The sequence below is a fragment of the Pecten maximus genome, chromosome 16 (assembly GCF_902652985.1).
Source record: "Pecten maximus chromosome 16, xPecMax1.1, whole genome shotgun sequence".
Taxonomy (NCBI): Eukaryota; Metazoa; Mollusca; class Bivalvia; order Pectinida; family Pectinidae; genus Pecten; species Pecten maximus.
The window spans coordinates 4,837,687-4,904,880 of record NC_047030.1 but is presented as its reverse complement, the minus strand read 5'-3'; the positions used below and the strand labels follow the sequence as shown (position 1 = coordinate 4,904,880).

The following is a 67,194-nucleotide window of genomic DNA, read 5'->3' as shown; positions in this document are numbered from 1 at the left end:
CTCGATCAATTTAAAGCCACAATCGTGAATGGCAGCCATGGCAATGACAGACTCTTTCACCCTAACCCTAACCGATTTTATCCATTTTGCAAAAGCTGCTTGTCTTATTTACTTTAGAGTGCTACCTCGTCGATATAAATTAACCAAATGAGACCAGTCCTTGGGTACACAGCCCTATATATAGTCAGAAAATAGTTCTACTTAAAAAAGAACATCCTTGAGTACCTCCTTCAATACGAGGCTCACAACATATCAATCATCCCTCGTACATTATACAATTAAAGTATATTACACATAAAGATGGCTTGGCTCAGATGGTTAAAAAATTGCTCAGATTTTTATGTGATACCATTCCTAATTTTTCTTCCAGAATGTATTAATTGCACAATCATCTACATTATTATGTATGGGAGACAGTTGTATGCTTTATAGATGCAATGTTTTAGACTTATTTTGGAATATATTTTTTGTAACCAACATAAAAAAAGAGGATTTGTTTTACAAAATTGCTTGTTTTCCTCTCTCGTTATATGTATAGGTATTTGTCTCTGGCCAGATTTAAATAAAGTGACATGCATTCATGTATCTAACTGCATAAAATAAGGAATATATTAACAGGAAAATAATCAAATTTAGATACCAATTATGTAAAGAAAAGTTCCATCAAGAGGCCCATAGGGCCTACATTGTTCATCTGGATATTTCAAATATTTTCCTGCCTTTCCCAACAATGGTTCAGGTTATAAGTGGACCAAATATTGTGTCATTCTTGAAAAAAAGAGGATCTTGAAGTGGATTTTTTTTTTGCTATATTTCCATTATTGGGCATGCCTCCCGCCTCAAGTCTGCAACATCCTTTGTTTATACAACATGAAATTTTCTTTACCCAATCATGCTCCAGACCAAATTTCATAAAAATGCATTCAGTTATTCAGGACTAGTAGGGTTTTAATTTATTTTCCCCTATTTCCCTCTTTTGGGCCCTGCCCTTCAAGCCCAAAAGTGAACATCGCATCAGTTAATACATCCTTAGATCTCTCTAAACATTTCCTTCGGGTTGGAAAGTATGGCTTGTGTAAGGATTTTGTTACACAGCCAATAAAACGTTCATATGCGACATTTCAATGACTAGTTTGGTTTGGTTTATTTTGTTTAATGTCCTATTAGGTACATGTATGTACACGTCACCTTCATCAGACAAATTACCAGGGCAGCATGTGCACAAAGGTGTAAAACGTTGTTTTTGAGATTCGAAGATCAATGTTGATTTTGGCCATGCTGTTGTATTGTAATTGGACAGAAATGTCTCGATACTGCTATCCTAATACCAGGTCATATATGTATGAGAGTCTATGTGCTCCCTCAGCTAGTATTGGACAGGCATAGCAATCCGTTGAAGCGGCAGATAAAAGTAGCCATCTGGATACACTGTGGGCCATTTCTAAATCGAGATGAGAGGGCACTTAGATTCTTGCAAATAAATGTTGATCAAAAATTTGAAAAAGATATCTTTGGACAAAATTAAATTTCTGAAAAAAAAAAAAATTGAAGCAAATGTGATGAAAATACTATTCAATGTCAAAATAAAGACATAATTAGCTTCATCGAAATGAATATAAAATTGGGAGAGAGTTGACATTCAGCTAGGCAAAATTAATTCAAATAAGAATTCCAAGGAAGTGGATGTGTCGCCTGTGCAGCGATCAAACTGATCTGCTCCGCAAATCAATACAAGTTTCATGCAAAATTTAGGTGGTTTTCATACAGAAACCAGTAAGCACTATATGAAGTTTTAGGTTGATTGACCCAAAGGGAACTGGACAGATTTTCTATTTATTTACAATGACCATGACCTTCGAACCTGAAAAGAAAGCAAGTAATTGTGATAAGGGAGCACTCTACAAAGTTTGAGTTGGATTGGCCCAAGGAAACATAAGTTATCGCAAGCAAACATATTTTCTATATATAGTAACAATGACCTTGACCTTTGGTAAGGAAGCACTATATGAAGTTTGAGCCTGATTGGCGAAGGAAAACTCGAGTTATCATAAGGAAACAAATTTTCTATTTATAGTAACAGTGACCTTGACCTTTGACCTTCAAACCTGAAAAGCAATCCGAAGCAAACAGTTTTGATAAGGAAGCACATAAAAGTTTGAGTTTTCCAGAGGGAACTGAAGTTATTGCATGGAAATCTTTTTTTTTTCTATTAATTGCAAGTGACTTTGACCTTTGACCTTTGAACATGATAAGCAATCCTAAGCGAGCACTTTTGATAATGAAGCACTATACAAAGATTGAGTTTGATTGACCCATGGGAACTCAAGTTATCGCATGTAAACCAGTTTTCTATAAATAGTAAGAATGACCTTGACCTTCGATCTTTAAACCTGAAAAGCAACCCCAAGAAAGCCCTTTTGGTAAGGAAGCACTGTATGAAATTTGAGTTTGATTGGCCTATGGGAACTCGAGCTATCCAGGAAAACCAATTTGCTATTAATAGTAACAATGAACTTGACCTTTGACCTTCAAACCTGAAAAAGTAATTCCAAGCAAGCATTTTTGGTAAGGAAGCACTGTATGAAGTTTGAGTTTGATTGGCCGAAGGGAACTCAAGTTATCGCACGGAAACCATTGTGCGGACACCGCCGCCGCCGCCGACATAGTGATACCTATATGAAAAGGCGACACCCCTGGAACCTAAAGGGTCATCCTAGCTCTGATATATACATGTAGATATCTGCATATCAAGGATGAGATTTTTGAAATTTTAGTCACTTTGACCCATTTTGACTGCCTATATTGACCCACAGGGTTCAGTAAAGGTCATTATGTGCATACTATGAAACTGCCATCTCATATTTTCCCCCCATAAAGTTGATCCCCTCCCCAGAGTGAAACTTGATTCCCTAGGGAAATAAATTCATAATAGTCCCATCTATCAAGACTATTGGATTCTACCATATATTGGTATTAAGTAGAAGACTTTTGAAACTGCAGTCAGTTTGATCCTTTTTGGCCCAACCTTCAACCCTTGGGGTCAATCCGTGCTATTGATACACATGTGCATGTCATCAAACTGCCATCCCATATACTTATAATTCCATCCAAGTTTGAACCATTTTCAATAGAAATTAACATGTGATGCTCAAAAATGTGATTTCCCGATATAGACAATAGTAAAGTTTACCCCCTCCCCAAGGGCAAACGTGAAACCAGTGTCATGAAAGTCACAATTTTGGTAAAGCACCCGAAGGCTCGTCAGTCTGTGAAAAGTACCGATTCGACATATCTGGAACTCGAGAAGATACTTTTTGAAATTTCAGTCAATGTAACACCTTTTTGCCGACCCCGCTGGCTCAATCCAGAAGATACTTTTTGAAATTTAAGTCAATGTAACACCTTTTTGCCGACGCCGCTGGCTCAATGGGGGATGGGGACTAAACAATTCACACTAGTCATGGAAGGTTTCTTCAAAATTTTGTCAATTATAACAAGGAAGAGTCAAGAAGAGAGAGTCCACTTCGACTGACCCCTTGCAACGCCATACCATGATATCCATCAATTTGACGAATGTATGAAATTAAGAAAATTATATAGACTTAATTGCTTTTACGAGGAAAGTTGTTCACGACTACTGACGGGCGACTTTAGTGTAAGCACCTGGGAATCACATACTGACAACGATCTTACCAGTCGAAGCCCCAAGCTGAAAGTAATGCAGGAAAAGCAAATCTTGGTGACTAAAATTTCACCAGCACTGTTCACCATCGAGCAATGATCTCGAAAGATCAATAAACTTAAACAAGGATGGATAGTATTGCAACAACAATACAAATTCCCCTGCCTGACCTAGGAGTGCACCTATTTATTTCCCATTTTTTTAACTACAGGTTACATGTTATACTGATAATGTTTACCAAGTTTCGTTAAATCGGAGTAGCACTTTAGATGGAGTTGTCCGAACAACTGTTGCGCGACAGACAGACAGACGGACAGACAAATAGACGGACGGACGGATGGTAAACCTATAGTTCCCCGTTTTTCAAACGGCAGGGGACTAAAATGCATTTTGTTGTCTAGCAAGGCTATAACATACTCCCTCAGGAAAATATTGTCAGATAGACTGACAGATTCTTTTTTCCTCAATATAGAGATTTTATGTCTTACATCAATTAACTAATAAACTGTTACAATGATGAACTCGTGTCCAAACTACAGAAAACATAGTGTATTGAAGTCATATTGTTTGTTATAAACACTGCAGATTATTTACATACTGCATCGACCTCTCTGGCATTGAGATTTACTTCTCAAGAAGCATGTTGACTTCCAACAACTTGTGCTCTACACAGCGTGCAACGCCGATGATGCAGTTCTCCCATTCATCGTCATCTAAATCTATTACCATTCTACTACCTAACAGAAACAAATACTAACCGTCTTCCTCCAACAAATCAAATTTAACATAATCATTGACATTTAACATATTTACAACATTCTAAAATCTTATCCCTACTGCTGAATAATGATGGACATTGCATAAGAAAATGCTTTGCTATGTTGTCTGTATTTTTACATCATTTACAGTTTACATTCTCAGCTTCTGTCCTATATGAGAGTTTCTCTAGTTCGGCAATTGTCAATGTTAGTTTTGGATGTTTCAAGCTCAATTCCCATAGAGGATTTGGGTCTATATATGGATGTATGCACATGTAGTGATTAAGTAGCTTATTGTTCTAACATTGAACGCACCATTCATTGAAGTAGTATTGCTCTGTAGCGTTCCTGACAAAGAGCTTCTACTGTCGTGATCTGCATATCATAGACGGAAGAACGAATTCAAGAAAGAACGAGTGCATTCCAAATTTTAACACGGTATCTGATATATCCTTAATAAAACTTGTCCTACAGAAAATATACTTCTATAATATAAAGATACATACTCGATTAAGAAACGGGGTTTTCCAGACGAATTCAAAAGAATAATTTGAGTTTTTCGATTTCGTACCAAACATCAGGTAGTCCAAGAGCTCTTGATGTTCTCGTGGATGACATGAATACTGACGGACGCCTTTAGTGCCAGTACACGGGAATCTCATACTGACAACGGCCTAACCAGTCGAACTCATTTTGGCCCCAAGCTGAAAGTAATGCAGGAAGAATAAATCTTGGTGATTAAAATTTCACCAGTAGTGTCCAGCAAAGAGCAATGATCTCGAAAGATCTATGAACTTACAAAATACGTGTAATCTAGTTGTAAAGCAAAGCTTTAATTTAAAGTGAATACCCTCAGGAAAATGTCAAATTCTGCTGTTAAGTTAATACAACATTCAAAATATATAGATGTATTGTTTAACGTCCTATCAAAAGCTTTCGTCACTTAAGGACGGCTTCCCCGTGTACGAGATGTATACATGTGATGAGTTTGTGTGTGTTGGGAGGCAGCGATATGTTCATGTTTGTCTCCTTGTGATATCGCCAAACTACGGAAGCCTGCTAGTGCCACCAATGGAAATATCTTATCTGGCTGACACTGCTTAATTATGTGGCGGTTAAATATCTAGCAGTTCAAATATAGCGTTTGCTACTGTAAAGTGCTGATTGCGAATATTTAAAACATTATAATTGTTCATAGACGAGTAAACTGACGGAAAGACAGACGAAAGAACTAAAGGACGGGAATGCAATACATAATAGACCTGTCGAGACTTTCGTATAAACGTTTTAATGTAAATAGTTCCTGCATGTCTAGTTACAATGTACAATATTATATTTTGTCTATGAAGCACAATAAATTCAACTCTTGTATGCGCAATATATATTATAGTTATTCAATTTTCAATCACCAACCCAGTCAATGGGAACATACAAAATCGTGTCGTTATACAACTAGCGACGGGTAGATAAAAACAGACAGATGAGTGGCGGCCGCCAGATAAAATAGATAACACTAGCAGGCTTCCGTTCAAAAATGATACCTACTTTATATGGCTATCTCACTGAAGCATACTACCGGAGACAGGCAGTAGGACATCCTACCCAATCACATTATGCTGATCAAAATGCTGAGCGCTAAGCAACATTATTTATTAATCACTTTTCCTTTTACAGCCCGTTTCGCGATTGTAGTAATCCTTTCTATAGTTTAAAATGACTGCAAATATCAGCTGATTATTTTGAAAATTATCACATTTTGCATTAAAAAGATAGTGGATCACAAATTAATGAGTCTGCTTTCCAAAACAGGTAAATTAATACGATGGAAATAATTTTCTATCGAAAAGAGATTTTAGAACTGAATTATGATTAAATGTATCAGGTGGTAAAGACTTAGTAAATTAAGACTAACTTTTGTATTAAGTTCTGACTACTAGTATGTGAGTATGATTTTCAATTGATCCATGTAAAATTATAACATTTCAAGGGAACTGCAACTGTATACAGTCGGATGTTTTTGAAAACAGATAGGACTTCGACTAGTTGGGACCTGGGTAAACAAATCTTGCCGTCAGTTTGTCACTCTAGATATCAGTATACTGACCTATACGAATTGTTAGCTTTAAAATTGTATAGACCAGTACAAAAACACCAACTTTACGAATCTGTAACATTATGGCATCATTTATAGTCAAACACGTAATTGCATCAAGATTATAATAATTCCAGATACGCAATTATTAATTTTATCTGAATACTTGCAATGTTGATTAACCTACACGCCAACCTAACATTACTTACGGTAAAGTTAATGTACCAATATTGTATAAACATTTCTTTATCACCGTAATCTTCACCCTGGATTCGTCGTCATACAATTGGACGACTCTAGGTGAAACGCTTCGGTGACAACCTCAGGTTTGTTTTTATTTGTTTTCTAATGTTTTCTTCCTTGGAACAGCCTTATCAAGACTATTGGTTAACTAATATTTCATGTGAGTTATTATAAATGGCAATTACTTAAACTAGTTTGTATATCATAATCACATTACCTTTGTTATTGTCTGTGCCAAGGTACTTAATACACTCATTAGTTAAGGATCATTCGGTGAGGAAAACTTCCCAGGAGAGCACGGTATGTGACTTATGCGATGGGTGAAACAAGTTGATCAGCTTATTTTGGTCTCATGTTTGACCAAATTGCTTATTAATGTATTTGGACTAATTTTCAGTGTACCGAAGATATATTTTGTTTGATCTCAAGATGGCTGCGCCCTAACCAAACCGGTTACGGTGAGCTCCATAGTTGTTTGACATTTAAGTGCGTTTTACAGCCCATTCCGTATCATGACTCTGCATGTAGAAAGGGTCGAGCTGCAATGATACCAATATATAGCAGTTTAACTCGACAGTGGTGTAAGTTTAGGGTCTGTGAGTCACCTGAATTGATCTCGTTCATACAGTGCAAAGGAAGGGAACGTCATTGTGATATCTTTATATATAAGAGGATGGACAAGGAAGGATGGGACCATTTAATACATAAAATTTAATTATACATAGTATGATAGGAGTTGGAAAGTGACTATTAACTGCTTAATTTGATAGAAATCAGCAACACTGCATTGGAGAAGAGATATGATAATTTATAAGTCTGCGATTTCCCCCCATTTTCCCCAGTATTTACCAAACTTGTCCCTAGAGGCTTCTCCTTTGTTATTTGCAATAAGTTTTTGTAAACCATAAAATTATTTTAGAGCATTGCTGATGTTTAGAGACTGGTGAAAACATCGCATTTTGTAAATATATTGTTTGATAACAAGGCGAATTTCATTGTCAACTTTACAGTTATCAAAATTTTGAGAGAGTAGTCCAAAAATAAAAGATTGTTTATTGAAATTAAATGGAATAACAAGAGCATCGAATAAAATTCTAAAACTTTCTAATATGTTCTGAAGTTCACAGCATTCCCATAAGTAATGTTTGATAGTTTGATTTCAGCATTGCATAGAGTACACAGAGGATAAATGACTAGATTTGATTTGAAAAGAAAAGAGTTTGTGGTTAGTTTAAACTGTGTTTTATTTGTCAATTCCCATGTGAAAATATATTTACGACATATACATTATATAAAAAGGGAATAAGAAACAAGTGTCAAGATACTTATATAAATCTGACACACATATATATATATATAGGTTGACGTTACATAATAACAGACACGATAAAATACAACATCGTATCATAAACGAGTTTGTGGCCAATATGTGATGATTGACTCTGTGCTGAAATCACTGGAGTTTAGTATTTCTTGTATCACTGAAGAGAATCTTGAATATCCCATTTCGATTGTATAAGCAAACTGTAGCGGCATTGGAGAAAAAACTAAGCGTACTTATATTTCCTTCTTAATTTCGAGCAACGCAATGCAATGCAATATTAAATGTTAACAAGAAAAAATTATACTTTTAGGGAACATCACGAGAATTTAGAAAGATATTCCTGGGGAGAAGTAATCGCTTAGACCTTTTTCTTCTGACTAACAACTTAATTTCAAGTACTGTTAAATAAAAAATAGAAACAGGAGACAGATCAGACTAAACTTTCCCATCAATATCTCAAACTAATTCAAAACAGGTAAATGTATTAAGAAATTCAACAACCGTTTATTGCATGGTCTAATTTATCCTAAACTTCTTGTATTTTGGATTGTAAAAGAATTAATTGTCTCCCTTTGAATAATATAGTAACAATTCGTATTGAGTGACACGGTAGGTTAAAGATGAACGTTTCTAGATGACGGTAGTATATAGTATTTTAGTTTGAATAAATATGTTTTTAGTCGATTGAAGTGTGGTGTGCCGTTTCGCTCGTGGCGGAGTTGCCAACCTTGTACACATGTACCACTGTCATATAAAAAAAAAATAAAAAATGAAAATCACATGTTCTATGCAAGCGCCTGTGGATTCGAATAGCAGCATTGGAGAATAATCAACCAATTCTACGTTCACGGGATAAATCGATAGATATCATCAAAAGCTGGAATGCGAAGCTACATATTATGTACCTCGAGGAAGCAAATGTGCGCGTTACCTTTAATAGGTATTTTAAGAAGCTATGGAAAAACAAGGCATCGGCACAGTTGAATGTGTTAGCAGAGGACGCAGACATAATAAGCGACAATTCGTTCTGGCCTGAGGGAATTCGAATAAGAGAATGGCAGCCGCGTGAGGTTTTCCTGAGTGAACACATATATGGCTGAAAATATGTTAAATTCGTTATGTTGGAACATCGAAGGCATTATGTCGGGGACATAACTTATAGACTGCCTTCAAAAATATAACATTAATGCTTATGGTATATCTGCATTGGTTATGTGATTTTTATATGTCCTCTGTGGACACATTTGAGTAAGGAGTTATTGCTAAGCCTGTTTTTGAATTAGATCCTTTTAAGTACAGATGAAGCATCAGAGGAGAAGTTGCTATGTTATATAAAGAATCCTCCTTCAGAGCCCAAGAGATCGAAGTCGATAGCCCAAGGATAGTACGGGCCGAGTTTTGTTGCACATAGAACGCGTTGAGCTTCTTGAATGTCCATATACGGTTTACACGAATACTTTTCAAGGGTTTTGAAACAGGTGCAATCTAATATCAGTAAATGTACAGGCTAACAGTATCGGACCAAAAAGTACTTTTCTACCCCAGACTGGCAAATCAACACCTATCGACCATATGTAGTAGATACTGTGGCTATTTTAGAAGAAAGCGATTTGAATCTTTCTGAGCATGTCCCAGTAATAACATACATAGATATGCCGGATAATATTACATGTAATTAGCAATGTACGGATAATTATACGAAGTTTAATTGGACGAAAGCAGATCATAGGGCTTACAGAGCAGCTTTGAATAAAAAACCCTGCCTTGTATTAATGTTAAAGATGCTGATAGCAATGGATACACAGAGAAATATCATTGTAAAATTGTATCCGCAATATTGAAATCGTCCAATGGTGAAGTACAAACGTTACTTAAAACCATACCGAAATGACCAGTTAACTGTTTTGCATGGTAATATGAGACTAAGTAGACAATAATGGATCAGTGGAGGTGGTAAATAAATGGGCACTGCATTTTGAAAATATTTTCAAAAACGATTGCAATAGTTTATTTGATAAAGAATTCAAACAAACTGTTTAGAGTAAAATAAGAGTGATTGGTGGCATAATTTGTAAAAACAGTCTATCACTTTATCGGAAATCGAAAGTATTTGTAAACAATTTAAAGGTAAAAAGATACTCGTAACCGGTGAGCTGATTATGGGTTCACAAGAGATGTAATAATAGTTCTAAAGAAATACAATTCATACAAATTATTACATGAATACTCATCAGATGGAATATTTCCAGTAAAAAGTACATTGAAAGCGGAAGTAAAATATAACGTACATTTATAGGAAGAAAATGTATGGAGAGTAGACAGAGAATGATTATATTGTTCTTGATTTTTAACGATTTATGATAGCTCATGATAATTTAAATCCTCATAGCAGAGAAACCATACCCAAAATAATGTCTATAATCAGAAGCCTACGAAAACCAGACAAGGGATTATGTCACAAGTGTGGTAAAATGTATAATTATATATATATTCATATCTTTACAAAATATGCATTCACAGAAGTAAGAGATCAGTTATGGTGTGAATTAATTAGTACAAAACAAAGAATGTTTAATACAAATTTACATTCCCTTTCAGATTGTCGGTTATTTCTCATACTAATTGGTGGCAAAATTAATTATAAACTGTATATGTCAGAGTAAGTGGACTTTCAACTGGTGATTATGTTTAGAAAAATCTGAACAATTATTATGAATAATTACCTAAATATGTAGTTTTTTCTTGAATAACTCTAATGATTGTTGTATTCATTTTTTGTCATATTTTAGACTATTCATGTACGTTACTTATGCCAATTATCCTGTTTACGAGTGTAACCAAAGACCTACTCTTCACGACAACTATCGTCGTTAAAATTGCTATTATCTAATTTTGCACACTTGTGAAGTTCCTTACCGTTCCATATATATTCTGTGGAAATAGTAACGTAGTACTGGAGTTATAAAAATGAATAAATACCAAAATAATCAATCTTTTACAAAATAATTTAACACTCCTTCCATTATGAATACAAATCGTTCAAACCATATTACAAAAATCCATTCCATTAGTATGGACGTAGATAATCCGTGTTCTTTCTCACGTGGCCATTATACAAATCTGTTCAATACATTTTATTACATTTTAATATTCAGCGTAGACAACATTCTTTGAGCATCGATTATTGAGAAAATCACTAAGATGATTTTGAAAATAGCCTCTCAAAATACGAGGACTTTGGTTTTGTAATTTTTTTCGTCCTATCAACAGCTTTGGTCATTTAAGGACAGCCTCCCCTGTATGCGAGACGTGTGTGCGTGTTTTGTAAGGCTGCGGAATATACTAACACGGAGTTTAAATTTGTAGTGTTACCTCACTGAAATATACCCTCAAAGACACCCAGCAGGGCACTACACCTAGCTTATACAGACAACGGCCGAACTAGTCGTCAGACTGTCAAAATGCTGAGTACTAAGCATAAGTAGTATGTCGCGGTTAGGGGACAAAACTTAGAGCATTCCTCACAAGGGCGAATGCTGAACTTAAGGCCAAAGGGGAAGCGGTCTCAAGGTAGCTATTAGGAAAAAGAAAGTAGTTAGAAAGAAGAGAGACTTACGATCATGAAAAGGGCGATTTCATCTCTGATGTTATCCTTTCTACAGCATATAAAACAATAAGTTGATCCAATTACGTGAAGCGTCCTTTGAGTGTTCCTATGGAAGGTTTAGTGGTAATGTAAATTAAGTTTGTTATTTACCGAATGTGTGACCGAGACGATGATAAGATCTCAGTAATGTTACTTTATATATATAGCATTGGCTGAATTATAAATCTCCATATATTCGTGATAGTCCCAAAGTATTAAAAGCATTAGTGATATTAGCAAAGCCTTCTATCGTTTTTGGCATCGAGGCCTTCTTTTTAAACTTCAAAAACTTGGTATAGGTGGGAAATTGCTATCCTGGTTTGTAGATAACCTTCTTGACAAAAAACAAAGAATCAATTTCAATATTTGTTATTCTAATTGTGCATCTATTAATGCCGGACTACCCACATGCTCTATACTTGGTCCTTAATATTCAGTATATATGAATGACATTGTTTCTGATATAAATTCCATGATAAAATTGTTTGCCGATGATACGTTTTTTGTATAAGGCTGTAGAAAATCTTACAACGACACATGAAATATTAAAATCGGAATTTTGAGAAACTTTTCAAAGAATCAGGTTGGGTCCGCTTATATGACCGTAGGCTAAGACAAAATTATTCAGTTTTATAATTTATTTTACCAATATACATTGGAATATCTATACAACCTTATCCCAAGTGCTGAATCTGAAGGTCACCGGTATGACACCAGGACCATACTTTCATTACACCGATATTGTGCAAAATCCTCTTTTATAAAAACCAACTTCCCTACTATCCTACGATCCTTTTGTTCTAGATCATTGGAATAGTCTTCCCCAAAATATTCGCTCAGATATTTTTACTGTCATCTAAAAATATTTTCTCGACAAGCAGCGCATTCATGAAACACTTATTCATTATAGTATTGATACTCACAAGGGACAAATAAATCATGCACCATTACGATTGGTTTGGTTTTATTTGTTTAACATCCGTTCAACAGCTAAGGTCATTTAAGGACGGTCTCCCGTGCGTGCGATATGCATACGTGTGATGAGTCCGTATGTGTGTTTTGGGAGGCCGTAGCTCCGTAAATGACCATTGATATGAAAAAAATATTGTTCCTTCTCCGTTATGTTTATGTGGCGACTTTGAGAACTACAAACATGTTTTGTTAGAATATAGAAAATACGATCAAATAAAGAGACACCATCTACATAGTAAGGCTTTTATATTAATTTTGAGCTGCTACTTTCTGGAGACGAATCTCTTGTTTTTAGTTGATAATAAAATAATATTCTTAGCCGGTCAGAACAGATAGATGTTCTAATGCAGACTAACATGACTTGAACAATACATAATATGTATTTCTTCCAACTCACAACTTTAATACATTTATATTAATTTTGTTGCCATTAATTATCAAATTTGGTAAACGTGTGTGTTAGCGAGTACTGGTGTGTGTATCACGTATTGGTGTTACAATTTACCGAAGTTTGTAAGTTGCTGTTTAGCAATGGTGATAGGTTGACATACGTATCTGTGACACTTGTTCCTATTTCCATTATCGTCTTGTTTATTGTATATATTAAATACGCTTGAAATGAAATGAAAGAAATGTAAGCTAAATCTCAATCCAGATTTCGACATTCCTCTCGACTAATATTGGCATAAGTCTTCTGTTGCTTCCAAGATATAAGTTGAGCACTTTAGACCTTTAGGATCAATGCGTGATAATTTTATTTGAAGATAATAAGAAAAACTAATTAATAGGAATTTCGAAATCAGTACTATTGCACAAAGCATTGGAGAAAAGATCATGATGAGACACAAGATGTTAGCACCTTAAATACAAATAAAGAGTTATAGATACGGTAGAGTCAAATCGTACTGCGTCATATAGCTGCTTCGTTCTTCTATGACTTGTCAATAATGATGATTAGGAAACTGACGTTTGGAACCTAAGTTCTATAAAACAGACTTAGCACAGAGAGTAACAAACTGTTTACCAACGTTTGTCAGATGCTTGTTTTTCTTTCAGAGAAGGAGAAAACAACAATTGATGACTAAACGGTCACGCGATACACATACATCTGACGACGTGCATCAGTAAGTGACGTGATAACCCGGGCAGTGATATACCACGTATCGATAATGACGTCAGCGAAAGTCGGGCTAGCGTTATTAGGACTCGGACGAATTGGACAAGTACACCTGGACATCATTCTGTCAAGTCAACGCGCCAATTTATTGTGGGTTGTGGAGGAAAATACTGCACTAGCCGAGTCTGTAATGAAAGGACGTGATTTGTTGGGAAAGCTCAGGATAGTTTCAAATGACAAGTTTGATAATATCTTACTCGATCCTTTGTGAGTGTACCATTAAATTTATGTATTCCTGCCCATTGTCATCGTAATAAGCTATCGTGATCTGTCGTCCAGAATCTGCCTTTGACATAATACAAGACAATCTCATTAGTATTAATGCATGTTCAGTTATAGCCAGGAGACCATCATGACCTTTTAGGAACTTTGTCGCTATTTCAATGGTGGAGACCTTAATGTGGCATCCTCAAATTCCTGATTACCCCTTTAATATTTAACTGCTCTATAGTCAAACATGCATACAATTTTGATAATTCTAGTAAATACATTCGTATACATATATATTATATGTGATACATACGAGGGACATTTTAACGTGATATTTGATATATAGATTTGTAATGTTGCATCCAATCCATCCGAATCATGTACCAACATAGCTACAGAAATTGTTATCAATAGTTTTCCCTTTTTTGGCAGAGTACAAGGGGTGTACATTTGCACACCGACGGATACACATACGGCTCTCGTTAGGAAGGCTCTTGCCGCAGGTGAGTTCTAAGTATAATTATATCTCTCATACATATGCACCCGGGCTTGTACAGGCTTTTGAACAATACATGCATGCAATAGTTTGATCAACGGGTAACATGAATCCAACACGAAGTGAAGCAAATTATAAATTCTTTTATGATGACTTTTTTCATTGTTTCCTGTCAAAAACTGATTTCCCTTTGCCGTCACATCATTACCAGTTGTTTGTAATATTGCAACCAAATCATTCATTCCCTCGATAATCAATTAAACTGACAAGAGGAGAAATAGTTCGACACAATTGACTCTTGAAATTGATTGATTTGATTAAATACAAACCTTAGAACAAAGGTTCCTGTGCTGGGTGGTGTTAACATGTCTGTAATTGTTTACACTTTGCAAATTCCGATGCCCTTTTATCTGCATTATTTGATTTGGAGGGATGTTTTGGTCATTTAACTTTTTGCTGTTTTTACCTTTCATTGTTCCCTATTTTTTACGGGGCCACGGTGGCCAAGTGGTTAAGGTGTACCGACACTTTATCACTAGCCCTCCACCACTGGGTTGCGAGTTCGAAACCTACGTGGGGCAGTTGCCAGGTACTGACCGTAGGCCGGTGGTTTTTCTCCGGCTTACCTCCACCTCCAAAACCCGGCACGTCCTTAAATGACCCTGGCTGTTAATAGGACGTTAAACAAAACAAACAAACCCTATTTTGTATGTGTGACTTTGTATAATGGATCATATGATTCACAGTAACTTGCAGGCTGTTTACTCTTGTAACATTTGTATGTGTCTACTAAAGTTCCGGCCTATCACAAGGTGACTTAACACGAGCATACCGCAGCTTCCCAAAGCACATATACGCACTCACCACACGCATACATGTCGCACGCACGGGAGGCCGTCCTTAAATGACCTTAGCTGGTAATAGGACGTTAAACCAAATAAACCAAACCAAACCAAACCTATCTACAGTCTTCTGAATTACTCCACATTTTGGGTTTTACTGTGCGGACGTCAATCGGGTTTATTCCTCCACTGAAACGTCACGGCAGGGGCTATGTTTTAGGTCGTCTGTATTGAAATCAACAACAATTTCCATGCAAATATATTTATATTCACAATTTAACAGCTCAATAAGAAAAGGAAAGATACATCCGACAACTAAGAGCAAGGAAAACAGAGCTTGGAATTCAAATTTGAAGTAGTAGTAATGGCAATCATACAATTAGGAAAAATAATCTTTCATTGAAATACAGTAATCTTGTACTCGTGCTATTGGTTGGACAGAAAGCAACTACGTTATACCATATACGAAAGAAATATTTAACAATGGTGGCAACGGCGGGATCCGCATCATTCAGTGATGCATACATTTGTATATACATGTATTGATACTATAAACAAAATTAGACTTCAATTCTAAATTATTGCTGGATCATATTTCTTTGAATAATGAACTATTAAAATGTTTTTCTCTCTCCCAAAAAGGAAAAGCCGTTTTCTGCGAAAAACCGCTTTCAGAGGAGCTGGCAGATATTAAAGCATGTTACGACGATGCCGAAAAATATGGTGCTAAATTGTTTTGTGCATTCAACAGGTAAGGTTAACTGATAAACCGTTTGAGTGGACCATTAGGTGCTATATTGTATGAGTGACTTTTTAGAATTCAATAATTTCTTACGACTTACGACGTCTTAAGATGTATATCGTTTATGGTAATAGAAAAAGTTCAATATATTCAATACGAAATTGAGATTAATCAACTTTTTACAGATCATTGCTCATCTTCATGCGAAAATAAGAAAACTCTAATTTATGTACTTAGGGAATTATAATTAAACGGCAACCTGTTTTTCCAGGTTCAGATGTAATATGTTGAGTACAATGCATAATTTCTCAATGCCCCGAGGCCATTTTGAGACATTGTACAACATCTGCACTGGGAAAATAGGGCGTGGTGTAATGAGTTGCTTAGACCACAACTTTTTATTGCATGGGAATGACTCTTCACATCATTTCCCAAGAAAGAGATGAAATATGTCACATCTATGATACTAATGTCAGTTTCATGGCCAATACTAACTTTGTCTTGGTTTGGTTTATTATTGTTTAACGTCCTATCAACTACTAAGGGCATTTAAGTACGGCATGAGAAATTGACATCGCATAAAAGGAACCGCAATGTATCTACTTTTAAACCTTATTATATTACGTTATTAAATGCCCAATCAACAATTTAAAGGTCGTTAGGGCCAAGTGAACTATGGGTAAAAGTTTAGTCCTAAAACCGCTAAGGTCATTTAAAGACGGCGTAATATGTGCGAGATGCATGCGTGTGGTGAGTGTTCGCGTGTTTTGGAAGACTGAGGTATGTTTGTGTTTGTCTCTTTGTGATAGTGCTGAACTGATACCAATTTTATAGTACTACTTCACTGAATTGCTAATGACAGGATGTTAACAATACCAAACTAACACTGTAACTCATTTTCATTCATTATAGACATTTTGACCATGGCATCCGGAGCATGTATGAGAAAGTTCGGTCGGGAGGCCTAGGGAAGCTTTACATGGTGAAAACAACATTCCATGACACTCCATTGTGGATGGGGGCACCTACCTTTTCACAGACTTTCCTTATTCACGATGTTGACCTCCTGTGCTGGTTCGCTGATGCTCTCCCCGACACAGTTGTAGTACAGGCAACTACAAACATTAAGGTGATTGTGAAATTTACTCTCGCGTTTTAAAACAGTGTGTTAATGTAATTCGACTGATGTTAGTTAACACTGCCTCACGGAGAACGCCGGCGAGGTGCCAACGTAGTCACGAGCCCCGCGCCGTTACCTTCCCCAAACATAAACGGATTATGAGGTAGGTGTTAAATAAGACAAGCATGGAATATGAAACTCGCTGTTTCTCATTGCAATGTACTTCTAATTTGAAAAAGAAAAGACTTTTGTTTAATCATTACGAGGACGTAAATGTAAAGATCAATGGGGTATGAGTTTCGTTCTCCTGAACGAGACATGATAAACTGCATATATACCGATAACATTTTCGGGGTTTCAAGAAGGGTAATACTCTGCTTACGCGCGCGCAGCATTCTGCTTCCGAACGGTAATGCATTCTTGTTGGGCCTTCCATATTGTAATGTTATTATTTTGCATCGATTAAGGTATCTTAAAAAAAAACCCATAGTTTGTTGATAACTTTTTTGATAGTGATTTGTACAGTTATATTCCCTTAAAAATATAACAATAGCAATGCCTTGAGGAGAAAGATGGACCTATTATAACGAAAGAAAATACTCTTTTCCACACAGGAAGTTGCAGATAAATCAGACGTGGACACAGTCGGCGTGTTGATGAGGTTTCCATGTGGCATGCTTGGTATACTCGACTTTTGTAAATATTCTCCATATGGCTATGACGTCAGACTAGAGGTGCGACTCCTTGTAACAATGTATCTAAGTTGGAATCTCTTTAGCTACAGATGGCTGTTTAACTAGTTTTAATCTCGACTACATTTCGACGTCGCGTATACAAATTTTATGTTTCAAGAAGAAAAAATACGTTTTTTTCACATCAAGCAAATTGCGAGATTGTATCGAATCGTTTGAAAAAAAGATTGTGAGGTTTTTATTGTATTCTGCTTAACAACTATTTTATATTATTATATTTTGATTTCCAATTCATACAAAATTTTCATTAAGAAACGTTTGGCAAAACGGTTTAAAACGGAAACAATGTCAAACAACCCAAAATTGTGCATTTAACTGTTAAACTATTTTCTTTTGAAGTTTAATAAAGGGAAGATACTTCCAAAACCAAATTTGATCATAGTAAAGGTATAAATATAGTTTCAGTTGCATTAATTTCTTTTTTTAGGTGTCAGGTTCGAAAGGAATGGAAGTAACTGATGCCAAACCGATTTCGTATGTAAAGAGTTATGCGCCAAATGGTCGGTTTGCGGAGGATATACATGCATCATTTCCGGAAAGATTTAACCAATCTTACACATCAGAACAAGAACATTTCCTCGATGTTATCCAAGGTTTGAGATCCTTTGTATCTCTCCTTCCAAAGACTGACATTTCGGTCGCGTTGTGACTACATTAAGCCTAAAATTACTAAAGAATCCTTGAAGGATGAGATAGATACGTGTTTGGTTTAGCTCTACTGTATCAACTCTAAATTTGTTTGGGAAGTTGATGATATCTTGTATGTCTGCTGAACAATCCTTTGTACGATTAAACACATTGACGGTAACATATACAGATTATTAATTCTCCAACGTATCCGCATGTATGGTTAGATAATATGTGTTATATTTTGACTGCACAGTAATTTTTATAAAAAAAAAAACCAATTTGCTACTATTAAGAATGAAACACATCACGTTTTGGCATTAGAGCGATGTATCTTAACTGTTAATCGCACAAACAGAATAACGTTAGGGTGTTATCATACAGCATTGACAAGATATGTGTTTAATGCATTTAAATTATTCGTTTGCTTAGAACTTTAAGCAAAGACGATAATGTAGAAATTAATACGATTTAAGATTACTTTATAGTGTCCAAAGTTGGAGTGTTTATAATATGCCCGCTTAATGAGCATTAAACATTAATTTAAATGTGTTATAAATCGCTGTGCAGTATTCAAAATATTCTTATGCAGAGCGTCAAAAACTACGAAAATCTGGCAATTTCTACATCTTAAGATAGTGTAAAAAAATAATGCTGATCCGAAATCGAAAATCATCAACCAGTATACTAACGGAATATTGATTTTCCAATATGTAAAATTTGCCATAATTATCTAACATTTGTTTATTTTTATAGGGAAAGCAGAACTTGAGGTGAAACGGATCTTTTCCGAGAGGGCTGCGATAGTTATTGATGCTATAAAGGAATCGTATCGAACTGGACAAGTGATTTCACTCAAGAAATAATCACCAAATGTCTGACGCGAAACCAGATGATCGTATCGAACTGGACAAGTGATTTCACTCAAGAAATAATCACCAAATGTCGCAATCAGATGAACATTACTCAACCAACCAGAAATTAGCAGTTATATATATCAATTACGTAGTGTGATGGAGCTATCTCGAGCCGAATAAATACGCACACCTCACGTCCAAAATTTGTTGTTTCCTATTTTTCAACAGTTTCTATAAACGGATTCAAACATATAGTCGTATCAATATTATTGTAACGACATTTTGATGATAGTCTATCTCTATACTGATTCATTAACGCATATTTATGACAATTTCAAATGAAAATATAGAGAATTCGAGTTAAGTTTATGTTCAATTCATGCCGTAGCATCAACACTAATTAGTAACCCAAACTAAATATTTACATTGACCACTGTTTCTGACTCGAAAACGTAAGTGTGAGCTGGTTTGTTTATTTCTCAATAACTTGGGCGTAGAACGTGACCTTGATCGTCGCATATAATATTTGTAAATATTTGTGACCTTCTTTCTCCAAACCAACCGTCACTTATTCATAATAAATGACATGCCTTATTAACAAATCGACATTAATTACACTTATTTCATGCAATACAAAGATAATGATGAAATATCAACAAAAATAAAATATTCCGGTTAAATATGAATCTAAATGAGGGACAGTTTGAAACAATGGGCCTTAACGGTCACTTGGGTTTTGCAATATTCTGTGAATTTGACCCTTTTTGACCATGCCCATCAGCCCATGGGGACCAATAATTGTATCCCAGCAAACTGCCCTCCAAAACTGCTAATTCCAACAGAAAGGACATAAATGATAGTCAAAATGTGATTCCCTTATATAAACTAGAACTGTCGCCAGGATGGCTGACTATTACCCCCGCAATCTGCACAGGTCAATGGTGAATTGGAACTGTTAATTAAAGGCTTACACAGATAACACAGTAATATAGTGACCAGTTGCCATAGCAACCATAATTTAACAAAATAAAACAAACAAAAAGATCGGCATGCATATCTACACATGGTCCTCTATATTTGTGTGAAGTTTCATTGAAATCGGCCCTTCGGTTTTGGAGGAGTTGTCCTGACAAACTTAAAGTTATGGTTCTTATCAGAAAACCTGTTTCTAGTGACCAGTTGCCATAGCAACCATAATTTTGAGAAAAAATAAGTGGCATGCACATCTACACATGGTGCTCTATATTTGTGTGAAGGTTCATTGAAATTGGCCCATCAGTTTTGGAGGAGTTGTCCGGACAGACTTAAAGTTATGGTTCTTATCAGAAAACCTGTTTATAGTGACCAGTTGCCATAGCAACCATAATTTTGAAAGAAAAGAAAATGGCATGCACATCTAAACATGGTCCTCTATATTTGTGTGAAGTTTCATTGAAATCGGTCCATCGGTTTAAGAGGAGTTGTCCGGAAAAAACGCGTCTATAGACGGACGGACGGACGGACGGACGTACAGACAACCTGATTCCAGTATACCCCCCTAATTGCGTTGCGGGGGTATAACAACAATAAACGGTATCTCCTCCAAAGGGGCAAACATGAGATCCCAGGGCCATGGAATTCACAATTGTGGTAAAGCACCTTCCACCCATGAAAAGTATTTGATTTTACCTCATTTGGGTATTGAGAAGATATTTTTGAAGTTTCAATTAATTTGACTGTTTTGGCCCCGCCCATCAGCCCTTAGTGGTCGGGCAGGACCAACATACCATCAAACCGCCGTTTCATGCTGATAATATTAACCAAGTTATAATGAATTCCAATAGAAATGAAACAATTGGCAGTCTAAAATGTGATTATCCTATATAACCTATAGTTAAGTGTACCCCCTCCCCTGGTGCAAACGTGACTCACTGGTAATTAAATTCACAATTTTGGTAAAGCACCTTAATATCTTCAGACTTTTCTGTCTGTGAAGACTGTTTGATTCAACCATATCTGAAAGTTAAGAAGATTTTGAAAATTTTAGTCAATTTGACCCGTTTTGGCTCCATCCTTCAGGCCTCTGGGGTTAGCTTTCTGCCAAATCCATTGGATTTTGTTGAGCTGTTTTGGAGAAGAAGTCGAAAAAGCACATTGTTAATGACGATCGACGACCGCCGCACATAAGCCTATTTCAATAAGTCTCATGTGACCTAATAAGTTGACGAGGTTTAGCTGTCTATCAATGACTTTTTCAAATGGCTGTTGTGCATGGATAGATTTGACGTCAGAATAATCTCGGCACATCAGCTTTGTACCTGGTAAAGTAAATTTGTCCAGTGTTGTGTGCCATATTCGTATCTTCTAAAAGGCAAATACTCGGTATCTTACTTTTTGAACGCCATTTTAGTCAAAAGAAACCATTGTAATTATAAGAGTTAAATTTTTATTTTTGTATAGTTTATGAAATCATTAATTCAAAAGACCTGTTGGTGAAATGTCCATAAACACCTCGCGTTAACGCAATTTACACCGTGTTCCACTGAAACGACATGCATTGATGATTTGCTTAATATTTGAACAAACTAGTTTTAAATTTTCCCTATAGGCGTCACCACAACATCTATCCTTGTATTCATTACGTGCTGTTTACGCTGTACCAAATATTGTTAAGATATTGATTAACAAACGCAGTCATTTATGTTAAGTGTGATTTATGTGTCAATTAAGTAAAACTAGTGTATGTATCAATAATGGTGGATTCCCTTAATATGGGCATTTGCATATGGATGGACTCGAATCCTATATTGAAATATATATAAGACTTAGAATTATTGTTTCCAATATAGCAGTTTCACTTTAAATGGACACTATCCATTTGACGGATTAGAAATCAGTTACATAATGTATGTGATAAAATACCTATATGTAGATGTTTGTGTTGTTGATAACAAAAAATTGGCGACTTTGGTCAGTTTTATTTTAAAGAAGGTGTGGAATCCACGCCTAAAATGGCAACATAATTATTCGGGCCGGACATTATGACAACACAGCATGATATACGCTACTCCCACACAGTATATTTTTTATTGATGTTGATGCGTCATAATCAAATTCTCACATGGGGAATGTATCCTAATCATCAAAATGATTTCAATATGAGTAAACACAGGCTGTTAACACAAGTTTAATGGGATCTAGGGAATCCGTGGTGGATATTTATTGGGATTATACTTAAACCCTGAGCTAATTGAATGTTGCGTAATATTGGTATAAACACCATGATTACAGTTCTTTAGTTCAAGAAAGCGGAAGATTTTTCATGAGATATACTTGTGAAATGAGTGTACCGGTAAATATTTCATAGACATTAATATATAGTCTTGTTGACACATTTTATTTTCATAATAAGATGTCGCCGTTTTGTTCTGAATTTTGATCTGATCGCAGATTCTTTGTCCATTCAGGCAAGGGCTTGATTGATTTCTGTAACCTCTGAAACGAAATAGATAATATATTAGGTTTATAATTACAAAGTTATATCAGCTAGTATTTGACTAGTATGTTAAGTGCACAAGATTTGTTGTGCGAAACATATAAATATATATTAGTATTGTTTAAAGTGAAAACGTGCCTAGGGTTACGGAAATATTGTAATTAAGGTAAGTGGTTTTCAGATTGTTTAGAGGTATACATACGCTAACAGTTTTGAAAAGATTTGCTATTGTTCACCGAGATTTTCCGTCTTTATGAGGACAAAAAATGTTACACAATATTCATGAAGGCATTAAACAGGAACCAGAGCTGCATTAAATACAAAACATCAATACCAATACAAACTATTAATTGCATATCAGTAATAAACCGTTTGGACGTAATACGCGTTGGCAGACTTATCTGAAGGTGGTAAATATATCGATATCAAATATGGATAAGCATGGTATTATCACAATTATAAGTGGAGGATATCTCCGAATGTATTCCGAATAGGAGTCCGTAGTATTGTTATTACTTTTGTTTTCAGATGCACATTTGGTGATAGTAATCAAACGAACATCGGTTTGGTTTTGTATTGCTTAACGTCCTTTCAGCAGCTATAGGTCATTTACTACTGTGCGCGAAATTGATGCCGATACTGCTACCTCACTGGACATATCTGTAATATACAACACTGTACAACAAAAGTATCAAGAAAAAGTTCTATGTAATCCAGTTTTTTGTTTCTTTCTTTTTTCCACATAATTAGATTACCTGTATAACTCCTCTCTTTTATATATATTGGATTACCTGCATTGTATTTCCTTCGTGTTTAAGAAGAGTCAGAATAATATTTCCAATCAAAGGCATTAACGGCACAAGGGAGATAATCCATCCGACACCAACAGACCAAGCTGGATATGCCTGGCCACCAAACGTTACAGGCTTGTGCTTTACTAGGCCCATTACCCAGACAACCTTAATATATAAATATGCCATTCGAATACTCTCCTGTAGATTACAATTATTATTTTCATATTTGAATTGAATAAAATAATTAAACCTATGTTGATACACAAATGGCAGAGATAGTTTTCAAATTGACATAGTTGGCTATAGTTAGCCAGACCTACAGCATACATATTAAGATACTTAAATATTCGTTTAGCGTCGGCAGCCAATTAATAATTATAATTGAAAACAAAAGCACAGGTGCGTTCTTAAATATATCATATAGATATGATTATCATTCGTGCTTCTGACCAATATATGTGTTAGATTTTGTTACCTTCGATATGTTATACATTGATGTCAATGGTATTCAAAGTTATCACTTTTGAAGATTGTATAATTGTCAGCTTTAAATTCTTAGTATACAATAGTTTTGATGAAAGCAACCAATCCGACTGGCACAGAAAGTAGTTGCTTTTGTTGAAAATTGATATATACCATTCGTGAAAGATATTCATACATATGTTATAAGTGTTTTGATCACGCTACATATACAAGCCTGAATTAATTTAAGGGATGTCATGTACGTTGTGGTAGTATACTGAATCTGATATAGCAAACATCTGTGTGGCATAATTATCATACACACCAGTATACAGCACGGTGTTATAAATCTCCAGAACACCTGCCAGAACTTCGGTATAGGATACCCAATCATCACGGCTATATCCTCGCTTAGTCTGTGGGATCCTAGTTGTAAATGATAAATAAAACAATACGATAATGTTAACTGAAAACAAAAGGAGGATATCATTTGATTGTTTGGTATTAATAAACGTGCAACATACACAACTACGTGTACCATAACCACAACCCCGTATTGTTTTACGGCCCATTCGAGTCATTAAGGGCAAGACGTTCCCAGAGTGAAACACTTCAGATACAACTAAAACGTTGAAAGGTTAAAATTAAAAAAAAAATCACTGATATCAAAAGAATTGGTAGTAAAAGCACATTGTACTTTATAACACAAGTTCACATATATAAGCGATGTCGAAATTGTACAGAGACAAACAATTACGGAACAAAATAACATTACACATATTTTTACTTACGATTGTCATATTTGAATTTCAGTAAACTCCCTATGTACATGACCCTCGTTGTTCACGGGGCGAACAAAAACCCAACAAACAATGTACATGGACTGATAGAAATATACTAGTTAATGAATTTGTATATGTTATTAGATGTTATGATCAAAACATAACTTCATGATGAACGGACAAGCTGTGCGTGAGTTTATGATCGCCTACCGTTAGTTAAAATATTTCAGTTGCAGATTTTACCATAAAGCTATGACAGACAGGAAAGATAATCACCTACTGTAAGTAACAATATTTAAGTTTCAGTTCTTACCGTAAAGCCATGCCAGGACAGATGATTCGAGAAGGACGATCAGCAGAAACGCCACACTAGCTATGTACCAGTCAACTAACTGTAATACGTACATCCCTCCCTGGAAATACCGACACTATGTTAGTATATAAGTTAATATCCCCGATAAATTGTCAGTACAGCATATCTATCCTTCACAATCAAACCAAAATTGATTATACACGTTACTCATATCTTATAATCTTATTAATAAAATATATCGACGATTAAGCTTATAAAATGTCATCGGTAAGGCAAGCTATCCGTTCTCAAGAATTGCTGAGAAATCTAGAGATAAAAAAAATCTCAACTAACCAACATATATTTGGTTTAGTTTGTTTAACGTGCTATTAACAGAAGGTCATTTAAGGACGGCCTCCCTTGCGTCCGACATGCATGCGTGTGTTGAGTGCGTATTTGTGTTTTGGGAAGCGACGGTATGTTTGTGTTAAGTCTCCTTGTGATAGGCCGGAACTTTTACCGATTTATAGTGCTACCTCACTGAAGCATACTGACGAAGACACCAAGCAGGAGACCCCACCCGGTGACATACTGACAACGTGCGACCGAACCCTCCCACTCCTTGTATGCTGAGCGCTAACCAGGAGCAGCAACTACAATTTATAAAGAGTATGGTATGTCTCGGCCAGGGGCAGAAACCAAAGCCTTTCTCACAGGGGCGAACGCACAATTAAAGGCCATAAGTGAGGCAGTGTCAAGGGATACGTTAGGAAGAAGAAAGTTGATAAGAAAGAAGAGAAAAGATAAGATCTCAAATTTAATCGCCTCTTACGATCATGCACTGGGGGCAGCAGGTACAAATATTACGCCCTACCTGCAGGGCAGCTGAGGGAGGTATGACTATAGTTTTAACTCTTTTTCATGTTGTAGCTCCATCGGTCTTTTTCAAAGAATTTCCAAATTAATCGTTTCATATTACTATGTTTCCGGGTTCCCGTATTGCACGAGTGATTGGATATTTATCAATTATATTAATTGGCTGATAGCCATTCTTTACGGGATAGTCCTTTGAAACTTACCTGATATACAAATGGTACTCCAAGAACAAATGCTACAAGACAGACACCAGCAGACGTCCATGAGACTCTGGAGCGAAACAGTCCCGGGCAAAGGTCACCAAGGGACCCTGTCAATACCTGTACCTGGACTATCTAACCATAGAAAAGATTTTGTTAACACAACTGTTATATATCTTATTGTGAAAATATATCTATATACTACAGTTTTTCATTGAAGGAACGGCATTGAATCTACACTCATCGGTAACTTGCAGATGTGGTAGCGTTATACGAAATGATAGGAGGCCCATAGGCCTCAACGGTCACATGAAAGTTTGATATATATACCCGATATTTATGTAAATTTGGCCCTTTTTACCCCACCCATTAGCCCCTAGGGTCAGTTGGGGAACATAATCGCATACCAGCAATATACCTTCCAAAGCTGTTAATTCAAATAGAAAGGAAACAAAGTGATAGTGAAAAATGTGATATCCTAATATAAACTATCTTCAAGTTTTTCTCCTCCGAAGGGGCAAACAGGAGACCCTAGGGCTATTAAGCTAATTTGACCCTTTCTGGCCCTGCCCATCAGTCCAGGGGGGTCAACAAGGGCCAACATGTTCATACCATCAAAATGTAAGCCCATGCTGATAAATCTAACAAAGTTAGATTGAATTTTAATAGAAATGAAACAAATGATAGTCGAAAATGTTATTTTACTCTATACTATAGTTAAGTTATCCCCCCCCCCCCCACTCGCTAGGGGCAAACGACAGACCCCGAGGAAATTAATTTCACTAGATTCGTTAAGGACCTTATGTCCATTCCATGAATAATATATGTATGTATGAAAAGAAATGGATTCAACCATATCTGGGATTAGAGAAGGGAATTTTTTAAACAAATTTAATAACCCTTTTTGACCCCGCCCCTCAGGCCTCAAATGGGTCAGTCATCGGCAATAGGTGCGTTCAAGTCAACAGCCATTTCATATTGCTAGTCTTATCCACGTTTGTATTATTTACTATGGCAATCAAACAAATAATGATCAAAAATGTGTTTCCCTATATACACAACAGTAAACGTTACTCCTTCCCCAGAGGAAAATATGCGACCCTACAATCATAAAATTAACAATTCTGGTAAAGGACCTGAAGACCCTTCCATCTATGTCGTGTATTTGATTCCACCTTATCCGAGATCTATAGAAGAGACGAAGATTTAGGAATTTTTACCTAATCCTTCTGGCCTCTGAAGACGCGGGACCATGTAATTCACAATTTTTATTGACCTGTAGCCACAAAAGCTTCCTGCCAAATTTAATGGAATTTGGTTAAGTCGTTTTGGAATAGAAGTCGAAGATGTAAATCGTTTGCGGACGGACGGGAAACAAGGGACAAAAGGCAATGAAAACGTCACTAGAGACTTTGTCTTGACACTTACCCTACTATCCAAACCGACCATAAGAAGAGTGAGGAAGAAGAGGGTTGACCATATTTGAGAAAAAGGGAGTGTAGAAAGAGCTTCTGGGAAAACCATGAATGCAATACCAGGACCTTAAAATAGAAGTAAATTACAATTAATATGTTCTTCTTTACAGTCAACTTTTGGTACGCCAAATAAAAACGAAGTCAAAATAGACGTGTTTTTTTCTCTAAATCGTCCACGAGATGGGAACTTCGGCAATACATGCCTCGCCATCAGATTTGAAAATAACTTAATTAATGAGAGTTGTAGATAGATGTGTGCTGGCGATATAGTATTATCAACCGTTTAGTACAACGAATGATCTAATATAGATATATATATATATATATGAATATTGTTGATATTCAATAAACGGATATGCAAGCAGACATTATATTTATATATCAAATATAATTGACTTAGTTATTGGTTGTTTTACCTCCTATTACTTTAATAATAGGACAGTAATGGAACGAACAACAGATGGGGTTAAAGTGCTAACAACTGACGTGTTTATATGTAGTATCGATCACACTGAAATGTATGTCAAGAAAATTAAATATAATTTTTCCGAGAAGTATCGCAATATGCTCGGTGCCATGGTGCTGTTCAATTGAAAAGTAAGTTATAATACATGGATACATACCATCAGTTACCACTTTATCTATGTCTAACTGAAACGTAGACGACATGTAACCAAGGGTAACGAAAATAACACAACCAGAGAAGAGGCTTGTGAATGCGTCGACAACAGGAACTATCATGGCGTCTCTGAAAAACCAAGTAAAGCTATTAGTTTCCACAAATTTTGACCCTATATGTATTCGCTACCTGCCGGGTGTCTTTATTTAGATGAAATAATTGTTCAAGAAAAAGTGCGCATAATCCTAAATGTTTCTAGATTTTTATGTTTTACAAAAGAAACGGTTATCAGGCACACACTTGATTTTCAATTGAATGCCACATCAAGAGCAACGGAAATTAGTAATAAATTTTCATTGGTTCATCAACACTATAAGGTCATTAGGGCAAAAAAGGGCATGTAAAATGGGTAAAACACGAATCAACATAAAACAAACAAAATATTTTAAAATGAAATCATATATCGTTGTGCCTACATTCAGTTCGAAATGAAGAGTGTCTATGTTCACTAAAATCTCTGCCCGTTGTCAGTATAATGTGACCAGGTGGGATGTGCTGCAGGGTGTCTTCGGCAGTATGCTTCAGTGAGATAGCACTTTAAATCGGCAAAAGTTCCGGCCTATCACAAGGAGATTTAACACGAACATACCGCAGCCTCCTAAAACACACATACGCACTCACCACACTCATACATGTCGCACGCACGGGAGGCCGCCCTTAAATGACCTTGTGTGTTAATAGGACGTTAAACAAAATAAACCAAACCAAACCAACCACTAACATCTTATGAAACATGTCAATAGTTCAAACCAACAGTTTTGAAGCGAATGTTTTAATTTGCCAGGTCTATGCAATCCAACAAAAAAAGTGTTAAGCGGTAAATGGTTTATAGCACTCGATGCACTGAGGCTGGTCCCCAAGCTTCAATAAGTAGGAATGCGTTATATATGTATAATGCGTTCTAAGACAGGCAAGAACCACCTCGTCTCGGCGACTATGTTTGTTGCAAGGAGACCATTAACAGATATTGCGTTTGGTCGAGTGTAGCGTAATTTCTACATATCAATTCAATCAATTTTGCCACCAATAATAAACAGAAATTATTACAAGGGGGTTATAAGCGGTAAAATGAAATTAAAACCAGTTAATGGGAGTGATAATGTAGGTTTTTGGAGCTAGCACAAATCGCTTTTTTTATTGCTTGGTATTCCGGTATGTCCAGGATCCAGGCAAAATATAACATTGCAATATGAGGCCAGATCATTTGTTACATATCTCTAACAGATATACAGTCAGAATAGATAATTACCCTCGTTTCATTTTTGACGTTTAATTTGTTTGAGGATGAGACATCACAGGGCTGCATTCGTCGTAACCACAAGCCTGCCGCTACTATGTGATCATCTTTAGAGCAATGTAGAATAACGTATTTTGACGACTAAAGGCTTAACAAAAGTTTGGTTAAGTTTATTTTGTTTAACGTCCTTGTAACAGCAAAGGTCATTTAAGAACGGCTTTCCGTGCGTGCGACATGCATGCGTGTGGTGAGTGCGTATGCTCGTTTTTGGAGGCTGCGGTATGTTTGTGTTATGTCTTTTGCCGATTTATAGTGCTATCTCACTGAAGCGTCCTGTCGAAGACACACAGCGGGACACCTTACCTGGTCACATTATAAAGATTGGTAATTTTAAATACCAAGGATGAATTATCCCAAAGGATGCTATTGTGTAGACGGTTATTTCGGCAGTTTCTAAAAGAGAACATATGCGTTTACCATATCAAGGATTACTTGGTTAGGTTTAGTTTTATTTGTTTAGCGTCCTATCACAAGCTAAGGTCATGAGAGGCTGACCTCATCTGCGGGCGACATGCAGTACATTTTTGTCTTTTTTGATAATATATATAATTATATTAAAGACAATTGAATAGACGAAGAGTTTGGTGAATTCGATTGAACTGAAAGACGACCTCTCCTGTGTGCAAATGACGAGTGTGCGTTTTAGAAGGCGGCGGAATGTTCGTGTTTGACATATCGTATTTTATTCACAGCAAGAAGATTAGTCTAATGAATTTTGACACATTGTAGACATGTAAGTAAAATGGGTTTAATTACATCCTTACATATACATATTATGGTGAAATTTGTTGTGACTAGCCAGTATTATATGATCAGTAAAATGGGTTTATTTACATCCTTACCTATACATATTATGGTGAAATTTGTTGTGACTAGCCAGTATTATATGATCAGCAGTGCCAAATCCCAAAGAATACATGACCTGACTAGCGGCGTCGAACCAAACCTGCGAACAAAGCCGAAAACGATACTCTAGAAACATTGTAGCTGGTCAATTTCGGACAGAATGATTAGCATTGAGAAAGGATGATAAAAACAATACACATTAAATAGTTTGATATATGAAAGCATTGTCATCTTAATCATGACTTCAATTAACCTACATTATATTGAAAACAAATTACAGAGATGATGTATGGCCGCGATGTTGGCGATTGCAGCGTAACCTAATGTAATGTATGTTGACATACCAATACCAAACTGCCTGCGCAAACCGAAGACGAAAACTTCCGCAAAAGGATAAAAAAAAAAAAGGATTGATAGTATATGCCCTGGACAAGCTCTAATTTCGAAAATAAAGTGACATCTGACCTCAAATGACCTACGACTTTGAGCTAGTTTACTCGCCAGGTGACGAGATATAGCCATTTTACTCGCATTTCGGAAATTTTACTCCGCAAAAAATATGGAATGCACAACTACATTTATACTGATAATGTATACGAAGTTTCGTAAAAATCGGAGTAGTACTTTAGTTGTCCAGATACCTGTTGTGTGACAGACAGACAGACAGACAGACAGACAGACGGAGGGTAAACCTGTAGTCACCCCGTTTTAAAACGGTAGGAGGCAACAAACTGTTAATTAAGCAATATCATAGTGAACTTGATTTTATCAAGATCAAATCAAGGGATTTCTGGCTGGTTTCGTCTTAAGACTTTTTGACATTGTATCATTGTGACAGATACTTTATGATGCTATTATATTCCTAGGACACGATAGCGAGCCACCCAACCTGGTCACGTTATACAGACGACGGCGAACCAGTGTCTACTGCCTATTTAAAATCTGACCTAATCAAGATCACAAAGCAAGTGATGTAATTTTATGAATATCACGAAAACAAGCAGTTTCATATCAATTCATACATTTTCGGACGAAAACTTTGAATCATTTTACATCAAAAATTGCAACTATTCAGTAAAACAAAAAGGAGAGGTCAGTGACTTCGTAGGTATCTGGCAACTTGGTTTCTATTACTGAAGAATATCCGTGATATTTGTATTTTGTTTATTTCAATTGACATCTCACAAATGTTTGGTCAAAAATTATAGTGTATAGCGGCTATATTTCGTGGGCGCAACATTCCCAGCAGAACTGGTAGAACTTTGTGCATTAAACAAGTTATAACTATGCGTGCACATAATCTTTCTGAGTATGCATTTCGTATTTCTAACCTATATTACTGATTAAATAGGCTATATTTTCCTGATGCTTGCATGTCCTGTAAGCCTATACCATCATAGCTCGTATTATGTAAGTGTTATTTTACATCTTGTGTTTCTACATGTCCTTGTGTATCTGAAATATAATAGACAGTTTTTATGACGTCTATTATCGCCAGTATGATAGTGTAACAAATATTCATGAACCATTGTATAATCTACACTGTAGGTAACCTGCTGTCAAGCACGGCATCAGCTGCTGGCCTAGTGAGAAGACGCTATTTTGTCACGCCAAGCCACTTCTGCTACAGCTGCACACATATATACATGCGTGTAATACGTATATATGACCGCTTACTTTAGAAATTTAAAAAGACACCAGAACCTAAAACCTAAGCAGACTTGAATAAATAAGATTGATTTGGTTTGGTTTATTTTGTTTAACGTCCTATTAACATCTAAGGTCATTTAAGGACGGTCTCCCGTGCGTGCGAAATGTATGCGTGTGATGAGTGCGTATGTGTGTTTTGGGAGGCTGTGGTATGTTCGTGTTAAGTCTCCTTGTAATAGGCCGGATCTTTTGCCGATTTAGAGTGCTACCTCACTGAAGTATACAGCCGAAGACACCCAGCAGCACACCCCACCCGGTCACATTATACTGACAACGGGCGAACCAGTCGTCCCACTCCTGAGCGCCAAGCAGGAGCAGCAACTACCATTTTTAAAGACTCTGGTATGACTCGGCCAGGGGACAGAACCCAAGGCCTTCCTCACAGGGGCGAACGCTCAACTAAAGGCCAAAAGTGAGGCATTGTCAAGGGAGACATTAGGAAGAAGAAAGTTGTTAAGAAAGAAGTGAAAAGATAAGATCCCAAGTTTAGTCGCCTCTTACGATCATGCAATGGGGGCAGCAGGTACAATTCTTACGCCCTACCTGCAGGGCAGGAATAAATAAGATGTCGTCAAGCACCACGACATTCATTTGTAACTGATCAAGCTAGGAGGGCGTAATATTCTCCTGGTAGAGTTTGTATCAATTCAGTTTTATGTATGTGTACTGCTTTATTTTGAGTTTTGTTGCAGACTTTTTGTCTATTATCGTAATTATCATATGTTCAGTTGTAACTTACGTCAACGCAAGAGAAATTGAAGCAGACTACGGATAACATGTCCTACAAAAGTTCGAGTCTGTACAGCAAATAGAAATAATAATAAAACATACTAAGCCAATAAGATATGTAAGGCATTTTCTCGCTGTCGAACGCCTCGTGACTTTTTGCCTCTTGTACTGAAAAACTGTCTGTTAAGCAAAAACAGCAGAAAACTGACCAAATCATACATGGTCTAATAATAACCAAGACAAAATGCATATCAGACCAATGAAATAATTAAAACTCATTCTTATCAAATACACGGAGAATTTAACCACCGCGAACACGTTAAGGAAACTTAAATGGTAATTATTTAAATCGATATACAGTCATAAAACACTAACTTGTTAGGTTTTTGTAATCCAATTTTTCTCTAATTAGATAAGTTTCAATGGATTGAAAACTACATTATCAACATCTAATCATGGCTCTTGTTGTGGAGTTTTGCAGAGAGGAGTTTATATATCCTAGTAAGACATATAGATTCGATAGGGACAGTAAATGTATTTGTCAATATCTCCAAAACGGACGATCTGCGATTATACCTGTGTTATCTTCACCCTGAAATTTACCAACAAACGAAATTTCAACAACTCGACTCGTTTTGATTTTACGCAATCGCGTAAACAAGGAGGCACGTTTGATGCACAAATACAGAACCTCTAACCAAACTAGTCAGATACTAAATCAAAAGGTTTTAATTACCGAAGGACGCAGTAACTCAGCCCATCTTGGAATAAAATAGTACCTCAGTCCCATCAATGCTCCATCTAGCGTTAGACCGCGTACCAGAAGGATCGTCAAAAATAGATATGGTACAGTAGCGGCCACGTACATGATCTGAAAACACACCAAGTATAAAAGCACAGGCGGAAGATGGAAGTGCAGTCTATTTTGTGATTCAAATTTCCTGTAATAGTCAAGATTAGGTAGGAGAACATAATCAGTGAAGTGCAAAAAAAAAAAGGAAAGAAAATAGAGAATACAATGGGGGCAGCAGCTAAACGTCTCTGGCCTGGAACATTTCGTATTACACAGTAGTTCATACTTTACTCATGAAACATATTTCACATGTGACATCGATATATCTTGCGACACTAGTGAAACATAGTGAAATCCCATTTATTTAAACCATTTCCCACTGCTATATGTTATTATTTACTTACAAAACTAATCGTTGCTTATTTTATTATAAACAACAATTATACTTACTTTTCCTGATAATTTGATTCCTTTAAAGACACAAAGGAAGACAATCACGCACACAGAAAAGTTGCACAGAAGTAACTGCCAGCGCAGTGTTCCCATTGTCTCGATACCATCAGTTAACTGGAGAACATTGTACCTACATATAATAAAAATCAAATATTCAGTTAGAATATTTCTTTTGTAATATGTGTCTTATTGAACATCTCATTGCGCCCCTCTCCTATTTCCTTTATTTACTGTCTATAGCTTCTCTGTCCATATGGCTAGAGTGTACTGTTTATATATCTATACAAAATAAACTCCCCATGGATGATTTAGAAATGTGGTTAAATCCTGTCATGCCTTTGGGAGAAGGATCATAAATAATTTGTTAATTTCCTTAGCTGCGAATTTAAAGAAAAAACAAGCAGATCAAGGAACAACGAACGGAGCTCGAGCCACGGCAAATGCTCAACCGTCCTAACATAATACTGCTGAATCATTCAGAAAGAGTCATTGCAACATCATACACGTACAATGCATGTGTTGTCATTGATAAACAGTGACAATGTTGCCATCTGTGAATAAATTAACATGTAAATATTCATAACCTTGTATCAAAACCGCATCAAACCGATTCGTATTAATCAACACTTTGTATAATTAAGTGGGATACACGTTAACCTTAATCGTTTGCAAGTGGACTCTTTGTGTTATTCTGACTTTGCTTCATATTATCATATCAAAGTATTAATCACTGAAAATTTGACCTTTAATTTTAGCCTTATGGCCTTGACCTTTGAATATTTACCTTTCACTGTATTTTTGTGAACTGACCATCTTTCATGTGAATTGGTCAATATATACTATCAAAACAAACTTGCTTTTTCTATCGAATTTCATCATTAGGAAAATAGCCGAACAATCCCTAATGGGCCCCACTTCTAAGGCCCAAAACACAATGTATATAGAAAATTGATTTCCCTTAAAGAGGCTTACCCGAAGACGGACCGGTAAACGGCATATCTCCGATCACTAAATAAACTTCAGTACACGTTTCTATGTGACAAAATTAGAGGCTTTCCGACTTTATTTCTTGAAAACAATTACAGAATATGTATTTAAATGACGTTTTAAAACTCAACCTGAGAGGGAAATGTATGGAATATAACGGCAAATCTTCTTTGTAAATCGCCGCTGCCTTTGAAGTTATCACTGTGCGGCACTGTGCACGTGATTGTTTCTTTGATGTGTCAATCAAATTAGACTCCACTTTATAGCGGGGACTTATTTGCGGGTTGCGATTAAATACATAATATTTAAAAAATGAGGTTTTGATATCACTTTTCAGCGTTTATATGAAAAATAAAATGAAAAACTCAACAATTCCAACAATTCCAACAATCTGTCATGTGTAAAAAAATCTTTTTCTATTAGCCAATTTTTCTGATCTCTCTGCGGGCAAGCCTCTTTAACCCAAGGCGGTTTACCCTTATTGGGCTCCCTTCCCAAGGCACTCGAATTTCAATATCATTCTTTGTACAAAAGCTTCACAAACGCCTGCTTTGGACCAAATAATATCAAATAATTTTATCGCACGAATGTGAAAGAAATTGCTTTATTTAACCTATTGGGCCCGCCCCACAGTCATTTAGGATCCGCGCCCACTAGGGATGTTTCCACTCAAATATGAATGATAACCAGTGTATAGCTTTAGGGGCGTTTATAGTAACATAGCAAAATTGGCCCCTTTTCTCAAAACCATTTAGCGATTTTGAGTCCCCTCCATTTAGGGATTATTCTACGGAAATATGAATCATGTCGTTTACAGCAATAAAGTCAATTTTCCTCTTATTGGCCCTGCCCCTCAGCCCCATGAGACGGCAAGCCCAACCATTTAAACATTGTGAATTCACACCATCCAAGAATGTTTCCAGTCAAATACGAAAGATATCCAGTTCATAATTTCAGGGAAGTCGTTTAATGTTATATAGCCAATTGTCTCCTTAAGGCCCAAACCTTCATCCATAACATTTGTACAATGTTCAATCCCAAACTTTACGGAAAGCTTCAAGTCAACTACGATAGCCAATGCATAGTAATAATCCCCTTTTGGCCCGTCAATTAGACCACTGGGGCGTCAGCTCCACCATTTGTACGAATTGTAGCCCCCATCAGACAGGACTGTTGCTTCTCAAATTAGGTACGTCAGTAGTTTAGAGGTAAAATGGGTTTGAAGAAATTGTTGACGGATGGACGACATACAACTGACGCTACGGTACGAAATAAGCTCATCTTCATCATTAAATACAATAAACATAAAAATTAGATAGCCCGGTTGCTTTTCTGAGTAGCTGCTACTATAGATAACACAAATATACGGACATTAAGGTTATATCTTCGAAAACAGATAAATATTATTTGGTGAACTCTTACGTCCAAAACTCCTCTGTGGCAGTTTTACTGTCGTTTGAAGACAACGTTACATTCGTCTTCAGATTTTGGTCCTCAGGAATTGATGTATTGTAGCTACTTGTGTTTCCAGTCATTGATGCCAATCCATACGTACGTGAATAGCAATTTTCAGTGTTCCATATATTATCGCAACTGCTCCATGGTAGATGTAGGGTGAAACAGTTGACAAGGTAGTACAGTGTCCAGGCGATGATAACGTTATAGTAAATAGCAACAGCCGAGTTGGTCAGAATCATCGCATAACCAATTCCTACTCAATGAAAATTAACAATAACAAATCAATAATTGACAAAAATGTTATTGTTTTCTATCAGCAGTTTACCGTTCTGACAAATTTCCGAGATGTTTAAGGACGGTTGTCATAGAAAATGGAAATTAAAGTAAAATGTTAAGATAAAGAGTGGCAGATCGATTTTAGACTCGGTTACAATGATGCCTAAATAGAATAATTTGTGGACGACAAAATAGCATTTACGGTCATCTAATGTTCATTTAGTTTGGCAGTTTTGCTTCAAATACCTTACATGTAATGAACAGTTACTGGTAACACATGATAGATAGTGTTTGTAGAATTTTGAATTTTTTATATCTGGCATTTGAAAAACTAGAACACAAGATTTTGGAAGATTGACATAATTATCGAAATTTCAGCCAATTTGAGCAGTGGTGTCGCATGACCCAAAATTTGGATTCTAGGCAAAAATGGAGGTTGATATCGAAGCCTAAAAACCATGGCTTACACAAAGTAATTGCAATTCTCATTGATTTTTTTTCATAGTTCCCCGAAAATATTGGTACAAATCCGCTTGTGTGTCAATTATACATGCCCTAATTATCCAGGTTTCCATGATTCCCAGATTAATAGACGAGGAGGTCCAACACGAAACTCCGACCTCAAGAGGAGGTTGAGCTTATTGCAAGTCAATGAAATATGACTAGTCTTATTACAAGTCGTGGCCATAATCCTTAATAACTACCGCTATACCATTTCATGCAGATAGTAATTTTGCACAAATACTTGATTGCGAGGCACATTGGTCTTCTATTAGGAGGCAGGTCTACCTGCTACCAATGCACTGTGAAAAGAAATACGTACAATCATATATCATATGTTACCTTTGAACAGCGGACAACACACCCATGCCTTAGCTGGTCCGCTACTAGAATACTGGGGATAGGAGAACTGTAGAAGGAGCTGCGGGATACCGACCATAGCTAGGAAGAGGAAGTATGGTACCAGAAAAGCCCCTAATAGAAAAGAAAAAATATCGTTCTTATCACAGAGTTAAATATCGTTTTTATCATCAAAGTAAATCAACGTTTTAGCATTAAAGTAAAATTTATGTCGTTTTTAACATCAAAGTCAGGTATCAACAGGAACCTTACATGTTGGTATTATTCGGAACTTGAAATATCGTCAACTAAAGAAGAGTATTTTTTTAAATATCGTAATCAATATTAAACTAAGAAATATTATTAATTGAAAAATTATGCAAGTATCGCTATCAATAGGGAAATTAAAATTTCATCAAAAATAGAAAAATATTGCTATCCAAAGGAAATAAATTTACAATTTTATCAAAAATAGTTAGATATCGCTATCACTAGGATTTCCTTGTTTAGTTCAGTATTACGTTCTATCAGTAGCTAAGGTAATTTAATGATGACCTCCCCTGTGAGCAAGATGCATGCAAGTGGTTGGCAGAACCATTTTCGTCACTGCCATATCTCCTTCACATTTAAGCCGCCTTTTACCATCAACATCCAAAGGGATAGAGCGGGTCTTGTGTTTTATCTAAGGTGCTTTAATTCCCCCTGAACAGAAGGGCACTGTTGACCTGTAGTAGGCCCATTTGGAAAAATTAATAGAGGATATCTAACAGTGTCTTCAGTAATATCAAATATATTTCACGAGTGGGGCTAATATTTTGATATTTTTCACGAGTGCGCAGCACGAGTGAAAAATATCAAAATATTAGCCACACGAATGAAATATATTTGATATTACTGAAGACACTGTTAGATATTCTGTTTATTACATTTTTTATCAACGAAAACCCTACCCCGTATGCTAACTAGGGCTACAGCAATAATGTGTAAACATAAAAAGTAGTTTCCCCTGTCCAGGTGCTGACATATATGTCGGGCTTTCTGATTGGTCAATTATTTTGGTATTTTCTAATCATGAATTTGATTGGTCAAATCAGCAAAAGTGATATTTTTCACAAGTGAAAAATATGATATTCTTCACTAGTGAAAAATATCACTTTTATAGAATGAATAATTTTTGATATTTCACTGGTAAAAATATAATAAAGTTCAATATACCTCCACCGTTCCTGTAGCATATATAAGGAAATCTCCAGATATTTCCCAGTCCGACACTGACGCCAATACAGGAAAACAAAAACTCTTTTCCGTTTTTCCATGTCTCTCTTTCCTTCATTGTTGCTGCTAGTAAGTATACTGCAAATGGGAAATATTGCGGTTTAATATCGTGCATCATAAATTTGTGCTTAGCAGGTGGTTTGGTTTGGTAATATAATGCGTAACGTATTATCAACAGATAAAATCATTTAGACAGACCTTCATTTGTGCCTCACCGGTTCATTGCAGCCAAGTTTAAATTTAATCTCATCCATGGAACTGGAGAATTTGAAGTAGATGTTGTTCAGACAAACTATGATTGCGCAGTCACGTTACAGAAAGGTCGCAATGACTGACATATTCAAAAATTGTACAAGGCCTTAAATAAAACTTTTTTGGAATTGGAGAGGACGTTTTAAATGTGTTTTTTAACATAACTGCTATAGCAAGAAAGTATTTGGTGCATTTTTTCGGAGTAAACTGCAAATTTTGGGAATAGGGCTTGAAATAAGACTTTCGAATTTGAAATGAGAGCATCACTGGCTCGAATACGCATCCAAAGAAAAAACTTCACAGTCGCCCAAAGCACATACATTACCTACACAAGCGTGACCGTCATAAATTATCTTAGCTGTTGATGTGACATTAAACAACACTTAACCAAACCAACCTAAGTCTGATAATAAAATTTTTAATTAATTCGGTGTTTTGCAGGATATCTAATATATGTTTTGTCACGTGGATTCGTATAAATTTGTAAATTTATGCTGTTGTTTTATGTATAGAGGTACATAGTATGCGACTTCCACACTATCGAACCATGACGTAGGTTAGGTCGGTTTATTTTGTTTAACGTCCCATTAACAGCTTAGGTCATCCAAGGACGGCCTCCCGTGCGTGCGACATGTATGCGTGTAGCGAGTGCGTATGTGTGTTTTGGGAGGCTGCTCGCACCATGACTTACAAACATTAAATAAATATTAAAAATATATTGCCAGTGTGAAATCCTATCTGTGCAATCATAAAAAAACTAATGTCATGTCGGGTGATACAACAAAACAATGCAAAAGAGACTAAACTTTAAAACTTTAAAATAACATATTCAGAAAAACCATGATTGCACAATCTTCAAATAAAATTTACCAAAAAATAGCAACACTCTGTTGGTTACCCTTCCTTTACAACCAGCGGAACTGAAAACAAAATTAAAATGGATTGTTTCAGATAGCAGCCAATGCGACCAACTTTCATAATGGATCGACCCGAAAATTAACAATAGTTGGCCATCTCCGGATCATTTCATGCAAGCTAGAGCTTAGTCCTGCGTGACGAGAAATGCGTAAAGACGACGGACGAATCAAGATGAATATCCAATACAATTTTGAAAGAGCACACCAAGACTCTCCTGCCACGTTGTAAATTCGCATTGTCTAAATCGTTTGCACGCAATGGAACTAAAATATATTGTGTACAAAAAATCCAAAAAGAAAAATCTTACAGATACAGAAACACCTAAAATGTTCGACAGTTGAATGTTTTATCAATATCCATGGTATGATTTTTCCCGAAGAGTAACAATTCTTTTTGGCTTGTATTGGAGACTGTCATCATTAGTTAACTTATCGTATTCAGTGTTACACAAAAGAACGCAATATTTATATATGCAGGCTCCACATGAAACTAAAACAGTGATTAACTAGAAAAGACCATCTTATAGGAGATGAGAATCTATTATAGAAACATAATTATATCATCTGAAATTGTTTGAAAAAGCATGTCATAAGATGGCTAATTCCACATCAGTTTTAGAAAGAAATACGAAAGAATTTAACAAAAATACATACGACATACATATTTAAATCCTAAGGTTGGTATTCAACAGAATTGCGCCTGTTAAATTTATAAATGAAAATCCCCAAAACTGAACAGTATCAGAAAAAAATACAAATTTTCAAAATAATTTTATAACAATATACACGACAGGTTAATTTCACAAGCCGATGCCCATATATTTAAAATCTGGTCCAATTTGTAAGAAATTAATCTGTTTTATTTTTCGTGATAATGGTTGGCCATAGTAGTAAATTCGGCCTTGTGGGTCCGTCCGACCACGTTTCCGAGCCATAACTCAAAATGCGTTGGTTTGGTTTATTTGTTAAACGTCCTTTTAACAGCTGAGGTCTTTAAGGACCGCCTCCCGTGCGTGCGACATGCAAGCGTGCGGTGAGTGTTTGTGTGTGTGTTTTCGAGTCTGCGGTTTGGTTTGGCTTATTTTGTTTAACATCCTATTAACAGCTAAGCTCATTTAAGGACGGCCTCCCGTGCGTGCGACATGCATGCGTGTTGTGAATGCGTATGTGTGTTTTGGGAGGCTGCGGTAGGTTGGTTTTAAATCTCCTTATGATAGGCCGGAACTTTTGCTGATTTATAGTGCTACCTCACTGAAACATACTGCCGAATACACCCAACAGGACACCCACACGGTCACATTATACTGACAACGGGCGAACCAGTCGTCCCACTCCTTGTATGCTAAGCGCTTAGCAGGAGTAGCAACTACCATTTTTAAAGACTGGTATTTCTCGGCTAGGGTGCAGAACCCAAAGCCGCAAACGGGCGAACGCTCTACTAAATACCAAATGTGAGGTACTGTCAAGGGAGACAATAGATGCGTTCAAGATAACTATACAAAACATTAACAAATCGCTCCATGGGTGCCTTTTGGTTAGATGAGTTTTGTAGTTGGTTTGGTTTTATTTGTTTAACGTCCTATCAACAGTTAAGGCCATTTAAGGATTGTCTCCCGTCTGTGCGATATGCATGCGTGTGTTGAGTGCGTGCGTGTTTTGGGAGACTGCGGTATGTTCGTGTTACCTCACTGAAGTACAACCCACCCCGTAACATTATTCTGACAACGGGCGATCTAGTCGTTTCACTCCTAGTGTGCTGAGCGCTACTTAGGAGCAGTAACAACCGTTTTTAAGGGGACATAACCCAACACCTTCCTCACACGGGCAAACGCTCGACTAAGACCAAATGTGAGGCTTTGTCAAGCGAGACATTAGGAAGAAAGAAAGTATAAGATTACAAATTCAGTCGCCGGTCACGATCATGCAATGGGAGCAGCAGGTACAACTCTTGCGCCCTACATGTACAGGGCAGTTGTACCATAGAAACAAATGGTGAAAGACTGAAATACATGCATTAGTGTTTCCGAAGTGTAACTCAAAAACCGTTCAAGATAGCTTCACATAATCTAGTACACACATTTTGCTCTAATGGTGCCTTTTGGTACGGAGCGGTTTAATTTTCTCCTAGTTTTCATGTAACCATGGAAACAAATGGTTAGTAACTGTCATATATCGCAATTGATGCAAGCAATTACATTAATACATGTATTTGTAGTTTCCATTTCTTTTCCGGGGCGCAGGGGACATTGACGACTATGTCTTATTGTGGAATCTGATATCCGGCTAAAAGATGATTATTAAATATTCCTCTTCTTTTCTTCTGTTCCAAAGTAAATTTTGAACTGAATCACCGTTTGCAACAATATGAAGATGGAGTCGCTTTACTGCACACCTTTTTCAGTGACTGCAAACTTATTTCCTAGGTACATGTATGATACAATATTATGTCTCACCATATGTCGGACTCGATTTATCAAGGACAATGTTATAATAATCGTTAACAGGTACACCAATGCCTTCTGTTACTTTGCCATTTTTAACAGCAGCCCGAACACATCCTGATCTGCAAATCAGTGTTACCTAATGACGATTAAATAATCAACATGTGTGTAAATCAAAAGCAAACTCACGTCAGTCCTAATCAACTCGGGAGATTTCACAGCACGTCCTTGCCGAGTAAGGTCTGGTTTCCCTCTGCTTCAGTTGGGAGTGTGTTATAGGCAGTTTACACAAAGTTAATACACAGCTATATGTATACAAAGTATCCGTCGACGGACGTCAAACCTACGATTATGACAGTGCATTAAAATCATTAACGAGACACTCGTGGATCATGACAATTAAACGAATACTGCTGTATTTCAGTCAATTGACCTCTGGTGGGCATTCAGATCAACAGATGCATACCGATAAATTCCCGCACATACTGATGATTATAAGATTGTATTACATCTAATTGTAAGTTAAAAATTGGTGCTTAAGAATGTGATTATTCCATACAAAGTATAGTAATTTGTGTATCCCCTCGAAACGACAGACCTCAGAATCGACACATTAATATTCCTTCATATATAGTTTCGCCTACCTGATCTGGGTTTTGAAAATACGGCTTTATACTTTTCAGTGACCAGTCCTATCAATCAGGCGGGGTCGGAACCATTTAATTAACAATTCTGGTACAGCCTTGACCATCAAGGGTTCCTGCAAATTTCATTTTGTTTCGAAATACTTTATTGATAAACAACTGGATTAAGCATCAAAATTAATCCTATATTAATGTTTTGTCCATATCATTGTACATTTATTACAAATAAATAAATTCTAGGAAAGACTAGATAAGATCACCCATTGAGATACATCACTTCTTATACATAACTAGCAAGTCACCATATCACATGTAACAAATATAATACCAATATTGCAAAATGTATGTTTACATATTGAGGTATCTAATATGTATTTGTTTTCACTAACTATAGCTATATTTTCAACATAATAAAACTAGGAAAGTAATATTTCTCAGCCGAAGTATGTGCAGGGTTTATTTATATACATATGATAATACTGATTATGTGAAAATTCAACTATAAGAATATTAATTAGCAGAACTGCACGACAGAGCACAGTAACAAGGCTGAAGCGAAATACATCGAAACCAGCAGGAACACGCACCTTTTTCAACACGTGCAAGTTCCACCAAGAATAAGAATAAATTAAGAACCAAACCTATTGGACCCCATACTCGCAAACGAGGAACATATGGCTTCCACAATTGCCGTTCTATAAGAAAAAAGTGCCCAGGGCAAAAGTGAACAGGGGTGTAAAACATTCCAGTTCTTATAAGAACACATTACACAATATAGTGATACAGTGAAAATTCATTATAACCGTGGTAACTATACTAAGATGAGGCGAGAGTTAATCATAGATAGGGAAGCATTCTAAGATTCGGTATCATAGAGAAAACTACAACACCTTTAATAAGAATCTAATAACTGTGATCGAAAATCACATTCCAAAAATTGAAATGTTGAAATAAAGAAACATCAACTGCCATCAGATCTCGAATCAGAGGAATCGGACGGGGAAAAGGCATAGATTTTGGAAAAGGTTCACGGAAACAAATTATTACAAGTATGAAGATAACGTAAAGGCTACAAAGAAAGGAAAGCCCCTGCTAGGAAAAGCTTAAAAACAGGAACAAAACATCACAAACGAAAATGGTGAAACTTGTATTGCGAAAAGCGACAGTGAAAATGCGAATATATTGGCAGATCATTTCAGCAGAGGTTTTACAAGAGAACGATTAGAAGACGTACCTCAGCTACCTGTGAAACATAATGAAGCACATTTTTTGGAAGGCAATTAAGGAAAAAGGCTATTGTTAGACTAATTAAAATCTGAATTCAAGCAAATGTCATGGTCCTGAAAACATATATTCCAAAGTGTAAAAAGAACTTGAACCTGTTATAGATAACCACTCCAAATGCTTTTCAATCAACCTATACGTACTGGACGTGTTCTTGGAAATCGGGGAGGACAGCTATTTTAAATACAGGAGATAAACGTTATGCTGGAGACTGCTGACCAGTCAGCTTAACAAGTATTGTAGGTAAATTACTGGAAACGATTATCAGAAATCCTGTCATGAGACATCTTATAAACAACAGTCTTCTTAGTACTACACAATACTCCAGCTTCTTAAGTCATGGGTGACCGGACGAAGATCATCGATGGATGTAGTTGTATAGAGGTTGTTTATCCTGACTTTACCAAAGCGTTCGACACCCGAACCCCGTTCGATTTGCACTCTTCTCATTCTAGAATATATCTTCCGGTCACTCGATTTGGAGCTCTTCTGCTTCTGGAAGATCTTCTGTCTCTTCCGTCTCGAACCTGGAAGAAGTATATTCCAAGATGGCGGCAGCAATATTGAAATGTGCGAAATGTGGAACAATGAGTGTGACAAGAGCCGGGTTTATGCCATCTTCGCTAACCAAGGGTTACTCTACGCTAAGCTCCATTTCACCCTTGGCTTCGTTCATTTCATATTTGACGCCTCCCGCTATCGCCACCTAGCGAGCGCAAGGTTTACCTCCCCTTACAGCAAGTTTCCATTAGCCAATCAAATCGCTTGTACTATCTTGCATCACTTTGCAAAAATGGCTGCGGTCATAGACGACTCACTTCGACAGAATCTGTGCGATATTTTCAAAATACATGAACTGAGACCACACCAAAACCGTGCAATTCAAGCTCTTAGTGAAGGAAAGGATGTGTTTATAGGTACCAGAACAGGAAGCGGCAAGTCGCTTGCATATGAATGCTATCCACTCGTCTCCAAAGGCGCTATTGTGCTAGTCATTGCTCCGTTAGTAAACATTATGTCAGAGCAATGCAAACGGTTGATTGACCATGGATTCAAGGCAACTTATATAGGCAAAGACCACCATGATGATGAGAGAATCGCAGAAGGGTATTATGATTTCGTGTTTGGAAGCCCAGAATGTTTTTTAGATGACACAAAGTGGCGCAACATGCTCAAATCGAGTGTTTACCAAGAGAGACTAAAACTGATTGTTGTTGATGAGGCCCATACCGTGATACAATGGTAAGTGTTAGTATATAATATGTAGTATAATGCAAACACCTGCATACAAATTATATGGGTGTTGATAATTATTTAATTAGTTGATATCACTGCAAACAAGTGAGCTTGCAATTGAGTCAGTATATCTAAAAGTACTAACTACAATTTAGTGTGTAACTACAAGTACTAACTAATTAATAAGTAACAATACATGTACATGATGTACATATGTCTCTATTATATTTCAGTAACATAATACTGCTTAATATGTAATATTATTTTTTTGTAATGGTTAGGTAATGTATTGTTGATGAGTGAAATATCAATAATCTTATAATAAACAATTATGCAATGATTTAAATGAAGGCCTATTAAAATTTTGTGGAGAAATTTTAATTGTTTAACATATGCATTTAATTAAACAAAACTTAATTAAAAAATTGGTTAAGAAGTAACAACCTAAAATTGACTGTTATTTGCAATTAAAACAAGGTGTTAACAAGACGATGTTAAACCTGAACTCTTTCACTCATTCCTGCAACGAAATTGAAATTGCAAATCATATCTAACAATTTTCATAAATTTTCAGGGGTGAGAGTTTGAAAGGAGAGGATCCGTTCAGGGTGTGTTTTTCAAGGATTGGAGAACTTCGTTCTTTATGCAAAAAAGCTCAAGTCTTAGCACTAACAGCAACTTCTGGCCCAACACAGAGGAGGAAAATCATGAGGACCCTTTGTTTCCTACCCAATAATGATGTGATTGTTGAATCGCCCGAAAGAAATAACATCAAGATCACTACCATGTGTATTCCAGTTACTCATGACTTGGAAGACACTTTCCGATTCTTACTGAATGATCTTGCAAGATTAAAGGAAAATTTACCAAGGCATGTGATCTTTTGTGAAACAATTGTAAATGTTTCAAAGGTTTATTCAATCTTTGTAAAACATTTCGGTCAGGCATGCGAAATGATAAACATGTATCATAGCAAAACAACAGAGAAAGTAAAAGAAAAAATAAGAAATGATTTGGCAGTAGATGGGAAAATTCGTATTCTGATATGCACAAATTCAGCTGGAATGGGTGTGAACTTTTATGGTTTAAACAACATCATTCACTACGGATTGCCACGAGAGATGGACACTTTTGTTCAACAGATGGGTCGAGCTGGACGAGATGGCAATTTTGCACATGAACTTGTTTTGTACACTGCCCACAAGAAACATTTAAGTCGCGTTGAAGATGACCTCGTGAAACTTGTGAAGGATGAGTCCCAGTGTAGACACTATGGCTTATGCCATGCCTATGCGACAAATCATGAACAAATTGAACCAAAACACAATTGTTGTGATGTGTGCCAGAAAATTTGTAAGTGTAGTGAAAGTGTTTGTCCGCGCCAACATGCAGTATTTGATCTGGAACACACTGATGGTGACAGTACCTGTAGTGATGTCATGAAACGGTTGGTGTCTGATGAAGAGAGAAAGTTTTTGAGAGATAAGCTCTTTGCATTTAAGTTTTCCCTTTGTACACCTTCTCAACCAGAGCTTATTCATGGACTCACAGACAAAGTTATTGAGGATATTGTGCAAAATTGTGACATTGTATTCACATCAGCTGATATACTCAGTTCATTCGCAATATGGTCATGTGATGTAGCAGTTCAGATTTTTAATATAATTTCTGAAGTGTTTGGTGAAACAGAAATGCTGGAAATGCCTTTGACAAGTGACAGTGAGGAAGAATCAGAGGACAAATGAATTTGTTTCTATAGAAAGATATGTGACTGAAATGAAATTTTTTTTTTGTCAATTCCATCTCAGATTTTGGAGTTTCTTAAATAAGAGGCAATTTTTTGCATCACAAGAAATATTACTGATTCTATATTTTGATATATATATATATAACAATATTAAATCAGCAAATTAAAAAAACTTGCAAGGGCTAAAAATTGCTTCCTGAGATTTTTAGCTATGATACACAGTACACAAACAATTGTATGCCAGTATGTAAATGTTAAGAAAAGTAAATATAATATTAATGTTTCATATTTGTGTCTTTTTATCTTTATAAACATATACATATCCCTAATCAGCATACACAGAAAAGTACGATGTAGACATGTTGTGTATTTTGGATCTAGAGCGAAGATCAGGTTACCAAATGCACATGCATACGTTTGTAATCACAAATCAAACAATTTCATATGACAAACGTTCCTTTCCTTTGGAAATCCAATCATGAAGTTCATTGATTCTGACACAGGAGTAAATATCAGCAAACTTTGGGAAAGCATTATACTCTCTTCCATTTATATTGTCCATCACATTTGCTGACTGAAGTTCTTTGACCATCGCAACAATGTCATTCAGTTTCGACACCTCTGGTCTCTTACTACCGGATACTTTCATATGGCATTCATGCTGTATGTTTTCCTTGATTTCATGTTGCACTTGAGTGGTAAGTGCTGCTCTTCGTGCACTTGCGTAAGTACAGTTTGCTCCTTGGTCGTGAATTTTTTTTTTTATTTTCTGTACTTGAATCTCGACGAGGTTATCGTTTGGAATATTGTGTCCTATGCCACCGTGTAAATTTGACGTACAGTTCCATTTGTACTCGTATGACATACGGGGAGAGAGCAATGCGACTATATATGCTAAGAATCGAAATAGCCACAGCTGATATTTGGTGTGCCTGCCAACATGGGAAAGGAGTAACTGAAATTTTGCATTTTCAGTTATTCTGTCACCATCTGCCATCTTGTATGCGTCGTTTGTATCCCTGAGTAAAAGAGCACACTTCATAAAAGATCCCCTGTACAGTGCAATACAATCTTGCATAGAGGATTGTGGGTCAGCTACTTCTTTTACCCAATTATGATTAGCTTGTAAATGTCGTGTCAAATGACCTGTTGTCTTGTATCTTTTTCTGCAATAACAACAATTGTATTTTTCTTCCTCCTTGTTATACATGTTTGCAATTGCATTTTTCTTGAGATCAAGTTCTGCAGACCTCTGCTGAATATTGTCCAATTCTACAAATAAATGCAAACAGTTTATTACATCATTTTTTTTATTTCAATGTAAACAAGAGGCCAAGAGAGCCTGCTTCACTCACCTGGATATTTCAGTAATTATTGCTAAATGATTTAAGATATATTTAAATATTTTCCCATTTTAAATGCCTCTCCCAGCAATGGTTCAAAGTACAAATTGACTAAATCCTGTCATTCTTGAAAGTTTTGCTTAATTTCTTTTCTCACACCCCAAGAGTGTCACGTCCTTCATTTATGCAATATACAACATTGCCAAATAATCTTCAGACCAAATTTTATCAAAATCCATTTAGTTTTTGGGACAAGTAGTGTTTAAAAAGATATACTTTTTGGGCAAGGTGAGGATAAACATTGTTACCGGGTTAATAATAATATTAAACAAGAGATCCCAGAGGGATCTTGGCGCCCACCATTGAATGATCTTTATAGGTTCCATGTCAGATTGATCTTTTCTCTACTTTTCCCTTCTTCTAAGTCTTACTAATCTGTGTAAATTCAGAAACAGCCCTCTAGGACTTTTCAAACAAGGGGAACCTATATATAAAATTTAAGATTTAGCGATAATGGCTGTCTGTTGTTTTCGGATTGGTCCCAAAATGCAACACCAGGGACCAAGGGGAACCTACATATGAAATTTGAGAAAGATCCCTTCAGTACTTTCTCAGAAATAGCGATAACAAACTTCAATTGTCAAAATCCAAGATGGCTGCCTGTCGGCCATGTTGTTTTCCGATTGGTCTCAAAATGCAATATGCATAACTAGGCACCAAGGGGAGCCTACATATGAAATTTGAGAAAGATCCCTTTGGTACTTTATGAGGATTAGCGATAACAAGAATTGTTTACGGACGGACGGACCACGGACGCAGGGCGATTTGAATAGCCCACCATCTGATGATGGTGGGATAAAAAAGAGGACAATAACTCTGTAAGTTAATGTCAAATGATTTCCATTTTAAAACTCATTTAGATCTTGTGGATATATTGCATACAGAATTTCATCAAACTCTGTTCACATTTCAAACTTGGTTGATATTTACTCTACTTATTGAGTTCACAAGGTAATTGTTGATAGACAGACGGATGCCGGAGGCCATTGTATGGCATAAATTCACTTGGTCCTTTGAACCAGGTGAGCTAAAAAATATTTACCAGTTTTAATTTCTTAAACAGTAATTTACACTCAATTATTGTTACAATAAATCAATATATGTTTTTAATGTATTTTTAAGATTGGCTGTATGATTAACACCAGTTATAAGTTGTTTTGGCAATATATTATCACGTTACAAACCATAGATGAAGTCTGGATCTGTGTATGTCACAAAAGTTTACATGTAACATAATCAGTATTATTGCAGCTTGCATTAAAAATGGGTGTCAATATGTACTAACTTATGACAGTACGAACTTATGAGAGACATAAAAATACTTGAGAAAATTAAACCACTTGCCATCAACACATTTGATATATTTATCAAGTATTTCTTCGGCAATAGTGTGGATAAACTGGTATCTCTGTTCATCTCCAAGTGCATCAAAAAGTACTTGTTTCCTTGTGGGATCTGATTCCATTTCAGCCATGTCAAGTAAATGCATACATGCTGCAACTATATATGCATCAAGGGTGTCTTCTACAAAGGAGTAGTGTGCCTGAAAATTCCAAAGCAGTGTATACATGTATGTGTGAAATTCATACATATACGATAAACTATAGAGTTAAAGATAGTCTTTGTAGATACCTGTAGGTTATTAGCTTAAGCCTTGTAATACAAATATATGTTTTTAAACAAAATTACCAATATGCATGTGACACTACAGTACATATTTCACCATTTTGTTGAAGCAGAGCTGTTCCTGGGACCTCTAATTCATTTTTTGTATCAATATATAATTACAAATGTATTGCGTAACAAATGCATTTCTACTTAATATAAATTTTTACCTGTATTTTTCAATCACCTGATCAGGACCCTGGATATCTATGCGTCCAATGATGTTTCTCAAATTTGCTAGAGTACCCTGGTCTGTCGCTGACTTTATCTTGTAGAATCTTTGATAAATGAACTGAATTGAAAGATAAAACAAAAAAAGATTAAATTGTAATCTATACATCTTTGTCATCAATGTGGAAAATAAACACATGAATACAATACACATTATTTGAAACTTATCAAAATACTGTATAAGTATATATTATACATTTGTATTTATTTTAATTCAAAACAGATATAAAAGTTATAAGTTAGGACTGATGTGATAGTCAAGATTCATAAATATATTGATAAATGTGGACATTTTCACTGAGAGATAATTTTTTTGTACATCTTTTTACTGTTTCAGTTTGTTTTTAACAGTATAAAGTTTCATGGAAAAAAAACACACACAAATAGAACTCCATTCTAACAAAACTGAGACCTTCCCTGTTATAAGATATATATCACTTGCAGCTTTTTAAATAACCAAAAATACATTTGTAATAAATATATATTACATACTGTATGTACCCATCCCAGTATGATTTTTGAATTTTTCATAACAGGGAAAGTGAATTTTGCAACTAATGTAATATACTACAATTCAGATTTTACAAAAGCTTAAAGAGGCTAGTACTTCTCACTCAAGTTTAAAGAACTGAAACAAAGTATAACACTTTATGTGGATGTAATTAGTTAGACCCCCTTGGCTGAAAGACATTCTATAAAAGATAATAACAATCAATGTCAATTTATCTGTGAACTTTTTTAACTTAAAATTACCACATGACTCAAATGAGCATATTAAGCCTCTTGGACCTCTTGTAAATTAAAGCCCTTTATGGCAAAAACTGCACAAATGTACAGTATTTTAACAAATTAACTTTCTTAAGTTCTATCTATTTTCTAACAAAAGTGAATAACTGAAACAATATTAGTTAACTATTATAAACTGACACTAAGTTAATTCCTAGAAAAAATAACACATGCCTTTTCATAACAGAACAGAATCAATTGCTATGAACTCTGATACCAATAGCAGGTTCATCATCCTATGTAGGCCTTCAGGTCTGTGAATGACACCTGCCAGTCTTTCATAATCTGTTGGACTGTTCAACATGGCTAACTGAGCTGAATAAGCTCGCTCATTGGTTAAGACATCACCACCAAATACTTTTCTTTGGATGACTGTTGGATTTTCGTCTTTGGTATGTGGCACATACTTCTCATGTACATGCTCCAATATGGAAATCATGTCCTCGGACTTATTTTCACTTTTATCAAGTAAGTCAAGAATAGAATAATCTGACTTTTTTGACGTTTCTTTAATATGAGGGTTAGACAGCCACTTTGGAAGACAATCACTGTATTTTTTGAAACAGACTAAGTATTTCGCCATTACCTTCATTATATGGTAAATGAAGTGTTCGTCCAATGTTTTGCATTCTGTTGTGTTTGGTACAAATTTGCTGTTTTCAATGCCCATTATATCCGATATTGGACCACTGTCATCTAAAGTAGTGTTCAGAACTCTTTTCTCAACACCAACCAAAAGGAACCAATGCCAGCTTTGCCTCTTCCTGTCTTTGGTCATCTGTGATGGACTACGTGTTATATCAATATTGTCTCCAATAATTTCAGAACATTTAAGTTCATCTCTTAACATACCTGAGGGAGCTTCAAGTTCTTCCTTCTCCTCCATCATCAACGCCTTGGTATGGACTAACTGTCTCTCCACCAGTTCCTTCTTTGTTCTGGTCATTGCAGATGTAGACACACACATTCCAAGTTTGTTGAGAATAGAAATGGTCTTAAATGAAAGAAAAATATAACTTCATTTCTTCAGTAACAATGTACAAGTACATATAAGTATTTTAACATAACAGCAGTATTCAATTAGAAAACCAGTGTGAATGCAGATGAAAAAGTGATTTTAGCAAAACCAATAAAATAGCATAAATATAAATGCTATTATCAATAATGTCTTTGTTTTAAATTTTTTTTCTAACAAACCCTTAATATTGTACAGTTAATGTGTGGGACCTAGTGATGGTTAAAAAAGATTCCTTAAGTTGCTAAAAAAGAAGAGTCTATGGCAGCCATCTTGGATTTCAGAATTTGCCAAAAAACTTTGTGTATTCTTTTGATTTTTAGTTTGAAGATTTTTCTGTCTTGCTATTATGATTATTTCTTTATAAATGATAAAATTAAACATTGAAAACACTGACTCTGCAAAATGATGGGCAAATATTAACTAAAGTAACATACTTCAGTCATTGGCATGGATGAGTGAAAATTACAGGTAGTACAATCTTCAGTGGCATATATGTATATATCTGCCTGAAATTATGTACGGCAACACTTAATGTACAAAAGTTCCTCATGTTTATAACAAACCTCATCAGTAGCTCCACTATGGTCCAAAATTTGGCTGATAACATGTTGAAAAGCAGTCATGTGTTTATTATGAAACTTCAATGAAATCGCAGAGACAACAGCTGTTCCAATGGCAGAGTCTTTCACAATCGTTGAGATACATTCATGAAAAAAGGGTGCCCAAATCTTGATTTCTGTATTAAGATTTGCAAATTTGAATGTTCCTAAACTTTTGCTATCATTTCTTCTTAGCACTGACATGTTCAGGGTCGATGTTAATTTGGTTATTTCATTTCTTATCTCTTTCAAGACTCTTTTGGTAACAGCTTCCTTCAATGTAGACTCCATTATGATTTTAGCAGTTCTGTCCTTTGAATTATGCATTGCTATATTTTTGATAATTTGCTTTGACTTTCCATCCTGGACCACTTTTGCTCTTATCTTTGAGTCTTTTTTTGTTCTAAACATGACCTGAAACAAAATAAGAAATGCATATCTATGAGATTAAAAAAGTGTGGCAGAATGTTCCATGTACAAAACAATACCCATGTATGTATTGTATGGTAACAAAATTTGAAATATAGATATAATGATTATAAATCTATTTTATCTAATTAAATTTACATGTGTATATACATGTGCATGACTGTTTATACATGCACACATGTATTTTCATGCTCAATATGTATATACATGTATGTGCATGACTACTGTACATATACGGTATGTATACATGACTGTATATACATATTAGAACGAATATTCATACCCTGCCTACACTGCTCTCCGGCAGGGTATGAAGTCCCTCCCATTGCCGATAGTGTAGCAATCCCCGATGTGATTCACATCGGGCAGTATTAGCAGTGGTAAATTTTTTCTCGGATAAAAAAAAACATGTAAATTGATGATTCTGGTATCTATTATGAATATTCAAGCAACAAACCTGCACATTACTTCAAATGTTTGACAATAAATAGTAAAATCCAAAACGAGCAAGACACACGGAGATATCAGTTCAAACATACCGCCATCTTTGATACAAGTGTAAAGGTCAATTTCCTTATAAGGAAATCAAAATAAATTTATGCTAATGAGGTTTCCCGCGAGATTTCAACAGAAAAACAGATTCGGAGTAATATATCTCGGTAAGGAAGGTCAATTCATTCTGAAATTATTTAATTACGCAGAGTAAGATTCGCTTTCTTCACAAGAGTTACAAAAGAGTGGTTAAATATCTCTGATTATGTATTTATTTATCGTAGTAGCTTCATCCATATATGGATCACGGGTTCCATATTTGGGTTAGAATCCTCGCGAGAGTTCTTCGAGAAGTATCATGGCGGACACGGAGACAACTCCGAGCAGTATGATATCAGAATATGCGAATTAAAGATTTCTAGATTAGACGGTAGGCTAATACACTGCAAAATTGAATTAGAAATGTTTAATTATACGAACTATTACTCCAAAGTTAAACGATATCCGCTATTTGTAGCATTTTCGAGGTTCACGGTTTTGCTACATTACGAGCAATGGGAGGGAATCGTAGCTCTGACGACGACCATCTGTCAAAAATTGTCCGTCCGTCGTCCAGAGCTACGTTATCGCAGCTATATACATATATGTATTCATGACTGTATATACATATTATTCATGACTGCAGAGACATATATACAGAGTATACATACATATATGTCTATGATGAATGTATATACATGTACATATGAGTACACATTTACATATTGTACATCACTGTGTATCCTTGACTGTATAAACGTGTGCATGGCCGTGAATATGTACATGCATTTTATATTTGTACCGTTTAAATAGTAGATTTTAATAGTAAATTTACGCAGTGAACCAAAAAGTTTTTGACAGATTAGAATAATACATCTGACTATTAATATTAGTTATCTACTTTACCTTCATTTTGTTTGGAGAAAATGATGTCTTTAACTTCACTCTTGACTCAGGCATATTGTCTGCTATTGCCGTCGAACCCGATGCATGGACCATGACCATTTGCTTGGGAGTATCACTAGTACTTATGGAAGTCATGTCAGGTGTCGTGCGTGTCTTAGTAGGGGTCTTAAACAACGCTTTTTTTGTTTTTCTTGGTGTTGGCGAATGTAACATAACTCGTTTTTTGTGACTGCGTACTGGTGTTACAGGTGGTTTTTGTATTTGCCTGGCATTTTTAAGTTTTTCCTTCAAAGCCGAGATGATAGTTATTTTTTCCGATCTCAAAGCATCCAGCTTGTGCATTAGATCGTAATCGATTTTGTGCAGTTTATTCAACTTATTGAAGCAAAACCCGCATACAAATCTCGATAAACCGTCGTTTGGTTTAGCGACATAGCTTAGTACCTGTGACAGCTGGTCAAAAACCCCAAATGTATCACCAAATACCGTCCGTCTTTGCTTTTTAGTCAATATTTCCCCACAAACGCGACAGTCGTCGATGGGTGCAGCCATGTTTGTTATGATTTTTGGCCTGTGCTGTATTCCGCGTTACGATTGGTGCACGCAAAATGCTGTGCATCCAATCAAAACGTGCAGCGGGAGGCGTCAAATATGAAATGAACGAAGCCAAGGGTGAAATGGAGCTTAGCGTAGAGTAACCCTTGGTTAGCGAAGATGGGTTTATGCATGAAAAACCTGCTAAAGACGATTATTGGTTACTTAAAAGTAGAAGAAGGTGAACATACACGTGTCTTTTGAGAATTCGGGCAAATAATTGCTACAAATAAACAGGTTCGGGTTTAAGTTTCAAGGTATTAGAAATACAAAAGTATTTGAAAGTTTGCATAAATCCTAATTCATGATTTTCTAATTTGTCCAAACCATTTTCCGTGTCCACAAAAATCTTGTAATGTACTCGGCATAGCTCGGTCACAAATAACTATGTCAAGGTGCAGTCACGAGTTAAAAGCATGTGGAGTACTGGGACCCGACCAGTACCCGTGATTTGTACACGTTTTTCATTAATATCTTCTGTTTCAAGGTACGCGCGGAATTTCACCTGAAATCTGCAGGGAATTACTGATGTAATGACACAAAAATTGAATGTTATTTTATTTTGTATATTACAGAGAAAGCCTTGTCATCTCAAATCCAATTTGGAAATTGTAGATATAACAAATGTTAGATTCAATCACTAACAGTGTACAAACTATGTTGAAAATAACGGTAAAAGGATATTATTCTTATGGGTGACCGGTAACTTGGACCCCCCGGTAAGATCGGAACCATTGAGTAATGACTTCTGACCGATGGTACCACCAAACAGAACAAGAAACACGACAACAATTGCTGCTGAAGTAAATAATGTGAAGACTATTTTTTATTTACAAGTGAATCATGAATGCACATCCATTTATATAATAGTTATTTTAATTCAATAGTGTATATGAATTTTCTATTTTTCTATTTACAGATGAAGCAACTCGCAAAGAGGAACGTCCAACGTTCAGCAGCCAGCATCATGAAGGAATACCTGGACTTTGAGTTAGATTTCAACCCAGAGTACCTTGCCCGGAACAAAAACGGAATGCGCCAGAATCTATAAGACCCAAATGCAAGGAACCCAAATATTTAGACTTCAAGGTAATAAAAAGTCAGTAGTTATTTCTTTTAATATTGATGCTATTAGATCACCTGTTTGGTTTGGTTTATTTTGTTTAACGTCCTGTTAACATCTAAGGTCATTTAAGGACGGCCTCCCGTGCGTGCGACATGTATGAGTGTGGCGAGTGCGCATGTGTGTTTTGGGAGGCTGCGGTATGTTCGTGTTAAGTCTCCTTGTGATAGGCCGAAACTTTTGCCGATTTAAAGTGCTATCTCACTGAAGCACACTGCCGAAGACACCCAGCAACATACCCAACCCGGTCACATTATACTGACAACGGGCCAACCAGTCGTCCCACTCCAGATATGCTGAGCGCTAAGCAGGAGTAGCAACTACCATTTTTAAAGACTCTGGTATGTCTCGGTTAGGGGACAGAACCCAAAACCTTCCTCACAGCGGCGAACGCTCACCTAAAGGCCAAAAGTGAGGCATTGTCAAGGGAGACATTAGGAAGAGGAAAGTTATCAAGAAAGAAGAGAAAAGATAATATCCTAAGTTTAGTCGCCTCTTACGATCATGCAATGGGGGCAGCAGGTACAATTCTTACGCCCTACCTGTTCCGAAGGACCAAGATGAGCTTATGACATATATACTGACTGTGGTGTCCTGCGTCCGTCAACAACAATTGACTTCTTTTTCATAGCCGATGATTGGAATTGAACAAAATTTGACTGGTAGTCAGTGGTAACCTTATCTTTAGGTTGGGATTAAACATTGTACAAATGAAGTAGACTTGCATTCATAAATTCATTAATTATTCTAATTTCTCTTCAAGAAATTGGTCAGAAAGCTCAAAGCTTATAAAGTGTATATATTTTAGTATTTTCTGAAAATAAGTAAATTAAAACCTTAAACTGTAACAAACATGCAAACCAATCTTGGAATTGTATTCATGTATATATGTTGTCTAATGTATGCAATTAAATTTCTTTATCGAAAACTATTACTGATTTTGAATTAACCTTGATCTTAAATCTTTTAGAATTCTGTTGTTTATACTGATAATTCAGCAGCTAAATTTGGTGATAAGAGGTATTCTGAGACCATTTCAAAGCCATTTACATTTGCTGAAATGCATATCCCCCTGGACCCCAAGACAAGGTCGCTGCCTTTGACCCAGCAGGTGTTGAGCGCCCCCTGGACCCCTGCCTTCTACTTTGGGATTTTTTCCTCAAACAATAATTCATAGGTAAAACACTGAAATAATTAAGTTTCCTAATGAGTTACTAATGCATGTTTTTTTCGGCATAGCCTTATAATATTCTTTTTGCCCTGGATATGACGCGACAGGTGGCGTTACCGGTCAAGATGAAGTATGCCACATTAATAAAATTATATTCCTGATTCAAGAGCATATTATCACCAAAAATGATTCAAACTGATATAATTTTGTTATCCGTGCTAAAATACATTCGTTCGTTAATTTATTTCACCAGCAGTTTTACATTATTACTACCAGCATTAAAACTATGCCGTTTATCTTTTTTAAAGATATTTCTTGTTTTTATATATATTACAGGTTGGCATTCACAACTGAACACCAAAGCTTTCCATTCTACATGTTGGTTCCTTTTCTCTATAGGGTGGTAGAAAACATAGATCTTCAGGTAGCCATGGGTAATTTTTTGTTAAGCAAATAACACGTGTACATGATGTATTATGATATGCATAAAAATAAAAATAAATGAATGTACACTATAATTGGTATGTTCATTATGAAGTAGTACATATAGGCTTCACATTTGTAAAAACCGAAAGAAATAGATTTGTTCTGGATGTTAAATGTGTTTTTACACCAGAAATTTAATTTTGCCTACAGCGACTGTCCTGCAGGTAGGGCGTAAGAATTGTACCTGCTGCTCCCATTGCATGATCGTAAGAGGCGACTAAACTAGGGATTTTATCTTTTCTCTTCTTTCTTGATAACTTTCTTCCTCCTAATGTCTCCCTTGACAATGCCTCACTTTTGGCCTTTAGTTGAGCGTTCGCCGCTGTGAGGAAGGTTTTGGGTTCTGTCCCCTGGCCGAGACATACCAGAGTCTTTAACAAGAATTCCACGGAAGTCGAGGTGTCGCCTGTGTATGCGAATAATTAAAGGGTCATAACTCTTTAAAATTAGGACTTGAATAAAAAAAAAACAGGTTGTATATTCAGGATCTGATTTTATTTACCTGGTGAGCATATTATCATATTGCTATCCATACTGGTTTGTGATGGCTGTAGTAAGACTCGAGAACACCTGAATCTTTGAAATCATGGAAGTTAATGAATATCAAGTCAATAGTTGTGTTATTGTTTGTTGTTGTCTCATTGATTATTTGATGAAGTCCTCGGTCATTCATAAAAGAGTGTAACCTTCTGTAGGTAGCTTCAGTTGTGTTAAAATCACCAATGACTATAGTTTGTATGGAAAGATCCATGTTGCGATTGTTGTTTGCAATGCATGTTCCAAGTGTACTAATTTGTTCCTTTGGTCTACTGTAAACACACAAAATGTTAGCAGATTTAGGATGTTTTGATTGGAATAAGGTAAGATCAATTGTAGATGAGTTAAGGTTCTTCACAATAAATTCATGTTCTGTTTTTACAAATCCTACTGTTCCATATGTTAGAAAAGTCATTCCTAAACGCAGAGAATCCAGGAATTTCTATATCACTATCTCTGGAACATAATTTTGATTCAACAAACAAAAGTGCATTACTCCGAGTAAAATTGCGATTTGTCAAAATATCATCCATGTGAAGATGAACTGATTGTACATTGTGGAAACAAACTATGAAATAGTCATCTGGTAAGTTGTACAATGGTGTGTAACACAATTTAAGATGGCATTCTGTACGCAGTCTGTGCATTTCTCTACACACTTCCTGAGATACACTTATCTTTGTGGGGTCAAATGGTAGTAGGATGTGTAAATTTTCTAACTTTGTGACACGGCTCATTGCAACGTAGTGGACATGATTACGTCTTTCCTTTGGCAACTGAACAACAACCTCCTGTAGTGTCTCCCTGGCATCTGTGAACTGTTTTAGCACATGCCAATTGAAGTGGAAATTGTTCCCTTTGAAGTTTGGCATTCTTATACCTTCCAACAAAGAATTGTCTTTTAATTGGTGTTATTGGAGTCCAATGTTTACGAATAGCTTGGTTGAAAAGATGTTTACTATTTCTTCTCAAAAGCTTTCCAACTTCAATACTGTCAAATTCAATCCAAACTATTTTGAGTTTTCCACTACTGGAGAATGTAAAGTGGCGAATGCCACCTCCTGCTCCATTTACTAATCCATCTAGTACATCTATGTTGACTGTTAGTTCATTTCTGAGACATACAGCTGTTTTGAATAACTTTTGAAGTCCCATTGAATCACCAGCTTTAACAGGTGCGCGTTCAATTATTTTTTCTCTAAGGTCATCTGACACATCTCCGATAACTAAATCTGTAGATTGGTGTAAAACCTTTCTTGCTGAGGATTTGTCAAAAAGAGATGTATTATGAGCCAATACTAATTTATTGTAGTACAAAATATGAGTCACGTCAACTGGATACTCACTGTTATCACTGGAATGCCTGACACGTGCAGAAAAAAGGTCTGTCTTGTTTCGTGCTTTCCTTCTCGGATTTTGTTAAGAGCGTCTGCACATTCACGATCTCCTGCTTGACGCATGATCTCAGTGAGTTCAAAAATTTTCATGTGGTCTATCCAGACGTTTGGTGCAAGAATATTTAAATCTGATGAGGATAGCTGAAAAATCCATTTCTCCATAACTGGCTGGAGCTGGAAGAGGTCACCAATGCATATAACATTGATGCCTCCAAAGGGTTTATTAGACCTTGTGACTTCTTGCAATCTTAAATTGATGAAGTTGAACATATTTGAACCACACATAGATACCTCATCAATGAATATAGTTTTCAGATTTCCAAGCTTCATTCTCAATGTGTTGAGATTGCTGTTGATAAGAGGTTTGTGTTTTAGGCTCTGATTTGCTGGAATGTGGAATGAGTTGTGTATAGTTGCACCTCCAATCAGATATGCTGCTTTCCCAGTAGGGGCTGTAAGGAGAATAATTGTTTCTTGAGGGTTTGTACCTGCTCCTGAGTTATAATAACGCACTAAGGCTTGATATAATGTTTTGGTAAGCTTTGTTTTCCCGACACCAGCACCTCCAGTGATAAAGATGAAGAATTGTTCATGTGATGTTTTTACTGTCTTTGGCACATTGTCAAAAAATATTGACTGTTTTTCGTTGAGAGACCTAACTGATTGTCTACAATGTATACTCATGATCTGAAACTAGGTTTCTGATTAATTCCTCGGTGTTATCTGTCCCTGTTGTTGGACATCCTACATCATCACCAATGTCATATTCTGTGAACAAATTCTCATTATTGTCTTCATCCCTGTTTATATCTTTGTCTCTATTTTGGTTGTCGACATGTTGAGTAGATGGAGCAACAATGCAGTCATCATCGACCTCATTGTTTATAAGAATCTCTTCAACATCTTCTAGTTTCTGCGACAGTGGTGCATAGATCTCTATCATTTCTTCAATGTCTGTTTTGTGCATGATGTACTTTTCTTCATATGTTGGACAATCACCCATAAGTGTACTTTCATTCCTCCATGGATAGTACAACATCAATTTTTCCCTAAAGTGGTTTTCTCTGTCATTTTTCTTGCTGTAATTAACAAAACGTATAATTTTCCTTTGTTTCCTTTTGCGAAGAATGGTGCCATTAGATAGTTTGATTTTTCCAATGTCAGGTTTTTCCAGCAGGAGGTCGAGGTCATCATCTAGATTGTCTTCCATGTGCACTTCTGGTAGTTCTTTATCTGTTTTCTTTTTACTTTTTTTCTGGCCTATGACCAAATCGTACCATGCTGCAAAGTCTGCTAGACAGAGATGTTCCTGTTGCTTATTTCTTTTTGTGTATCTACTGATTACATTATCACATTTGATGTCCTCAGAATCATCAGGTAGTTGTTCAATAACTTCCTGATCTTTGAGGATAAATGGGCGATCTTCTTCCCGACTGGTATTAATGAACAGAAATGATCTACTTGACTTCCTCATTGGCAGTTGTAGTGTAATATAAGCAGCCTCCTGAGCAGAAATCTCGACATGCTTTGAAAATTTGTTTCCAATAGTTCTGACCTGGGCACGAATGTCACTGCTTCCTTTCGGGGCATCTTCACAGGCTCTTCTTAGGAGATCACTCATGCCACGCTGTCCCTTACTGATGTAGCTAACAATGTACATAGCACAAGCATATGCATCAGTCACAAATTGTATATCATGATTAGCCTCCCATGTACGAAGAATACCTGGATTATAGCCATTGATTCGGATGTCTTTTGGCTCTCTTTTTAAGAACACTTTGGAATCTTTTATAGAGCTCCATACAGCATTGATGTAGACTTCAGATGACATGTTCAATTTTTTTTAGTAGATCACCAAAGTCTAATTCAGGCATACAACAGACATTCTCTAGCTCTGATGAGATATATTTCCAATCTTTTTTAGCTTTCTCTACATTTCCTTCATCATTTTCTTCAGACATCAGAGGCTCCAGTTTCTGTGTTGATGGCATGGGCGGAAGAGGAAAATTGAATCGACACTCTTTTTTGCCCTTTTTCCTACAAGTGTGTGAATGGCGATGCTTTTGATACTTGACTAGTGGGTCAAATGTAGAGTCTGTTGATATATGTTTACTGATATATTCTTCTATTTCCTTAGTATCATCTGTTTCAATGTTTGGTGCATTGTTCACCCACAATAATCCATGTATATGAGGAGATCCTCTATGCTGAAATTCTACACGATACCAAAAGTCAACAATGGTACCAATTGGGGCCAGAGGTGATAGCAGGTATACATGCATAAACTGTTGAATTCTATTGTCAAAATATCTTGCGACTGTAACAGGATCCGATTTCTGGTCTGCCAGGTGAATTGTTCTATTTCCTCATTTGTATAACAGGTTTTATCGATCAATTTCCCAAGATACCTTAGAAGGGGTGTCCAGTGTGTTTCTGCAGCTGAGAGACTTAAGAACCAAGTTGGTATACCGCATTGTCTCAGCATGGAAAAAACATCTCTTTTAGCATTTTCCCAGTAGGGAGGAGATCCTCGTAAAGTTCGGAAAATTCTGAAGCCATCATCCAGTTTTACCATGTTATTCACTACTTCTATATCCTTAATATCCTTAGCTGTATAAACTTTTTCTTTTGACTGTTTTTTACGTACAGATAACTGAACTTGGTCTTGTATTTGTTTTAGTTGAAGTTTCTTTGTTTTAAAAAACAAATTGTTACTTAAATCTATTTCATCTTCAACTTGTGCTTCGTCTGTCTCACTGATTGTTTCGAGTCCTTTCTCTTTTTGAATGAAAGCATGTAAAAAAATTCATTTATGGTGTCTATCCAGGTGTCGTCTAACCCTTCAGTGATATACTTGGTGAATAATGGTTTTTCCAGAAGGTATTTAGCTGCGTCAACACATTTTTTGGGGCGTACATTTTCATACATGTAATGTGTTTTGTAGCGCAAGCGGCGTTTCAGTTTTACAGGTATTGTATCTGAGTATTCTGGTCTTCGCGGAAGCTTTGTGACTGTAGATATTATATCTGAAGGTACACTTACAACATTCCCTTTGATACAAATTTGTCCACCACTAGGTAATTCCCTCATCTGGGTAAAGACATTAAAAGGTGATATCAATCTTTCTTCAAGGTTGTTAAGGTTCAGTACATTAGGCTTTTGTGGAAATTCCATTTTATTTGCTTTACTGATTGGAGGCATTTGTTTCTTGTGTAGATATTTGAGACATGTATGGCATATCCATTCTTTATTGTCAACAGTTAAGGTTCTTGTTACACACTGAGTTTTCAGTCTAGGTGAAATATCAAGGTTTGGAACAACAGTTACTGACTGTTTGAAGAACAGTTGTGAACAGCATGTACATTCATATTCACAAGGTGAGTTAGCGGTGTTTTTAAAATGCTGGATTAGTTCGTCTAAGGATGAAAGAGACTTTCTTTTCTGTTGAACCTCTTTTTCCTTACGTGTGGGATCTTTTCTAGCCTCTTTCCTGCGGTGATTTTCCTTTGTCTTATATGTAGGATCTTTTCTAGTTGTGAATTTCTTTTGTCTTATATGTAGGATCTTTTCTAGCTTTCCTTTTCTGTTGAACCTCTTTTTCCTTACGCGTGGGATCTTTTCTAGCCTCTTTTCTGTGGTGTTTTTCCTTTGTCTTATATGTAGGATCTTTTCTAGCTTTCCTTTTCTGTTGAACCTCTTTTTCCTTACGTGTAGGACGTCTTCTAGCTTCCCTTCTCCCTTCATTTTCCCTTTCTCTATACTCTGTACTCTGTCTTGCCATTCTTTTCTGTAACTTATCTTCTTTTTTCTGTGCTTCTCTCTTTCCTTGTACTCACGATTATTCACAGATTTCCTTTTCAGTCCAGATTGATTGTCGGTTGATTTTGTATCATTTTTAATTTGTGTGTTTTTTTCCTGATTTTCTGTAGTATTTACAGTTCTGCTTATCTGATCAAGAAAATACTTATTCAGTTTATCATTGACATTAATGATTGTTGTGGTGTTCCCATGAATTGTTGGAAATAATACCATCTCTTGGTTGTTTAGACACTGCTTGAGATGTTCTCTGGCAAGCGCTATGTCAAATTTCAAATCTTCACATGGTTGTTGAAGGAGGCATGCAAAGGCAAAAGCTACAGCCATGACACCACAAATTGGAGCAGTAGATTGTTGCGTTACAACCTTGTATCTTGTTCTTGACACTGCGTCTCTACCATATAATACTTTGATTTGAGGAAGTACCTGTTGGAAATGCTGCCTGGACATCAGTGAATCATACACATGTATTTTCATGATATCTGGATGTTGACATGATGTCACCCAGTGGCCTGGTAGTGGGTGAATGTTAACAGAAAACTTGTCTACAGGTATCACTGGTTTAGGAATTACATGTTGGTTAGTGCTGCTGAGAAAATGTAATTCTGCTGGAGTGTAGTAACCAATATAGTCTGCCACAGAATCACAACATTTTTTCATGAGATCAACTGCTGACTGGATGACATCATCTGGAAGATAGGTTGACTCATCTCCAACCAAGGACACAACCTTGTCCATGGATGCATCACTAATCTGCAACATTGAAGAAGTTATTAGCAATAGATAGGTACACCACTGATTATATCTTACTGTAAAAGTGTTTTTTGAAATATTGTAGTATAAATATATAGTGGGGTTTTTTTGCCAGAATTTGTGCTAAAAATATCTTAACATTTTTGTTAACTGCAAAAAATAACTGTCAATTATGTCAAAACAGGTATTTCAAAAACCAAAAACATTTAGTTTTTGTTTTATTTTAAAAACCAACTTTGCTCCAACATACCAATTTCTTCTTTTTTAGTTCCAGTCTCTTCTGTTCTACAGATTTTTTCTTCAGTTTTGGCATACTACAATTTTCAAAACATATTTTTAGTATAAACAAATAACTAAGACAATAAACATGATGTGAAAAAGCAAAGTTTCATTACATTAATATTTTTCCTAATGGAAATATAATATACTTGAAAATATCTATACCTCTAAATTGTACATCATTCCCAACCAACAGATTTACTGTAACTTAAAAATAAAATATCCTATAAAACCTACATGTGTTGTTCATTTAAGTTGCGGTCACTTGGTGATCAGCAATATTAAGATCTTGTCACTTGGTGATCAGCTATTAAGGTCCATCCTGAAATTAAACTTTATTTCAATTATACATGTAATATCTAAATAGGAAATGGCTTTTACAAAGAAATGGAAGCCATTCCCAACATATCATACTGCATTCATATATGTACATTTATAATAAATTATACAAAGATGATATCTGATTTTAGCACAAATACTAGCACAAAAGCAATTAAGAATTTAAAATCGAAACATCACTCAATGACTTATTTGAAAATATATCGATTTTAGCACAAAAACAATTACAAATTTAAAATCAAAACATCACTTATTAAATCATAGTGCATTCATATGTATGTACATTTAATGAATTATACAAAGATGTTATCTGCACATCAGAATTTAAAATTTATAATGATTTAGCACAAAAACAATTAAGAATTTAAAATCCAACTATCACTCATTAGAACATATAATGATTTTAGCACAAAAATAATTAAGCATTTAAAATCCAACCATCACTCATTTGAAAAATATTGCATGCAAAAAGTGTAGCTGTCCATACTACTAATAATGTATGTACATTTATAATCCAATATTGGAGCTATGTCTAAAATAAAAAAGGAAAAATAGTTCAAAGACAGAGAAACAAATGAAAAAAATATTCAGCCAATTCAATCCAATCTTGGAGCTGTGTTAAAAAAGGAAATAAATCTTCGGCCAGTTCAATCCAATCTTGGAGCTGTGTTAAAAAGCAAAATAATGTTCAGCCAGTTCAATCCAATTTGTAGGAGTTGCAGTAATGAACTCATGATTCTTAAATACACCAGTACAAAATGCAATGTAATCCTTTGAGAGAAATGTTTTTAACGTAAAGAGTCCCACAGCTCTATAATGAATTGTCAATTATATGCTCATGCTCTATCATTCTGAGATGATGGAGGTGGATCCTGAGATGATTGTGGTGGATCCTGAGATGATTGTGGTGGATCCTGAGATGATTGCGGTGGATCCTGAGAAGATTGAGATGAAGGTGGAGATTGTTCATCTGGCTCATCCTCATCGGAGTTATTGAGTTCTCCTAGTAGTTCTTGACTGGCATTTAGGTCAATTTTAAGCTGAACATTTTCTGCCTTTATTTTTTTATAGTTAATTTCAACAGTCTTCAAGTCTGCATCTGCTGCATTTGCTTTCCGTTTGTTTGTCGCACTCTCCTTTTTTGCAGATATCATCAGAGTTTCTACTTTGTTTGTTTCCTGTATTAATGCTGATACAAGTTCTGTCTGCTCTTTACATAACGCATCCATGAGACTCAGGTGGTGATCTGAGAGGTGTCCACATATTTTATCTTTGACATAAGTCCTAGTATCTTTAAGTCTGACATTTCTAATTTTTCTTTAAGGGAATCCATGATCTAAAATAAGAAATTGTTTTATGAACATGTTTCAG

At 36.0% G+C, this 67,194-nt stretch overlaps 5 protein-coding genes across 5 annotated transcripts; 2 read left to right on the top strand and 3 right to left on the bottom strand.

The window, feature by feature from the left end:
- The first annotated feature begins 6,798 nt into the window (after positions 1–6,798).
- Positions 6,799–19,743, top strand: LOC117314719 (inositol 2-dehydrogenase-like). Its single transcript, XM_033868810.1, has 8 exons — positions 6,799–6,858; positions 13,774–14,101; positions 14,537–14,607; positions 16,085–16,193; positions 17,097–17,313; positions 17,919–18,038; positions 18,484–18,649; positions 19,440–19,743. The coding sequence occupies exons 2-8, from the start codon at positions 13,887–13,889 to the stop codon at positions 19,547–19,549; spliced, it is 1,008 nt and encodes a 335-aa protein (XP_033724701.1). The 5' UTR covers positions 6,799–6,858; positions 13,774–13,886; the 3' UTR covers positions 19,550–19,743.
- Positions 19,744–22,018: 2,275 nt separating this feature from the next.
- Positions 22,019–43,094, bottom strand: LOC117314854 (sodium- and chloride-dependent GABA transporter 1-like). Its single transcript, XM_033868977.1, has 14 exons — positions 43,039–43,094; positions 39,180–39,317; positions 37,968–38,099; positions 36,813–37,101; positions 34,401–34,533; positions 33,894–34,028; positions 30,715–30,818; positions 28,520–28,644; positions 27,850–27,962; positions 26,425–26,556; positions 25,367–25,466; positions 24,597–24,697; positions 23,807–23,974; positions 22,019–23,014 (listed from the first exon to the last, which is right to left on the bottom strand). The coding sequence occupies exons 2-14, from the start codon at positions 39,295–39,297 to the stop codon at positions 22,922–22,924; spliced, it is 1,743 nt and encodes a 580-aa protein (XP_033724868.1). The 5' UTR covers positions 39,298–39,317; positions 43,039–43,094; the 3' UTR covers positions 22,019–22,921.
- Positions 43,095–45,398: 2,304 nt separating this feature from the next.
- LOC117314855 (ATP-dependent DNA helicase Q-like SIM) lies at positions 45,399–48,046 on the top strand. Its single transcript, XM_033868978.1, has 2 exons — positions 45,399–46,019; positions 46,588–48,046. The coding sequence occupies exons 1-2, from the start codon at positions 45,571–45,573 to the stop codon at positions 47,756–47,758; spliced, it is 1,620 nt and encodes a 539-aa protein (XP_033724869.1). The 5' UTR covers positions 45,399–45,570; the 3' UTR covers positions 47,759–48,046.
- LOC117314858 lies at positions 47,899–50,701 on the bottom strand. The gene is made up of 2 exons (XM_033868980.1): positions 50,508–50,701; positions 47,899–49,032 (listed from the first exon to the last, which is right to left on the bottom strand). Exons 1-2 carry the CDS (start codon positions 50,650–50,652, stop codon positions 48,191–48,193), a joined length of 987 nt encoding a protein of 328 aa, XP_033724871.1. The 5' UTR covers positions 50,653–50,701; the 3' UTR covers positions 47,899–48,190.
- A 277-nt stretch (positions 50,702–50,978) lies between these two features.
- On the bottom strand, positions 50,979–56,026 carry LOC117314857. Its single transcript, XM_033868979.1, has 4 exons — positions 55,329–56,026; positions 53,427–53,876; positions 52,698–52,839; positions 50,979–51,120 (listed from the first exon to the last, which is right to left on the bottom strand). Exons 1-4 carry the CDS (start codon positions 55,878–55,880, stop codon positions 51,020–51,022), a joined length of 1,245 nt encoding a protein of 414 aa, XP_033724870.1. The 5' UTR covers positions 55,881–56,026; the 3' UTR covers positions 50,979–51,019.
- Positions 56,027–67,194: the final 11,168 nt, after the last annotated feature.

Bases quoted from the DNA above. Each gene is read 5' to 3' on its own strand.
- LOC117314719 (XM_033868810.1), top strand. From the start codon at position 13,887: ATGACGTCAGCGAAAGTCGGGCTAGCGTTATTAGGACTCGGACGAATT. The intron at 16,194-17,096 runs GTAAGGTTAACT...CATTCATTATAG, and splicing joins TTGTTTTGTGCATTCAACAG to ACATTTTGACCATGGCATCC. The intron at 18,650-19,439 runs GTTTGAGATCCT...TTATTTTTATAG, and splicing joins TTTCCTCGATGTTATCCAAG to GGAAAGCAGAACTTGAGGTG.
- LOC117314854 (XM_033868977.1), bottom strand. From the start codon at position 39,297: ATGAAGGAAAGAGAGACATGGAAAAACGGAAAAGAGTTTTTGTTTTCC. The intron at 27,963-28,519 runs GTATGTATCCAT...TTCTATTTTAAG, and splicing joins AGATAAAGTGGTAACTGATG to GTCCTGGTATTGCATTCATG. The intron at 23,975-24,596 runs GTGTGTATGATA...TTATATATTAAG, and splicing joins TAACACCGTGCTGTATACTG to GTTGTCTGGGTAATGGGCCT.
- LOC117314855 (XM_033868978.1), top strand. From the start codon at position 45,571: ATGGCTGCGGTCATAGACGACTCACTTCGACAGAATCTGTGCGATATT. The intron at 46,020-46,587 runs GTAAGTGTTAGT...ATAAATTTTCAG, and splicing joins GCCCATACCGTGATACAATG to GGGTGAGAGTTTGAAAGGAG.
- LOC117314858 (XM_033868980.1), bottom strand. From the start codon at position 50,652: ATGCATTTACTTGACATGGCTGAAATGGAATCAGATCCCACAAGGAAA. The intron at 49,033-50,507 runs GCAAGTGGTTTA...ATTTATTTGTAG, and splicing joins ATATATCAAATGTGTTGATG to AATTGGACAATATTCAGCAG.
- LOC117314857 (XM_033868979.1), bottom strand. From the start codon at position 55,880: ATGGCTGCACCCATCGACGACTGTCGCGTTTGTGGGGAAATATTGACT. The intron at 52,840-53,426 runs GTTTGTTATAAA...CTTTCATTTAAG, and splicing joins ATAGTGGAGCTACTGATGAG to ACCATTTCTATTCTCAACAA. The intron at 51,121-52,697 runs GTATGTTAAGAG...CTTTCAATTCAG, and splicing joins AGAACTTGAAGCTCCCTCAG to TTCATTTATCAAAGATTCTA.